Below are 71,579 nucleotides of genomic sequence, written 5' to 3' on the forward strand. Positions count from 1 at the left end.
ATTTTGTATTTTATTTGGAAACAGGGTCTCATTAAGTTGCTGAGAGCCTCACTAAGTAGCTGAGGCTGGCTTCGAACCTGCGATCCTCCTGTCTCAGCCACCCAAGTACTGGGATTACAAGTGTGCACTAGCACACCTGGCTTTTTATTCTTTATTTTGAAACAGGGTCTCACTAAGTTGCAGTGGGCCTCATTAAGTAGCTGAGGCTGTCTGTGAATTGCGATCCTCCTGTCTCAGCCTCCCAAACACTGGGATTACAAGCGTGCACCACCACACCCAGATTTTTTAACCTTTCTCTATCTTGAATCTTAGCAGGTTTTCTTTTCCTTTCTTTCTTTCTTTCCTTTTACTTTTTAGTACTGGACATTGAACCCAGGGCTGCTCTACTACTAAGCTACACCCCTTTTTTATTACTATTTTGAGACAGGGTCTTGCTAAGTTGCCAAGAATGGCCTCAAACTTGCATTCCTCCTGTCTCAGCCTCCCAAGTACTGGGATGACAGGGGTGCACCCCCTCACCTAGCTTGAGCAAGTTTCTGTACAATCAGACTCCCATTTCTGCCTTTCTGGGCCCAGCCTAACCTCATTCCTCTTAATTTCTCAGAACTAAAGCAGAATGCACTCTCACACCTACTAAAGACATACTGTCAAAAAAAAATCCCATTTTTCTCCCTCACCTTTTCTCATTTTTTTTTTAATCTACAGGCCACACCAGATATCTTTAGGCCCTAGGATTGGAGTTGATAGGGATCGGGTATTTTGTAAAGGAATATATTCTTTATGAACTTGTTTGGCAGAAAGGTATTAATCCAGTGTTTGAGCTTGGGCCCCACTAGGCAGGGAGTCGTAACCCTAGGGCCGATCTCATCCAGAGCTTCTTTCTTTCTTAGTTGCCCAGGGAGGCAGCTGCACAGAAGACACGGTGGTAGCTGCCAGGCTCACACCAGAGCCCCAGGTGAGCTGGAGCCCTCCTCTTCCCCCATGCCCTGTACATGCCCTGTACTACTGCCATGCTTGCTGCGAAGTTCCCGCCCCCTCCACCTCCGCCCCACTCCGAGGCTCCACCCAGATCCCAGGTGGCTGTGAACTCCGTCCTCAGCCCACCGTTGCTTATCACCGGCTGCGTGTAGGTTCATACCTGAGAAGTTTGTCCAGTTTTATTACCAGCTTGGAGCGTTGTCTGTGCCTCCTACATGTGCCTACTCTGTTTGGTCAACCTTTTTCTGTTTAGGGGATGCTGAAGATGGAAGAGGTGGCCCTCGCCCTCTCCCCTGGGTGCACACAGGTGGACCTCTCCAGAGATGAAAGGCAGGAACACCGCGGCAGCCTGCTCCCCACTGGTAATTTCTCCTGAGGTTCTTGGGCATCCTTTGTGCATTAGAACCTTTGGTCCTATTAGGCTGGTAGAACCTATGGAGCCCCATTTGAGCTGGATTCTGAACCGCCATTCTTAAATTTTTTTGTGGTACACTGGGGATCGAACCCTGAGCATTCTACTTCTGAGCTACACTCCCTCTCTGCCCTTTATTTTTATTTTGTTTTGAAACAAGGTCTTTCTAGATTACTGAGAGTCTGACTAAGTTGCCAAGGCTGACCTCGAACCTGAAATCCTCTTGTCTCAGCCTGCCAAATACTGGTATTACAGATGTATGCCACCACGCCTGTCTCAGAACTACCATTCTGAAACCCTTTTACCAGCTAGCTCCTTAACCTTTCCAACTGTACTTTCTTTTCTTCCTGCCAGTGTTCTAGTCAGGAGGAGTAGGATGAAGTGGATACAGACCCTAATAAAGTTCTGGCTGATAGAAGATGCTCAATAAATGTTGATTTCTGGAGCTGGGGCTCAGAGGTAGCATACTTGCCTACCATGTGGGAAGCCATGGGTTCAATCCCCAGCCCTGGGAGAAAAAAAGGTTCAATTTTTTAGCCTTCATTGAGGACTCTCTTCAGGAAATGGGCTGTGGAGTCATAAAGTGAGTTAGAAGCGACCTTGGACATTGGCTCTGACTTTGGATGTGAGGTTCAGAGGCACAAGGGCTGCCTGGCTTGTCAGAGGTCCACAGCTCACTGGCAGCACAGTGGAGGTTCCACCTGACTTCCCAGCTCTCCGCCTGGGGCGCAGTCCAGGATAACTGCCCTAATCTTTGGTGACCACGTTTCTGAGTCTCAGCTTTGGCTATTTCTCAGGTAAAGTTCAGAAATCTTCTCACTTGTTCTGTTTACAGTCACCTTCTCTCAACCCTGTTGGTAGCTCGCCTGAGGTGTATGGCCCCCGCTTACCATGCTTACAGCGCAGCGCCCAGCCTCCCTGTGAGGCCCAGCACAGTCCCCAGCTCTCTCCAGCTCTGCCCCCTCGGCTGCCCGTGGTGCGCTTACACCAGCGGCCCCATTTCCATTCTCAGGTCTCTCTCCCCGACTTCTGCTGTCCCCCTTTTATTCCCATCCCCATTCCTTCCTTAAGTCCTCGTCCTTAGCTAGATATGGTAATGCACACCTATAATCCCAGTACTTGGGAGACTGAGACAAGGATAGCCCCAGAAACTTAGCAAGACCCTGTTTCAAAAATTAAAAAAAAAAAAAAATTAAAAAGGGCTGGGGATGTAGTTCAGAGGTTAAATACCCTTGAGTTCAATGTCTAGTACTTAAATAAATCCTCACGCTTGGCATATATGTGTAGACCTCTGTCATTCTTGTCTCCCTGGGACTCCTCTCAAAGCTCTTCCCGTGGCACAGGACAATTGCAGTCACCAGCTGTTTGTTGTTTCAGGTGAGGAAATGCAGAGCAGGAGCAGGGACTTGCCTCCGGCTGAGGAACTTCCAGAACAGGAGCCTGGGCAGATCCCGTGGCCCCTGAGTGAGGACCTTGCCCAGAAACCCACATATGTAGAAGGTGGTGGACAGGAGGAGGGCAGGTTACAAAGCAAGCAGAGGAATGCCACAGGGAGGAGGCGGCACGCCTGCCATGAGTGTGGAAAGAGCTTTGCTCAGAGTTCAGGCCTGAGTAAGCACAGGAGAATCCACACTGGAGAGAAACCCTACGAGTGTGAAGAGTGCGGCAAAGCCTTCATCGGGAGCTCTGCCCTCGTCATCCACCAGAGAGTTCACACTGGTGAGAAGCCCTACGAGTGTGAGGACTGTGGCAAGGCCTTCAGCCACAGCTCAGACCTTATCAAACACCAGAGGACCCACACTGGGGAGAAGCCCTACGAGTGTGAGGACTGTGGGAAAACCTTCAGCCAGAGCTGCAGCCTCCTGGAACATCACAGGATTCACACCGGGGAGAAGCCGTACCAGTGCAATGTGTGCAGCAAAGCCTTTAGGCGGAGTTCACATCTCTTAAGACATCAGAGGATCCACATTGCAGAAAAAAATACTCAGGATCCTGACTGGGAAGGGCAGGGAAGGATGGACAGCCAGTGGGAAAATGTAGAAACTCCTGTGTCTTATAAATGTAACGAGTGTGAGAGAAGCTTCACTCAAAATACAGGCCTTATCGAGCATCAAAAAATCCACACTGGTGAGAAGCCCTATCAGTGCGACGCATGCGGGAAAGGCTTCGCCCGGACCTCCTACCTTGTGCAGCATCGGAGAAGCCACGTAGGGAAGAAAGTTCCGTCCCAGTGACCGCTGCTGAGCAGGTCAGACTTGGTGCTCGTTTGCCTTTGAACTGGCCACAGACATCATGGGCTGGAGCTAGTGTTAGAAAACAGGCTGGCTGAGAAGCTTCTACGTTCTAGACAACGATTGGAACAAAACGTTGTTCACAGCAGGCTCTGGGGAAGTTACATCTGAGGAAGGACCTCACTTGTTGGAATCGGTTTCCAGGCTGGTTAATTGCTCTGAGCCAGCACCTTATGATGTCTCTCGAGGAGCTGCTTGAGATTGGGGGGTCACTGCTGCGACCATTCTTCTTGACTAGTGATTCATGAACTCTTACAGCTCCCTCTGTGCCTTGTCCACACTGTGTACTAATTAACATTTACTACATGTACCAGTGAGATTACCCACATAGCTCTGAAAGTTCGGTAAAAACTGGGCACTGTCTCTATTTCTATGGATCTTACTGAGGCCGTTTGTGCTTCTATCTAAACACTGAGGTTCTAGATTCTTAGTCAGTCTAGTGCACTTTTTCCCAAGTACACAGGATTGGCAGAGCAGGGGTTAAGATGGGGTTACTGTGCTAAAAAGAATTCACTTTTTTTTTTTTTTATCCAACTAGGATTCCCATGAGAATGCCTTAAGCAGCTCATCACTGAATCATTGTGAAGGTACACCATCCATGGAATTCCATTCCTTAGTTTTTCTCAGATGTTAATTTTACTACTCTTGAGAGAGAAAGCTTTCCTATTCAGGAAGTGTGAAAGTCACTGATCGAGTCATAATAAAGTGATGAATTCTAAGGCTCAGCCTCTTGGTTAGTTATCTGGAGCCTAACCACAAGCCTCTCAAAGCGTCCCCATACTATAGGGTACGCTGCACACAATTTATCTCAACTAAGGCAGTTTCTCCAATCAGCAGAGCTGCACAAAATACTTAAAACAAGTATCACTTTGTTGTTTCAGGACTCTAGTATTAGTGTGTGGCAGTTTTTAATAGGTTGATCCCCAAATTCTACATGGTAACAGCTCCTTGATTATGATGAGACCTTTAATCATTAAGTTCACTTCCTAGTCTTTTTCCTAGATATACTTTGTAGGTCGTCCTTTTTTCTCCCTGATAGTCAAAAGTTCAGTCTTGTGAATTTAAATGAGAAAACTTTTAGTCAGCACTGTATTATTTATTATGCATCTTCATTATGTATTTATTGTGTATCTTTAAATGGAAATCCTTCTGTTTTGTTTCTAGGAAGGGATTTCCAAATGCCTAATTTCTTACATTTTTGCTAGTGTAGTACTTATAAAAGTCTACCTTCATCGTTGCATCTACTTACATGTTCTTACTTGGTTTCTGGCACCATCTCTTTCCTGTAGTACCAGTCTTGAGACTGGAATTCCTCAGAAACAGCAAGGTTTTCTGGTCATCTTTCACAGTTAATGGTTTTGCCACTGTGATACATTCTCTGCTCCTAATGTGTATTTTGCTCATTAGGAATTGAGCCTTTGTCCAAAATCCTTTGCAGATCTATCCAAGTCCATGTTTTTATGCCAGTTTCTAAAGCGTGGCACTTCACGATTTTCAGGGATCTAGCAGACACAAATATAACAAGTCCTAATGTAAATTATTTGTATTATAGTAATAAACCATACTGTTACTTTGAGTGATTTTTTTGGTACAGGGGATTGTGAACTCCCAGCCGTTTTATTTTTTAACTTTGAAACAGGGTCCCACTACATCTCGGAAGGCCTCATCAGGTTGCTTCGGACCTGTGATCCTCCTGCCTCAGCCTTGAAGGTACTGGGATGACAGGCATGTGCCATCCCACCCAACCGGGTAGTTCCTTAAATCAGTAAAAATGCAACACATGATTTCCAAACATTCTAGACATACATTAGGATTCTTCAGAGAAACAATCAACATGCGTATATGTTTTTGTGTTGGCATGTATATATTTACTGTAAAGATTTTGCGTGTGTAATTAGGGAGGCTTAGAAGTTCCAAGTTTTGCATTCTATAAACAAGACACTCAGGAGAGCCAGTGGCGTGAGGTGAGGGCCTGTCTGGAAGCCAGCGTTCCAGTTTGATTGTGAAGGCTGCAAAGGGCCGATGTCCCAGCTCAGGGCTGTCAGGCAGGATGAGCACCCCGCACTGAGGGTCAGCCTCTTTCCTCTCTTCAGGCCTTCAGCTGACTCCATGAGGGAAGGCAGTCCACTTTACTGATTCTACTGACTCAAATGTTACTCTACCAAAACACGTTCCCAGGCATACTCAGTATGATGTCTGACCAAATATCTGAGCACCTTCTAGCCCACTAAAGTTGGCAAATTAACCATCACGGCTGTGTGATTTCCAGTGTTAAATAAGGCATTGAAGCTTTTAATCATGTGCCCCACTTTGGGTCTCTGGTTCTTTTCATCCACTGCCCTGGAAGCCTGGGAAATGATGTTTGTGGCCTCCTTACTTTGTTATACATCAGGATACAGAAGGGCTGGTATGAGGCTGAGAGACAGGCTAAGTACTGGTTCCCAATTATGCAGAGTATCCTCGGCATCTAGCAGAGTTCCTGTTGAGTGAATGATTCCGAAAATTGGCTGGTTGTCCTTTTGTATTAACATCCTGGTAATAACTGCTAAAGGCCAAAGCATTCACTTTTTTATTTCTAGAAATAACAATCTCCCCTATTTCTAAACAAAGCATGTGTTTACAACCATTCGTGCAACAAACCTGTTAAGTCAAGCACTAAGGAATCAGACATGGACAAGACAACCTCTTACCCTTTGAGCTCCTACTAATCCAAGGCACTTCACCCATGCAAGTCCTCTTTTCACTGTCAATGTCAGTCATTCCTTCGTGAGGTGAGGGGTGTCTACAACTCTGAGCTATACCCCAGCACTATTTTATTTTGAAATCAGGTCTGGCTAAGTTACTGTGCCTTGGCTTTGAACCTGTGCTCTTCCTGTCTCAGCCTCCATAAAGTATAGGGATTACAAGTAGGGTCGCACTAAAATGCCCAGGCTGGGTTCAGCCTCTTAAGTAGCTAGGATTACAGGCATGAGCTACCACACTCAGCTCATTAAAAAAAAAAAAAAAAAAAAAATCCAACCACAGAAAAAACTCTCTGAAAGACACATACGTAGCCTGTTGTTGGAGAACATGGAGGCAGTCTTAAATCTATGAAAGTGTCCAGCAATTCAATGATGAGGCTCTTTTTACTACATTTACTATTATGTATACTTTTTCTTGCATATCCTAGGGTACCTATATTAGTCTATTTAGTTCATAAAGAAAATATATATACTTAGTCAACAGTAGACAATACTACATGTAGTATTGTAGAGTTAAAAATAGGAGACTAGAGCAGGCATGGGGGAATAACATGCCCCCGACAAACAGGTAATCAACCAGGAGGCAGATCACAGGTCCAGGGATGCAGGCAAAAAGCTTATTTCAAAAATCTTGCTTATATCTAACCCTGTGGGAAAGGAGGTGTGTGTGTGTGTGTGTACGCACACACATGCACAGTACTGGGGATTAAACTCAGAGGTCTTCTATCTCTGAGCTACACCCCAGCCCAATTTTATTTCTTATATGGAAACAGGGTCTCACTAGGTTGCAGAGGGGCTAGGATGCTGATGTCGGCTTCAAACCTACAATCCTCCTGTCTCAGCCTCAGCCTCCCAAGTACTAGAATCACAGGCAAGCACCATCACATCAGGTGAGAAAGAACTTTTTTCTTTTGCAGTACTAGGGATGGAACCCAGGGGCATTCTACCTCTGAGGTACACCCCAGGCCTATTTTTTATTCTTTATTTTGAAACAGGGTCTAAGTTGCCAAGGGCCTCACTAAGTAGCTGAGGTTGGCTGTGAACCCAGATAGTCCTGTCTCAGCCTCCCAAATGCTGGGATTACATGTTGCTGAGAGAGAACCTCTGACCTTCTTGTTTTGACCTGAGCCGTCCTTGAATGCTTTTACTGCCTAAAGTGAGCAATTCAGAGCACCCATCCCCCACACAGCTTGCCCTTTGCATTCGTTAACCTTCCAGTGTTGTGCACTTTGTTGTCGCGGCTTGACCTCTGTCCACACGACTTCTCACAGTCCTCTCGTGTAGGAGCCTCTCTAACGTGAACTCACAGATGTCTGTCTCCCAAGGTTCAACCGCTGTCTGAAGCGTTTCCCATACTCATCACACTGGCAAGTATAAATTCTCCAATGCTGAAGAAAGCTGGTGGTTGTATGGAAAACATTTTCACATTCATGTTTGTAAGATCTTCCTCCTGTGTAGTCTCCTGACTTTGGGTGGACATCTTTTTACATTATTCACAAGGTTTTGGCAGGTTTCCTTGCTGAAGAAAGGCCTCCTCACAGTCACTGCATTGATGCACGCAGTTCTTTGACTCCGGCTGAAAGTTTTCACATATTCCTTATTCCAGTAGCATTTTTCCTTGTAGTGGAAGTTCTGGTGAGAAAGGAGGGGCCCACGATAAACAAAAGCCTCTCAAAACTTGTTGATCTCAAAGATACTCTCTTCAGTGTGAACTTCCTGGTGCTAGGTAAGGCTTCACTGATAACCAAAGCTTTTACTGCACTGGACCCCATGTGCACTGAGGTTGTGGTTCTGAGGGAACTCCCGCTAAGTGATTCGGCAACTCTAGAACGCTTTGGTGTTGAGGCCAAGTCCTTATCTCATTGTCAAGGACACCATCTAAATAAATAAATGAATGCAAATGTCAGTCTTTTCTGAGATGAGATTTATGATAAGGAACAGTGACAAAAATTAAATCCTAAAGTGCACGCCTTTTCTAAGTCTCTGAATTGGCATCTCAATTTATCAAGTACTCAGGAAGGCACATGGAGGTCCAGTATGAGTGAGAAGAGACACACTGGAAGAACATGGGGAATTTTCCCACAAAAGTAGAAAAATCAGGAGCATATAATCAAAAAGCTTAAGAGATGACTTAGAATCCTGAGCTGAGAAAAAAGGGACATTATGAAGTCAAAAGAACCTGCTAGGGATAGTTACAATGACTAGTTTCACCTAGTGAAATCAATACTCAATAAATATTTGTTAAATGGATCAATAAACAATGGGACATGATAAAAGTAAACTTGAAGTGATAACCAACCCAGTTAGCATGTCTGAACATTTTACTAATTTGATACAGTAAAATTAAACTGAAGATTTTTTAGAGGAAAATAACTTTTTCAGGTAATATTCAATCTTAAAGAATTACTTGAAACTAAAACCCCAATTCAAAAGACTCACAAATATGGCTGGATTTCTACTTAAACAACAGGAAGCTTGATAAAGGTAAGGTTTCAAGGGACAGGACACACCTAAGCATTCTACAAAGCTTCCCATGTGGGGCTTGCCTTTCTCTCCAGGGAACCTTTCTCATCGGTCTTCCACTATCAGAAGGCAGTAAGAGCCAGGCGTGGTGGCACACACGCTTGTAATCCCCGCGCTTGGGAGGTGGAGACAGGAGGATTGTGCAGGTTCGAAGCCAGCCGCACTGGCTTAAGAGACCTTGTTTCCAAATAAAAAATATAAAATAGGTCTGGGAGTGTAGCCCGGAGGTAGAAGGGCTTCCAGGAACCCCAGTACCACCAAAAAAAAGGCAGTAAGAGCTGAGTTAAACTATGCTAGGCCTTGGTCTGGACATGAAACTTGATTCCTAGGTACTATCTCTGTCAGAACACATAGCTTGTTGTGTCCTTTGGCCTTGGAATTAAAGGTGATGAGATGAAGTTGGTCTTGGGAAACTTAATTTGAAGCTAACTCCTCAGTAAAAGCACCAGACAAACCAACACAAAACCCAACATAGAAACAGAGGTTCCAGAGGTACCCATGAATGCCAGGGGAAATGAGTGCCCAGGAGTTGTTTCTGGGTGACAGCTCCAGAGAAGGGCCAGTGGATTCCAAAGTTCAGTTGTGTTGCTTTCTGTGCACTTTCCAAAGCCTTTCACTAGGGAAGCGGTACATGATCCTCCCCACCCTCCCAACCTGGTCTTCATTCAAGTGTTCTTCAGTGTTTCTGGCACAAGGGACACCTCTGCTCCACATTCCGGATGCTGCTGTCTGACCCAGGCCTGCGGTTCCCTAGGCAGGGTCAGGACTGTTCCAGCACCTGCCTACAGGTATGTGTTTCTGGTCTTAGCAACTGCGAGCCAAGCTTCCTGACACTTCTGACTGCCCTGTAGGCTCCAGGTACTTATCTCCTGGGAGTGACAAAGTCTGAAGAAAGATCTGTGACTTCTCTGCCAGCCTGAGTCTTGGCCCTAGGCACAGCCCTCTTCCTCTGCCGTCAGTCACTACTAGAGACCTTTCCTGCAGCAGGACTGCCATTCTGGAATGAGCGAGCTCAGGAGAAGGTTCACTCCAGCCTGGGGCTCACACTGACTTTTCAGAAGTATTTCCTTATAGCTACTCTTCTTCCTGAGATGAGACATAAAAAAAAAAAACAATGTTAACAGGCATTTGAATACTGATTAGCTTTTACCCAACAAAGTACCCAGACAATACATCAGGGAAAAAAAAAAAAAAGAAATTTTTTGTCTTGAAGCTAAATTAGGAGAAAGTGTTTGGGCATTACTTTGCAACTATGGCTTTCTGTGTTAATTTTAATTTTCATATATTTTGTGGTACGAGGGATTGAACCCAGGGGCATTCTACCTCTGGGCTATACCCTCAGCCCTAGTTTGTATTCTTTATTTTGAAATAGGGTCGCACTAACTTGCAGAGAGCCTCACAAGCTGCTGAGGCTAGCCACAACCTGCAATCCTCCCGTCTCAGCCTCCCAAGCACTGGGATTAGTGTGCGCCACCACGCCCGGCTTGTGTGGTACTGTAGCCACATCACCATCCTCCTAAGCAAGAGTATCTTTGTTTTTAAGAGGGATTCTCATTTGCAAAGGTATTTTATGAATCCAGGATCAAAGTGTCACAGCACTGTAAAGTACTGGAAGAAGTTACTGACATTCTAGCCCTCCAGGTCTACCCCAAACCGTTTCCAACTTAGTGCCGTCAACTGCTCCATCTGAATGACTGTCAGGTTGTTAGTCTAGTCGCCAGCGTTTCTGCCTCTGCTTTGATGTTTACACGATGCGTTCTCTCTTTTGCTTCCAAATCCGCCCATCAAATCCTTATTTTCAATAAAATCTTTCTTAACTACCTTAGGAAAAAGTAATCTATCCTTCAGAATTCAGAGTACTCATTGTCTACCAAGTGCCACTTTATTTATTTATTTATTGTTACTAGGGACTGAACATGAGGCATTCCACCTCTGAACTATATCCCCAGCCCTTTTTATTTTGAAACATGGTCTTGTTAAGTTGCCGAGGGTCTCACTAAATTGCTGAGGCTGGCCTTAAACCTGCAATCCTATCTGTCTCCCAAGTACTGGGATTACAGGTGGATACCACCACGCCCAGGCCAAGTGCTGCTTTAACCCATGTTGAGCACCAATTGTACCATCCCGTAGTCTTATTTAACTATGTAAACTTACATATCTGACACCAAGTTGTAAACTCTCTGAAAAAAAGGAATCTTGTGTTATTCTTGTTTTCCACTCTCCCTAGTACAATGGGCAGAGAGCGGGTTCTCATTATATATCTGAGGTTTCCTTCTAGCATCAGTGACTAAAGTTTTGCCCCAAATCATTATCATTCTCACCAGCCTGCATTTTGTGAGATAGCTTCCCTGAAGTCATCACACAGAAACCGATTTTTCTCCTTGGTGGATAGTCTGATGTTGAGTAACAGCTGCGGTCTGCCTGAACGATTCCCCACACTCTTTACATTTATAGGGGCCGCCTCTGCTATGGATTCTCTGGTGTTTACTAAGGTCTGACCTCTGTCTGAAGGCTTTGCCACACTCGTCACACTGGTAGGGTTTCTCTCCAGTGTGGATTCTCTGGTGCTGAATGAGGCTGGTGATCCCTCGGAAGGCATTCCCACACTCCTCACACTTGTAAGGCCTCTCTCCGGTGTGGATTCTCTGATGCTCGGTGAGGACAGACCTCTGAGTAAAGGCCTTCCCACACTTATCACATTTATAGGGTCTCTCCCCGGTGTGAATCCGCTGATGTTCTATGAGACTTGTCCTCTGGATAAAGGCTTTTTCACACACATCACACTTGTAGGGCTTCTCCCCGGTGTGGATTCTCTGATGCTGAATAAGGCCACTCTGACTGAAGGGTTTCCCGCACTCCTTACACTGGTAGCATTTCTCCTTGTGGTGGATCTCCTGGTGGGAGACGAGGGATGAGTTATAGACGAAAGCTTTCCCACACTGGCCGCACTCGTAAGGCTTTGCGCCGGTGTGGACTCCTTGGTGCTGAACGAGTATGGAACGCCGACTGAAGCTCTTATTGCACTGAGGACACTGGTAGGGTCTGTCTCTCGTGTGACTCTTGAGATGGTGGAAGAGGCCTGCTTTCTGGCTGAAGGCCTTGCCGCATTCATTGCAGTGGTAGTGCTTTTCTCCCGAGTGGAGTCTCTGATGCTGATTCAGAGCTGACCACCGGCCAAAGGCTCTGCCACACTCGTTACACTTATATGGTTTTTCTCCAGTGTGTATTATTTTGTGTCGAATAAGCACAGTTCTCCCACGAAAGGTTTTCCCACATTCTTCACATTTGTAGGGCCTGTCTCCAGTATGGACGCTTTTATGCTCCGTGAGGCTTGCGTGCTCACTGAAAGCTTTCCCACAGTCCTCGCATTCGTGGGACTTTTCTCCTGGGCAGAGCCTCTGCTCAGCATCGCCCGTGCTCTCAGTCACACTCTCTCCGTTTTCATCACGTGGAGGTTTATCTTTCCTAGAGCATCCAGAAGGCTCCTCTTCACGATCACGAGCTGCCCCACACCGAGCAGACGGGTGTAAATCATTTTCACAGCAGCTGGATACGTTCCCATGTGGCTCCGTCTCTTCAGAACTCTCTTGCTTTAAATTCCTGTGCTCATTTCCAGTCTCAACATCTGAAACTACAAAAGAATCCTAAGTGTCCTGGCTTCCCGTGACAGCAAAACAGCAACTTCATTAGGCCACATCAAATTATTCACGTGATAAAGAGTCTTAAGTTTCTGCATGGCTATAAAGTGGCATTAGAATATAGGGTGGACCTAATATATAAAACACTCTAAAAATAGTTAAGAGATTTAATTTTTCACCTGCCTAATCCGTATAACACTGTGCTCATAAAATGGGTACCAAATACTGCTGATGGGAGTGGGAGTTAATTCAAACTTTTATGGACCGCAACTTCAAAATCTATCAAAACTACAGAAGTATGAGCTGGGCGTGGTGGCGCACACTTGTAATCCAGGACTTGGGAGGCTGAGACAGAAAGATTACAGGTTCGCAGCCAGCCTCAGCTACTTAGTGAGGACCTTCATAACTTAGTGAGACCGTTTCAAAATAAAAAATTAAAAAAAGGCTGGGAGATGAAGCTTGGAGGTAGAATGCCCCTGGGTTCAATCCCCAGTACCACAAAAGAAAACAAAGAACCAGTATGTAACTTCTGACACAGTGGTTCCACATATAACAATTTATTTAGGCCATAAATGCATAAATGTACTCAAACACAGGGTTATTCACTGCAGCCCTATTAGTTACAGTAAAACACTAGATGTAAATGCCATCAGTAGAAGACTGGTGAACTTACTGTAAAGTTTTTCCACATACTGAAATATTAAACAACTGTTAAGAAATTTTAAAAAGTCAGAGTCTGCCATCTTAGTGATAATGACAGGAAAAAACATACTTGTTTCAATATTAAAAAATGCATAATATAATGTTGGGCATGGTGGCACATGCTTGTAATCCCAGCATTTCGGAGGCTGAGAAAGGAGGATTGCAGTTCGAGGACAGCCTCAGCTACTTAGTGAAGCCCTTCACAACTCAGTGAGACCCTGTTTCAAAAATAAAGAATAAAAATAGTGTAGCTCGGAGGTAAAATGCCCCTGGGTTCTATTCCTAGTACCGCAAAAAAAAAAAAGAACATAAATAAACAATCTTCAGAAAGATACACAAGAAGATAACAGCAACAACCAACATCAGAGTTGGGAGAGGAAACTAGATCGTTGAGGAAATTGAATAGCATGGAAACCTTTCACTGGATAATTTTTTAAAATCTTTGTTTTTAAGAGCTGAGCTTGGTGGCACACGCTTGTAATCCCAGTACTTGGGAGGCTTAGACAGGAGGAAGCAAGTAGTAAGACTTTCATTAACCTAGTGAGACTGTTTTAAAATAAAAATAAAAGTAGGGCTGGGGGGCCGGGCGGGGTGGCACACGCTTGCAATCCCCGCGCTTGGGAGGCGGAGACAGGAAGATTATGCAGGTTCGAAGCCAGCTGCACTGGGAGACCCTGTTTCCAAATTAAAAAGTATAAAAAATAGGTCTGGGCGTGTAGTCTGGAGGTAGAAGGGTTTCCAAGAACCCCAATACCACCAAAAAAAAAAAAAAAAAAAAGTAGGGCTGGGGATATAGCATGGAAGTAGAATGCCCCAGGCTCAATCTCCAGTGTCTGTCTGTCTGTCTGTCTGTCTCTCTCTCTCTCTCTCTCACACACACACACACACACACACACATGCCAGGCATCTGCAACTTAGTGAGACCTGTTTCAAAATAAATAAAACAGATCTGGGGGTATAGTTTAGAGGTAGAATGCCTTGAGTTCCATCTCCAGAAACACTAACACAAAACACACACACACACACACACACACACACACACACGGGATTTCCAATAAGGCTGAGAGAGAAAGTGCTTATATACTATTTGCGAGGCCCTAGGTTGATCTGTAACACTGCAAAGAGAAAAAGAAAACACAAAGAATTGAAGAGTGACAAACAGGGAGTCTGAGCGTCTACACCTGAGCATCAGATTTCCGGTGAGGCCTTCCTGACTTTACTGATCAGACACAGGACTAGGTACAGCAGAGCCCTCACCCTCCATAGCCCTGTCTCCCTTTCGGCTCACTGCCGGTCTTTCTTCTTTACCTCGCCCCTCCTGAGCTTCAGGTTCTGGAGATTCACACTTCAGAGACTGAAGAGATAGACGAGGCTCTTGTTCTCTGCCTGGAGGTATCATCTTCTGCAGGAGCACCTTCTGTTCTTCAGTATAGCCTGAAACCTGAGGAAAATGAAATAAAGACAGATTCTCAGGAAACAAAAGATCAGAGGCAGGGGTGGGAACTGGGGAAGGGCTAAATGAGTGACGTGTGCATGCCTGCCTCTACCATCTTGTACTCCATTAAGATGTATGACTACAATGCACAATAAAAAAATCTTAAAAAAGAAAACAAGGCCAACTGTTGATGACAATGGGATTAAAGTCTGCTTAAGTCCTGCCATTATCCTGTCCATTAAAGGCCAACGTAAATGTTATCTCTTCTGGGGAACCTTCTTTTCCTGGCTAGAAGTAATTTCCCCTACTGTTATTAGCTAAGTGTGTTGTTTGTACACTTTTGCTTCTTTGTTTTACACTAGAAGAAGAGAGGAAGAGGAGGGGGAGAAGGAGAATGAGAAAAAGGAGGAGGAGGAGGAGGAGGGCATAAAGGAAAAAAAGGAGAGTGGAATAGGGAAGAGAAAGGACAGACATCTCTTTCAGATTAATTCTAGAAGCTGTCCCCAGTAGTCTTTGTCCTGAGACTCCCATTTCATTTCTCTTGGGAAAGATATTTTACTTTGTTTATTGAAGATCATGATTACCTTAAAATCATCTCTCCTTCACATCTTGTTTTGGTTTCCTTTCGGTGCTGGGGATTGAAGCCAGGGCCTCGTGCACGCCAGGCAGGCACTCAGCCACTGAGCTACATCCGCGGCCCTATCCTTCACATGTTTACCTTCACCCTCTTTCTCTTTTCCTTTTATCTTAGAGAAACAATTTTTTCAAAGCTCACATCTCTACATTTGCCTTTTCTCTTTCCCTCTGACCTTTGTCCTTCAATTAACTCATTTATTGAGCAATTTCAGCCACTCTGTAGCTCCCATTCCTCCATAGGCCTACTTCCTCTTGACCTTAAAAATAAGAGCTTTCTCCAGCATGGTACTATAAAAGCAGGGATTTGGAATCACAGTAATTATTGATTCTGTCTTTTGGTTGAGTAGCTCTGTGACCTTGGGCGAGTTAGAAATTACATACCAAGCATTGGAAACAACTAGCACAGGGCTTTGGCATACCAGAGCCCTCACACCACTTCTCCACTCCCTTCAGTGCCTAAATCTGGCCAACAGAAATCACTAGTACTGCCTCCGCTTCCCCAACCCAGTTTTGTCTTGTAACTTCTGTCTCCAGAAGAGGAGCCGGAATCAGCCGAATGCTCTCCAGATGTACACCTGTGCTCAGGAGTCATGGCAATGGCAGTGGCTGTATCTGGAAAATCATATTCTTTACCGTTACACACTGCCTTTTTACTACAATTATTCAATCATATTAACTGTACAAATTAATGGGTTCATTGTCGCATTTCCACACTTGCACTCCACACGCATATATTGTGCTTAAAACCACATTTTCGTTTGCTTTGTACAGCGGGATGTCCTTTCCAGAGGCTGCTTTCTGCCTCCCTACCATCATCTCCCAAACATGTCTCTATCACTGTCTCTTTAACCCCTTCAGACCCAGGTGTCTTCTGTTTCTAAGCTGAGCAGCATATCAATCTAACGGAATTTTATAACTTAGTACAAAAATACACAATCCCTCCACAAAAATGGTATAAATAATAAGACAGAACCACATTAACCAGTTTTTCTTTTAACTTAGGATCCTTTCTGATGCACCAGAGTCAACATGCTTTGTGAAATAATGTTATACTTCCCATTGGCCTAAAAGGTACAATTTATTTCTCTTTCTTTTTTCTTTTTTCGTACTGGAGATTGAACACAGAGGTGCTTTACTACTGAGATATATCCCCAGTCCTTTTAGTTTTGGTGTGTGTGTGTGTGTGTGTGTGTGTGTGTGTGTGTGTGTGTGTAGAACCCAGGGGCTTCTACTTCCAGGCCTATTTTTTAAATTTGAAAACAGGTCTAAGTTGCTGAAAGCCTCAGTAAGTTGCTGAGGCTGTCCTCAAACCTGTGATCCTCCTATCTTGGCCTCCCAAGTACTGGAATTAGAAGTGTGTACCACCATGCCCAGCTAAGGCTTTTGTCTTGTTCTGTTTTGTTTTTTGAGACAGGGTCTTGCTAAGGTTCTAAGGCTGACATAGAAACTTTGGGTCCTTCTAGCTCAGCCTCCGGAGTGGGTGGGATTATGGGGAATGCCACAATTTGTTTTTTCTCAAACAGACATCACATTGTTTGTTTGTTTTTTACCTGATCTCCTGGGTCATCTAGCTCTCTCTCTAAATCCTCCAGCACAGTCACCACCTCCTCCCCACTCTCTGGATGCTGCTCCCGCACCCACGCTTGTAGCTCCTCAGGCAGGATGGCCAGGAACTGCTCCAGCACCAGCAGCTCCAGGATCTGCTCTTTGGTGTGGGTCTCAGGCCGCAGCCACTGATGGCAGAGCGCCCTAAGCCGGCTCAAGGCCTCCCGGGGTCCAGATGTTTCTTGGTAGCAGAATTGCCTAAAGTCCTGCCGGAAGACCTCTCTGCTGTAAGTGTTGTTTTGTTGCAAGTTCCGATCCTGTCTGATGATATACTTCTCCTTCTCCTCTTCCTCCTCCTCTATCTTTATTTCCAAAAGTTCATCTTGGTCCTTGTGGGCCTGCTTATCCCAAGTGGATGTCATCATAGCTGTGCAAAAGCTCTATTGGTGTTTCAAGTTAGGTGTCTCCTGGAAAGGTTCTTCCTGAGTGCACCTGACGAATAAGCCATAATTATTAACACAATCTACACTTTAACAAAAAATGCAAATTCTGAGATCTTAAGTAGGACCTTTGAAAGGCTGCAGTATACTCAGAGAAATACTTATGCTTTGGTAGAAAGCTTCAGTAGACTAAAAAGAAAGACTAAGGAAAGATGACACGTTGCGTCAGAACTTTGAGGAGGAGTAAGACTTGCAGGAAAATTATTTCCAATTAGTCCTAAAGGACAATTAAGTGGAATAACACTAACAAATAGAATGCATAGATTTTTAAAAGTTAGGATTTCTAGCCAGACACAGTGACACACACTTGTAATCCCAGTACTTGAGAGGTTGAGATGGGAGGATTGCGATGGGAGGATTGCAGGTTCAGTCGGCCACGGCAACTGAGCAAGGCTTTCAGTGACCTAGTGAGATCCCGTTTCCAAACAATAAATAAAATCCGACTGAGGGTAGAGCTTGGAGGCAGAATGCTTCCGAGTTCAATAGACAGTACCAAATAAGTAAATAAAAAAAAAAATGTTAGGATCTCCTTGATTCCTCACTTTCAAAATTTCCCTTGTGGGGGTACTGAGGATAGAACCCAGGTGTCTTCTACCTCTGGCCTACACACCCAGACCTATTTTATTTAATTAATTTATTTATTTACACACCAAGACCTCTTTATCTATTTACTTATGATATTGGGGATGGAACCCAGGGGCAGTCTACCTCCGAGCTATTTTTTAATTTGAAACAGGGTCTCACTGAGTTGCAGAGGGCCTCACTAAGTAGCTGAGGCTGTCGGTAAACTGCGATCCTCCTGTCTCAGCTTCCCGAATGCTGGGATTACAAGCGTGAGCCATTGCGCCCGGCTGTTTCATTTTTTTGTTCGCAAACAGGGTCTCGCGTAGTTTCTGAGGGCCTCAGTAAACTGCTGAGGCTGGCTTCCAACCTGCCACCGTCCTGTCTCGGTCTCTCAAGTACTGGGGTTACAAGCGCGGGCCACCAAGTCCGGCTTCAAAAATCTTTTTAAACGTCCGGCGACGACGGTGGAAAGCAGTGAAGTCATAAAAAGCAACACACTCACGGGATTTTATTTCTTCTGGGACCTCATCCCTCTGCACTTGAGTCTTCATTTATTAAGTAAACAGGCAGGCGAGATTACTCTTTCAGGCTTTCTTCTGCCCGCGCGTTCTGTATTCTAAATCTCAAGTAAGGCGAGTTCTACGCCACCGCCCAGCGTCTGTGACCTAAAAAATCTAAAATGTCGCCAGGCGCCGAGCCCGAGGATACGTGGCCTGAGCCCCCAGCCCGACCCGGGAGAGACGGGGCGCCGCCCACTCACCGCAGAGGCCTGGACGCGGAGACCCGCACAGGACCGCCGGCGCCCTGCGACCCGGAAACACTCGCCGGCGACCCGCCGAGGCCGGAAGCGGCGCGAGCCCTCGGGGTAACTTCCGCGGCCGCTCTAGGAAGGGACGGGAAGTGCAACTCGATGGTACCCCAGGGGCCCAGTGGGCGCGGGGCTCAGGAGCGTCCAGCGCGTGGATAAATGGGGCTGGCTTATCGGTTTTATCATTCTTCTGTTGCTTTACTCGGCCATTGCTCCCTCTTCCAGTTCTCCGCGTTCGTGTGTAAGAGGGTTTTTGCATCTTTGAGGTTCAAGGTGTCTCCCAAGGATGATCTCCTGAGGTCCCTTTAGACTAACTCATTGACTTTTTTCTTCTTCTTCTTTTTTCTTTTGCACGGACTAGGGTCAACCTGCTGGTTTCTGCCGGCTTTTTCACCGCCGGCGAGTCTCTTGAAGTGCCTTTTCCTGTTCTCATGCTGTGATCACATGTTGGGAAAACTCACGGAGTTCAGTGGAATAACTATATGAAGAAGGTAAACTAGGTAAATTAGCAGAATATAAAATTAACACTAAAATCAGTAGCCATCGTAATGGTAGCTAGTTATCATATATAAACATAAGACCATATTTACAATTGCAGCGAGAAGAAGCAAAATACTTGAAAATAAACTTAAGAAACATGCAACATTTGAAGAAAACTTTCAAACACTCCTGAAAGGCCAAGTGTAAATTTCTTTCTTTCTCTCTCTCTTTCTTATGGTTCTTCTTTTATTATGGTACTGAGAATTGAACCCAGAGGCATTCTACCTATGAGCTACACTCCCAGCCTGATTTTATTTCTTATTTGGAAACAGAGTCTCACTAGGTTGTTAATAGCCTCACTGAATTGCTTAAGGCTGCCCTTAGCAATTTCCCAAGTACTGGGATTAGAGGCCTGTGCCACCACACCAAGCCAAGAGTAAATTTAAATAGGGAACAATTTGCTGCTGTTGGATAGAAGGACCCAGCGGTCAATCCTCCCTTGATTAATATATGCCAACTACTGTAGCACAATAAAAATGCACACATTGTTCTAAATTTAGACAAACTGATTATACAGTTTAAATGGGAAAATAAGAATTGCTAGGAACTCCCTGAAAAAGAACAATCACGAGAGAGAGCCTTATCAATATAGTATGATATTGGTGCATGAACAGACATGAATAAAGCAAACCCACTATGTATGAATATTTTGTAAATAATGAAAGTGACATTGCAAATCAATGGGAAAATGAAGGATGTTGTATTGGCTGGGCATGGTAGTGCAAGCCTGTAATTCCAGTTCTTGGGAGGCTGACGCAGGAGTATCACAGATTCCAAGGTTAGCCTCAGCAACTTGGCAAGACCTTCAGGAACTTATCAAGACCCGGTTTTAAAACAGAAAATAAGAAGGGCTTGGAGCTGTAACTCAGAGGTAGAATGCTCCCTGGGTTCCATCCCCAGTACACCTCCCCCAATAAAAGAACTTCAGTTGGGACAGCTGATAACCATTTGGTCAATGGTAAATTTGAATTTATATCTCCTTCTTCTACATATTATCATCAGGATGGATTTCAAATAAACCTGAGATCTAAATGTTTATAAAGTACCATATGTGGATTAGAAGAAAACATGATAATTCTAACACTTGAGAAAGGGTTAACATTATAAACCATAAGTCAAAGCTCAAAATCAATAAAGATTATAAACCTGATTACATAAAATGTATTGGTTTCCAGCTGCACTCAGGGAGAGGGTGATGGTCATATCAACAGCAGAGCTCTCTGAGGTTCTCAGGCTGTGCAGGGATTTAACCATCACCACGTCAAGCAAAAGGGCAAAGACCAAGACCACCAAGAAGTGCCCTAAGCGCGCCACGTCCAACGTGTTCACCATGTTTGACCAGTCGCAGATCCAAGAGTTCAAAGAGACCTTCAACATGATTGACCAGAACAGGGATGGCTTCATCGACAAGGAAGATCTGCATGATATGCTCGCCTCACTCAGGAAAAATCCAACTGATGTTTTTATGCCGGTCCATTATCCGCCAAAGACCACCAGGAGCTGAGTCCGATGTAAATTATATGAGGGATTGTATTCAAGCTCGAGCTTGGGCTCTCCACATACACCAATGCAGTGGTCACGGAGGAAGAGCACTTTGCCTCCCAAGAATAAAGCTTTTATCCCTAAGAAGACAGTCCTTCCCACCATTACATTGATTGGTTGTTTTGTAACCAAGCAACCACTATCCGCCCCTGATTGGTTTAGCTTTTGGCAAAACAAGCAACCACTATCCGCCCCTGATTGGTTTAGCTTTTGTGCCATAGGAAAGGGCTGCCCTCAGGAAATTTTCAGCCATCTAAGCTGACCTTTAAATTGATTGGTCTGGCCCACAGTACCTATCTCAAGAATGTTCAAGTTGAATGGGGGGTCTCTTTTCTTAGAGCAGAGTGACCTTGCTTGGTTATCTACTGATTCTGGACACAGAGGTACTCTGCACTGATTGGCTGTGTCTAGGGGAAAGTCAGATGAACACAGTTTCTCCAAAAGGGACAATGAGTTATAGAAACTTAACTTCTAAGAAAAGGAAACCTAGGCCTACTTTACTTAAAGCTTTCACTGAAGCCTGTCATGGTGTCACTTTGGTCCTTCAATGAGTCCCTGGAAGCCATGATGAATGAGACCCCGGGACCCATCAACTTCATATGTTCCGCACCATGTTTGGCGAGAAGCTAAATGGCACGGACCCCGAGGACATCATCAGGAACACCTTCGCATGCGTTGAGAGGCAACAGGCACCATCCAGGAGGAATACCTGAGAGAGCTGCCGACCACCATGGGTGACTGCCTCACCGATGAGGAGGTGGACAGGCCGTACAGAGACTGCTTCCTACTTTTCCCTGCCTGCTGTTTGAGCTTCTTGTAAGGTTTAGTCTGTCCCATATTCTGCCAGTAAACAGGCAGCCTCAGAGCCTGCTGGATCAACATAACAAGATCTTAAGTTACAGACCTTAAAACTTAAAAGGCCACAGGTCTGGGAAAAGGTTAAAAAAAAAAGCTGTCCTCTCACATAGATGCTGACGAAGTGTAAGGTATTGGCCTAGGAACTTGGCAACCCAGAAAAGAAAGGCCAGTTAGGACAAACCCTATTTAATATCTGTATTGGGGGAGGGGGCAGCAGCAGCGATCAACTAGGACTTTGATATAATGCTCACCCTTCCTCCTCCTCCTTCTTCTTCCTTCTCTCTTCCCCCCCCCTTACAATATATTCTACTTTATGAATCTGAGTTCCCTGGCTCACTTTTTCTGTGTGTGTGTGTGTGTGTGTGTGTGTGTGTGTGTGTGTGTGTGTGAGAGAGAGAGACAGAGACAGAGAGACAGAGACAGAGACTAGGGGTGGGACTCAGGGCCTTTTCAACCTCCAGGCTATACTCTCAGACCTTTTTTATACTTTAATTGGAAACAAGGTCTAAGTTGCTGAGAGCATCACTAAGTAGCTGAGGCTGACTTAGAACTTGTGCAATCCCCGTCTCAGCCTCCCAAGTGCTGGGATTACAAGCGTGTGCCACCATGCCCTGAACCTGGCTCATTTTTTTCTAAATGGGCTGAGGAAAAGAACCCACCATGGTTGCACCAAACCATCACATATTAAAGAAGCCAGGCGTGGTGCCACATTCTTGTAATCCCAGTGCGTAGGAAGCTAAGACAGTAAGATCACAGGTTCACAGTCAGCCTCAGCAATTAGTGAGGCCCTCTGCAACATAGTGAGACCAATTCAAAATAAAAACTAAAATAGGGCTGGGGGGTGTGGTTCAGAAGTAAAATGCCCCTGAGCTCCATCCATAGTACCACAAAAAAAATTTTAAGAAAAAGGAAAAAAACTGAACATCTTCATTATTTGTCACAAGAAAAATGCAGAGATCAGTATTTTCCAAACAAAATGAGATATATTTTAGCTAAGTTTCTTGGTCTCTGTACAAATTTAAAATGATGAGCAACAGAAGTTATCACTAGCCACTGAGTTCTCACAGACTTGTTCTGTACACATTTAAAATCATAAGCAACAGTACTTATCGCTGGCAACATGGCTGTTTCAGTCCCCTAGTTCCTGACTAAAGGCTGAGTCACTAAAAATCTATGGGGAAAAACATTTAGACATTTACACGAGAGAACTCATGTGCTCTTCTTGTACATTTAAAAATCAAACAGTATTTTAAGTGAATGGAAAGAAGTCAAATTTTACTACCATTACAATTTTTATGGTAATGAGGGTGGAACCCGGAGGCTTTCTATCTCTGGGCTATATTCCCAGACCTATTTTATGTTTTATTTGGAAACAGGGTCTTCTGAGAGCCTCACTAAGCAGCTGAGGCTGGCTTCGAACCTGTGCGATCCTCCTGTCTCAGCCTCCCAAGCGTGGGGATTACAAGCGTGCGCCGCCACGCCCGGCATACCATTACAAATTTTACTACCATTATTTTTAATCTTTAAATAGGCAGTGATTTACCTTTGACATTACTTTATACGCAAAGTAAACTTTGTACTGCATGCAATTTTTTTTTAATTTAAAAAACTAGGATGAAGTAGTTTCCTGAAGTACACCCAGAAAACCTCTCCCACAGGTATGTATTAAAGTATATGTTATGAAGTAAACACAATGTATTATTTTTTTCAGCTTTTACAGATTTACTTTTTAAAAACAAAAACAAAAGGTTAAAAAAAGTCCTTTATCTCCAACCCTGCCTGGGGGTGTGGGTGGGAAACAGACCAGATGAGAGGGTGCCCACCTCTTCCTGGGGAGAGCCCCACTCCCCAGAAGCCTGCAGGGGCAGGCAAGGCAAGTCAGAGGCAGCCCTCACCCTTCCCACCCAGCCTCCGCCAGTAGCTGTACTGCTGCTAGGAAGTTTTCAAGCAAAGTGTGGACGTGGGAGCCAAAGGTTGCCTTCTGCACACCACAGTGACTTCAGCTGTCCTCTCCCCTTAGCTCTCTGGGCCCACAGCTCAGGCTCCAGAAGCTTCCTTAATGCTATCTGTGAGACAGCAGGGCAGTCAGGGGAATCACAGTGCTGGGAACAATGCATTATTTTGAAGTCAACACAAGACTCAGTATTCTGCACTGCCTCACTGTGGATGTCACAGACCACGGAGAACTTGACAGATGTATTTAATTAAGATTGTGCTTCTTTCAGTATAAAGTCTAGGGCATTTTCACTGGTTCTCCCTGTAATTTTCTACAATAGAAGACTCGATTATTATTGTTTTCTTGGAGACAAAGTGAGAGGCAGTCCCCTTGCTCCCCTGCCTAGTGGTCTGACTTCAGGAAAGTTGGCCCTCCCTGTTCCAAGGAGCTAGCTCGACTAGATGACAGGGTGGACTTTCCGATGCTGGATGAGGTTGCAATGGTAAATGAAGTTCTTGCCACACTCTTCACACTCATAAGGCCTCTCTCCAGTGTGAATTCTCTGGTGCTTGATGAGGACAGAACGCCGGCTGAAGCTCTTGCTGCACTGACTGCACTGGTAAGGCCTCTCTCCAGTGTGGATTCGGAGGTGATGGAAGAGGCCCGCATTCTGGCTGAAGGCTTTGCCACAAACACTGCACTGGTAGCGCTTCTCCCCAGTGTGGAGCCTCTGATGCTGGAACAGGCCTGAGCGCTGGCCGAAAGCCCGGCCACACACATCACACTCATAGGGCTTCTCCCCTGTGTGTGTTCTCTGGTGCTCGACGAGGATGGAATTCTGGGTGAAGCTTTTCCCACATTCACCACAGACATAGGGCCTCTCTGCTGAAGAGCTTGCTCGTTGCCTTTCCACGCTGCCTTCATGGTTGCCAGTGTCTCCACATTCGGACACCTGAGTAAGAGCACCATTCAGTTTCCCAGGTACTTGTACCAGAGATTTCATCTCTTTAGAAAGTTCCCTCTTGGAGGTTAACTCCATATTCCAGGACCTGGCCTCATCATCTGAAATAGTAAGTGGACTGTGTGAATGTTAATTTTTAAAAAAAGTACCTAGGAGAGTGGAAGAGGGCAAGTGCCACTTTTTCGGTTTACTTTCCCTCTGTAAGACAGTTATACCCAGACCTCTGGGAGAACATGCTCTGTGTTGTAACTGCGTGTTTTAATTGTCTGCTGCTCTCAGCAGACTGTTTAAATTTCATGAATGTGGAGCACGTAGGCCCATCACTGTCTTCCCATTACATAGCACCCTGCCTGGCATAAAGCAGACACTAAATGAACGTATGGAACCTTCAGGGAATGAAACGGGCTCCCCGAGGGGACTCTCATCCTCACCCATTTCCTGACCTGGGTACCCCTCTTGTAAGTTACACACTCGATGCTCTTCCCAGGGTTGGAGAGGGCCCTTTTTTGACTCTTGGGCTGCTTCTTGAGTTGACTTCTCCCTTACAAACTTCTGCTTATGAGCATGGCTTGGGACCTGGTGGAAATTAAGGACAGTTAGGAATAAAGTATCAGAGAGGATATTGCAAGGAGGCCTTCTTGGGGCCACTAGATAGGAAAAGAAGGACCAAGAAGCTGGCAAAGAGAAAAACAAAGGCAGAAATTAAGAGCCTCCAAAAGCCAGGCATGCGGGCATTGTAATGCATTCCTATAATCCCAGTATTTGGAAGGCTGAGACAGGAGGATTTCTGGTTGGAGGCCAGGCTCAGCAACTTAGACCCTTGGCAACTTAGTAATACCCTTCTTATTTCAAAATAAAAAGAACTAGGGTTGTAGCTAAGAGGTAGAATGTCCCTGGGTTCAATATCTGGGTAGCAAACTAAGATAGATAGATAGATGATTGATAGATAGATAGATACATACATACATACATACATGACAGAGAAAGCCTACAACAGATCAAGAACAAGTCAGGCAAAGAAAGCCTCCTCCTCCTCCTCCTCCTCCTCCTCCTTCTCCTCCTCTTCCTCCTCCTCCTCCTCCTCCTCCTCACTTACTCTGTTGCAATGAAACCCCATATTTGCTCCTACAGGTACAAACCTCTGTTCTCCCATCTTCCCACCTGCTCTCCTGGTTCATCCAGCTCCTTTTCCAAATCCTCCAGCACCATCACCGCCTCATCTCCACTTGCAGGGCAATGCTCTTTCACCCAGCTCTGCAGCTCCTCAGGCAGGATGGCCAGGAACTGCTCCAGCACCAGCAGCTCCAGGATCTGCTCCTTGCTGTGCGCCTCTGGACACAGCCACTGATGGCAGAGCTCACGGAGTCTTCCAAGGGCCTCCCGGGGACCAGGGCTCTCCTGATAGCAGAACTGCCTGAAGCGTCTACGAAAGATATCTCTGGTTTGGAGGTTACTTCTTGACTGGCCAGAGTCCTGCCCACAGGTGTGGGCCTTCTCTTCCTCCTTTACGTTCACTGCCAGGACTCCTTCCTGCATGTCCTCAGCCTGAAGAGCCAAGGTTGTGGCCATTTTAGGTTTAACTGTTCAAAACAGAATCTATTCTTGATAATTCCCCCTTGATTTTTTCCTCTGGAAATCCTGTGATCTAAAAAATAATTCACAGAGGGGAAAAAATTAAAAAATGCAGAAAACTTAATGGCAAGTGGGTACTGGGAGTATGCCCATTTCCATCATTTTCATGAAGAACAAACACTGATTTGACAATGATAAAAATACTGTGCAAACTCTGATGCAAACAATAGGGGAAGGAAAACAGAACAGAACAAAAGGAAAGCACCACTCGGATTGTCCTGAATGAAATAGCTCAAAGCAGATTAAGTATACTGGGTTTCCATTTGAATTGCAAGATATTGAACTCTGTACATTGTCAAATGGAGGTAAACATATACTTTGGGCCCAAATGATCACAGATGACACTAAGAATCAGGAAGAAAGGGGAAACAACATGGGGGATGAAGATTAAAGAAGAGAAAAAGTCCAAACGAGAAGCAAAAGAATTACACTTGGGGAGGAGAGGCAGAGTCCTTCCAGAAAGGCAAGGTGTTGTAAGAAAAGATCTGTCTAAATTGTTCATACACATTCATTTAGCAAGTATTCATTCAGAGCCTACTATACTCTAAATACTGTTGTAGGCATGAGGGTTGCTGCAACTGTAAACAAAATAAAGTATCCAGTATCATGGAATTTATATTCTATTAATAATCGCAGTAGGTGTCGTTTATAGTGCTATTAATGTTACAGTCGTTATTCTAGATGTTCTAATGCGCCCATTTAATCCTCAGTCATGAGTAAGGTACTGTTATTGCCCCATATTACAGATGAGAAAACTGAGACACAAAGGAGTTTAAGTCACTTAACCAAGGTAGCTATTTCATCGGTGCAGCTGCATTTCAAACCCAGCAAGCTTGACTTTAGAATTCTTAGTCTCAGCTGCTCTACCATTATTTCTATGTGAGGAAAAGGAAGGAGAAAACAGGGGAAAGTGCCACAGGAGACAGATATTAAATATATGTAAAGTAGTGATAAATGCTTTTGAGAAAATAAAAGATATAGAGAATGAGAGAGAAATAAAGGTTGCTGGTTCGTATGCGGTCATCAGGGAAGGCTTGATAACAGCTAAGCAGAGATGATCAGCAGTCATAGCTATCTGGAGAAAGATTATTTTATGCAAAAATAATACAGAGCAAATTCTTGAAGTGCTCTTCATCCATTCAGCCTACTCTAGTCTTCCTTCCAGCTCTTATTCAGATCAAGTACTGTATGAGCCCCACCACTCACTCTCAGTTACAACCTATCATGTGCTGCTGTTTTTCTTCACACTTGTTTTTTATTTTTATTTTTTCGTGCTTGTGTGTTACTGAGGATTGAAGCCAAGGGCATTCTACCTCTTAGCTACACCCCTAGCTCTGTTTTATTTTTATTTTGAAACAAGGTATCGCTAAGTTGTTGAGCATCTCACTACTTACTGAGACTGTCCTTGAACCTGTGATCTTCCTTTACCAGCCTTTCAAGTACTGAGATTGCAAGCATGTGCCACCATGCCTGGCCACAATCATTTTTTAATCCAAAGAGTAGAGGAATACAGAACTCCTTCACCAAGTTCTGCTCCCCAAAATATTGGAATTTATCTTTTAGGCATTTCCTATGCATGTGTAATATTTCTCACAAACACATAATTAATATAAGCCCATATTTTCCCTACTTATCTAAGAAGGGAGTATGAGGTAGCAAAGAATGCAGGCTTATCTGGTTGTGAATTCTGACTAACAGTGATCTTGGGAAAGTTACTTGAATGTTGTTTTTTTGAGCTCCAATCTCCCACATAAAATGAGGATAACTCCCTTGCAAAGCTGTTGACAAGATTAAATAGCACATATGAAGTTGTTTTGCTCAAAGAATGGCACACAGTAAGCATGCAAATTAGCCTTTTAAGGAGATGATATAAGAAAGACCCCTAAAGGTCAGGAAATAAAACTGAGAATCAATAAATGGAATGGCACCAAATTCAAAAGTTTCTGAGCAGTAAAGGAAATAATCGAGCCTGGAGAGCCTACAGAATAGGAGAAATGCTTTGACAACTATTCCTCTGATAGAAGATGAATGTCTAGACTTATAAAGTAGTTTAAAAACTTAACACTAAAAATCCAATAAAAAAATAAGCAAATGAACTGAACAGACACTTCTAAAAAGATGAGGTACAAATGGTCAATAAGTAAATGAGAAAATGGTAAACATCTTTAGCAGTCAGAAATGCAAATCAAAACTACACTGATATCTCATTTATTTCAGTCAGAATGGCAGTCATCAAGAATACAAATATGTGTGGAGGAAAGTAATTATTATACACTTTTGGTGGGATTGTAAATTAGTACAGCCATTATGGAGATCGGTATGGAAGTTCTTCAAAAGACTAGGAATGGAACCACCTTATGACTCAGCTATATCACTTTCAAGTATCTTTAAAAAAGAATTAAAGTCAGAATACTATAGTAATACATGCATACCCATGTTTAAAGCAGCACAACTCACAATAACTAAATTATGAAACCAACCCACGTGTCCATCAACAGATGAATAGGTAAATAAAATGCGGCATACACACACAATGCAATTTTACTTAGCCATAAAGAACACAATTATGTCGTTCGCAAGAAAATATATGGAACTAGAGAATAGTATGTTAAGTGAGATCAGCCAGTCTCAGAAAGTCGAAGGCCATATGTTTTCTCTCATATGTGGAAGCTAGAGAGAAAAATAGAATACAAAAGGGACTTCAGCTAAATGAGAGGCCAGTAAAATAGTGGAAAGGGATGGCGGGAGGGGAAAAAGAATTGATAAGGGAAACAGTTCAAATAATGCTCTGTCCATATATGAAGGTATCACTACCAATCTCGCTAACATGTATGGAGAGGGATGGAGTGGGGTGGGGCCCTGAGGGGAGCACACCACGAGCTGTCCGCGCATATGTTTGCATCACTGAATCCCATTATGATGTCTATTTACAATGCACCAATAAAACTATTAAACATATTTTCTTTTGGCACAATGATGGCTTAATCAATAGCTGCTACTATCCCTGGGGACCAAGACTATATATTTTTTTTTCTGCTGCCCAAAGAATAAGGTGTGTGGGCAAGTGGGAAATGCATGTGTACACACAAAACAGCCGTTCCACCAGTTTTGCAGACATTCTGACATTATTCATGTCTTCAGATATACTGTCTTCTCCAATCTTAAGTCCTAACTAGGAGCCTAGGTATACTGAGGTCCAAAAGATGAAGGACCATTTTCAAAGGAGAGAAGTAACTTTTGGGGGTTATGGCTGTAAAGATAATAGAAAGCAGAGTCGGCAGAGTAAAACAGACTCTGCGTAGAACTGTCAGGAATTGAATACACATACCGTTTACCAATTACAGGACCTTGAGCGAGTTACTTAACCACATGCTCTTCTTGGATGTAATTAAAAAAAAAAAGTGAAGTGAGAGGAATCTATATAAAAATAGTGCTTACCTCAAAATTAGAAGTAAATGTTAAATGCTTAGAACAGTGCTTGGCAGCATGTAGTAAATGCTATTTAAATATTCGTGTTTTTTTTTTAAAGCAGCAGAGAGCAGAGCCTTTATACTGCATGAATCAGAAACAGAGGATGTGGCCTCTGAAAACCATCCTTGCTTGTTGTTTAAGTCCAGAGAGAAGAATGACAAGGGTCAGAAAACACATTTCTCGATATCTGAATCTATTTGGATCCTAAAATGCGGCGAGGCAGGGCTCAGCGGGGCCTGGAACCACGGGCGAGAAGTGGAAGGACTCGCGAACAGCCGCCGGGGGTGGAGGGCGAGGCCCCTCCAGGCTCGAGGCAGCCCCTCAGCCCCTCACCTGCCCCGCCAGGCTCCGGCCAAGAAACCCGGGCCGCCTTCTCCCTCGCCCGGGGCCGGTGGCGGCGCCCAGACTCGCCGGTCCGAGGGCCCTCGGCGCGGGCAGCCGGGTCCCAAGCTCACCGAGGCATCCGCGAGCAGAGATGCTGCCAGCCCAGGACGCGCAACCTCTGACTCCTTGACAACCGCGGCCGAAGAGGTAAACAACAAAGGCCGGAAGTGCGTCACCGCGGCGGCGGCACCCCGGCGCAGCGCTCCGGCCGCGCAGCGTCCCTTCTAGGAAGCCCGGAGGTTCCGCACATCTATGGTGCCTCTGACTTCCCTGTCCAAGGGGAGAGAGGTCCTGGGTGGCTTCTCTTCTGGAGGCAGTACGATGGCCGCTAGTATATAGTGCTTTACGCACACTAATTCATTTACTCTGTAAGAATCTTATGAGTTATCCCCATCTAATAGAGGAGGAAATCAAAGCACATGGCTTCTACTTATTTTAGTTGGCGTTTCCTGCAAACAAAACCTTTCCATTTCCCTGTCCCCTCTCGTTTTATGACAATGAACTCATTAATTCTTTGACAATTCAATTATAAACAATTACTCGTTATTTAATATTAAAATTATTTCAAACGTCAGTTTTAGAGCCCTTTAAGCCTGGATTTTATGTTAGTAAGTCCCCACTAGTTTGTGTGTACACTCTTACACAAGATATTCCAGCTTCATTTCACTTTTCTGCTCTGGATTTGAAATCCATCCTTGTTACATGAAGCTATGATTTCTTTTAGTGGAGCATGGTCTACAGAAACTCGAGATCTGGATTTTGGGCAATGGATATGTTGAGATCGGCGCTCCGTGCGACAACCAAGGAGGACCCCAAGCCACTCTCTTCGTGCAAAAGCAAAGGTTTTATTCTTCCAGCATGCTGGGGCTCAAAGCATGACCAGCAAAGCTGAACAGAGGCTGAGAGCCCCGAGCTTTGGGCGCAGGGGTTTTTATAGGTCTTACAAACAAAGGAATAAAGGTTTGGCAAACATCAGCAAACCTTGTGGTTATTCCAAGAATACAGTGATCCTTCCACCGGATCCAGCTCCAAGCACGTCTGCACACATTCTACTTTAGTCCCAAGGCTATCTCCAGGTTGCAACTGTCGAGGTCAGCCGGCTATGCAGCTGGAACACAGTTTTCCCTTTGTTAACCACAAGCGTGGTGTCAGCACAAGCAGGATAAGGGGAGAGAAGTGGGGGAGAAACGGGAAAGATCCTGTCTTGCTGTCTTAGTTTGATCTCCCCTATTTCTTAGTCTGATTTCCCTTTCAGATAAGCTCATTGCTACTGGGATATATTATTACTTCTGGAGAAGGGGGATATATATGATCAGGATTCTACACTTTCTATTTATATAGAAGTCCAGAGAATTCTTTTTCGTTTTATTATTACACATAGTTTTCTCTTTTACCCACGGTGAAAATTCTGTCTCCAACAGTCTCAATATATGCACTCAGTTTTCTCTACTTTATAATTAAGCTAGTGTTAAAATTACAATACCAGTATTGCTAGCAACAAATACCTACTATTCATGATCCAAATTTCTTTTGCCTATCTCACTTTTCTTTCATACACTGCATGTGACTGTAAGTTGGTGAACTCAGAATATTTATTAAAGTTGAAAAATGTCTTTTCTGTGATCCAATCAACAGAAATTCACACATGCTTGCCCCTAATCAGCATTATAAATTTCAATATGTGCTTGTCTTGGCTGCATTTTCCAGTGACCATTTTCAACTGGAAACAGCCCAAGTGTCCATTAATACTAGGACTGATTAAAAAATCAAAGTTTATTCATAAAATGGAATACTAGTCAACAACGAACATGAATGAGCTACAGTTACAAACCACAGTGATAATTTTTCTAGTGAAAAAAGCTAGACACAGAGGAACTCATACTTCAGGTTCCATTTATGTATGGTCCAAAACAGGGGAAAACTAATAAGTGGCATTCAAAGCCACAGCACAGAGAAGGAAAGGAATAGAGTTCACAAGGGACAATAAGTCAGGCCTCTGGGAACTGATAATGTTCTGACCCTGGTGGTTACAAGGATGCTTTCACTTTGTGCTATTTTATTTAACTATACACACATTGTGTATTTTAATATATGCACATATATAGTTTGGCTCCGGATTGGGAGTCCCTGAGACTTCATATGTTGAAATATAACCCCGGGCGTGGTGGTGCACGCTTGTAATCCCCGCGCTTGGGAGGCAGAGACAGGAGGATCGCGCAGGTTCGAAGCCAGCCGCGCGCGCTGGCTTAGGAGACCCTGTTTCCAAAATGAAAATGTAAAAAAATAGGTCTGGGAGTGTAGCCCGGAGGTAGAAGGGCTTCCAGGAACCCCAGTACCACCAAAAAAAAAAAAAAAAGAAAAAAGAAATATAATCCCGGGCGTGGTGGTGCACGCTTGTAATCTCAGCATTCGGGAGGCTGAGACAGGAGGATCACTGTTCTCTGACAGCCTCAGCTACTTAGTGAGGCCCTTTGCAACTCATTGAGACCCTGTTTCAAAATAAAGACTAAAAAATAGGGCTGAGGGTGTAGCTTGGAGGTTGAAGGCCCCTGGGTTCCATCCTCATTTCGGCAGGAGAAAAAAAAAAGATAGAAACTTAATCCAACTATGATTTCTGGATGTCGGACCTTTGTAAATTGAGTAGGATTAAAGTCATTAGGGCAAAGTCCCCATGATTGAATCCTGGTGGCTATTAAAGAAAAGGGAGAAAGACCTAGGACACACACACACACACACACACACACACACACACACACACACTTCCTGTATTTTGCCATGCTCTGGGCACCTTAGTACTCTGGCAACTAGAAGGCCATTATCAGTTGCAGCCCCTAAACCTTGCATGTCCAGAACCAAAAAACTTAAATAATCCTTCTTTCTGTATAATGTACCTAGTCTGTGTTATTGGCAACAAAAAACAGACCAGTATAGCACATCACAATAAATAGCTTTTAAAAATGCAAACCATTTATTTTACAGCTGAAGTAATCAAAGCTCAGAGAAATGAGGTGCTGAGGTGGGCACAGCCAGAACGCAAATCCAAATTTCTTGATCAGCTAGCTCCTTTGGCTTTGAGGGGTGGGTTAACCAGCTCCCCTAGACCTCATGGCTGAAAGGCAATGAAATTAGAGGTGGGGCTTGGTTGCTGAGGAGTCGTCCCTGAGGGTGGGACCTTAGGAATTATATGTTTCCTTTTTTCTCTCTTCTTCCTTTGTGATGCCATGAGCTCCACTAATGTAACCCAACATAACATGAGCTGAACCCATGAAACCTCCAGAACTGTGAGCAAATAAACCTTCCTTTCTCTGAGTTGTTGTGATAAGGTCTTTTGGGCCACAGCAGTAAGAATGCTGCCTAAAACAGAAATAAATGTTACTGAACAAGGAGGACTTCTCAGGACTATCTTAGCTGGACGTGTAGCACACAGTGACATCAGCAATTTACAGAGAATCCCCTGGAAACAAGCTTTCTTGGACTCCCATTATAACCTACTGTTGCTGGGCCAGTGTCACAGGTTTCTGCCTCAGGCAAGGTGACCAAAGCCTCCTTGAGCCAAGTGTTGTGGGGCACACCTATAAACCCAGTACTTGGGAGGCTGAGACAGGAAGATCACAAGTTCAAGGTCAGCCTCAACATTTTAGTGACACTCTCAGAAACCTAGCAAGACCCTGTTTTGAAACAAAATATTAAAAATGACTGGGAGTAGAGCTTGGAAGTGTAGTGGGCCTGAATTCAATCCCGGTACAAAAAAAATTCCTTGAGTGCTAGCTCTTTATGAATAATTCAAGAAATGAATTGTTCTTCTCTTTCTCCAGGAATAATGCTAATTTGTAGAAGACAAACCCAGTTGTTACCAGGTTAAATGAAAACATACAAGCAAATCTTCTCAGGCTCTTAAAGGTTGGTGTCAAATAGTCACATTCCTAGGGGTTCTCCCCAGTATAAATTCTTTGATCTCTACTGAGGTCAGAGCTTTCACTAAAGGCTTTTAGACACTCATCACATCCATAGAGCTTTCTTCTGCATGGATTTGCCAATATTTTGTAAGGTTTGAACTTTTCCTGAAAGTCTTTCCACACTCATTGCACTAGTAAAATTTTATTAAGGTGTGATATTTCTGATGCTAGGTAAGTCCTGTGTGATTTCACTGATATTTCATAAGGATTGAGACTTGAGACTTTAAAAATTCTTTAAATTGCAAATACAATTATAGAAGAAAGGAAAAAGAATGTTCATTGCTTAGGGAAAAAAATCTGTCTTAATCTTTCCACCCAAAGTTTATTGCTTGCAGATTCAGTTCAAGAATTCCTTTATAAACAACAGTCAGTATTCTTTTTAAGAATGCACACACACAAAAAAACTATGTTTTAGGGAATTTTGGCCTGAAATAGATAAAGTAAATATCCCATCAAGCTCATTAAAATGGAGATTTTTTTTTCTGAGCTCACAGGATTTAATGGAAAAAAAACTTAATTCTTGGGTCTCTCAACTACTTTATTGCTATTTTTGGAGACAGATTCTAAAAATAGGAATGCTTTGAAAATATAAAGCATGTATAAAGAACTTTAAAAGGGAAGAGGGTACTTAACCTAGACTGGAGTAACTTGTACGAGTGGGTATGACAAGAAAAGAGAAAGTAATTTAATGTGAAAGAAGAGAGGAAAATGTGGTCAAAGTGAAAGGTTTAAAAGGTGACTTGTTCACTAATAGAGAAAGAAGACAGAGGGTAGAGACAAGGAAGATATTTAGAAGATCACTGCAAAGAGACGGCATAAGAAGTAACACAATGTGATAATTTAATGCCTTGATGAAATGCAAAGATGAATGTGTGAAAACAAAGAGAACTCTGTCATTTAACAGGCCTAGAATAAAGGCTGTACTTTATAAAGAAAGATATAGATGAACCAGGGAGGATTACAGGGGACAGTGTGGGTTAGAGACATTAATAATTTAGCTATAAAGGAGGGCTTCGGTTAGGGGAGCAAGAGTCCCTACCTAAACCCACTTCCTCCTCTTCCTCCTTTCTTCTTTTTGGTAGGGAATGGGGTACCAAAGAGTCATGCTTGAGCAAAGTCTCCAAATACTGGAGTAGATAATTTGGTGACTTATGTCCAGCTCCCAGAAATATCACTTCCTCCCAGCGCACTTCCAGACAGTTTATCTGCTTGGGATGTTCCCTAGAGACCATTAGAGATCATTGGGCTTCAGAGAAAACTTCAGAGAGAAAGAGACTGAACCCTCAAGAAACAATCCCCCAGTAGTTAGGACAGGAAAAAGGAATTGAAAGAACCAATGAAGGTTAATAAGGGCAAAAACTCAGTAGCGTTGCCCTCACGGCTTTCCTGTTGATCTAACCATTAAATGCTGTATTTTGCCACATCTTCCCATTGGAAATCCTGGTTCATTAAATTCTCTTTCCAAATCTTCCAGCAAAGACAACAGCCTTATCTCCACTCAATTGATAATGTTCCTGTACCCAAGACTGGGGTTCTTCAGGCAAGATGGACAGGACTTGTTCCAGTATCAGAAGCTCCAGGATATGCTTCTTGGCTCATTTTGTGTCCCAGGATGTGATCTATTTTGGAGAAGGTTCCACGAGCAGCTGAGAAAAATGTAAACTCCGCTGTAGTTGGGTGAAATATTCTATATGTATCCAACAGGTCCATTTTATTAATGGTGTTCTTTAGTTCTGAGACATCTTTACTGACCCTTTGTGGAAGATTGGTCTAGTGTTGTGAGAGGTGTGTTGAAGTCTCCCAGTATTATTGTATTGGGACCTATGTGTGACTTCATGTAACAAAGAGTTTGTTTTATTAAAGTATCTGCACCCATGTTTGGGGCATAGATGTTGATTACTGTTATTTCCTCTTGCTGGATTATTCCTTTTACCAGTAAAATATGACCTTCTTTGTCTCTTCTAATAAGCTTGGGTTTGAAGTCTAACTTGTCTGATATCATTGTTGCTACTCCTGCTTTCCTTCGAGTTCCGTTAGATGAATTACCATGCTCCAGCCCTTTACCTTGAGTTTGTTACTATCTTTACTTGTAAGGTGTGTTTCTTGTAAGCAGCGGATGGATGGATTTTGGTTTTAATCCATTTTGCCACTTTATGTCTTTTTATTGGGGAATTGAGGCCATTTACATTTAGTGTGATTACTGAGAGGTAATTTAAATTTTTTAATTTTTATTTATTTATTTTTGTGGTAGTGGGGATGGAACCCTTCTACCTCCAGGCTATTTTTAGACCTATTTTTTATATTTTTATATGGAAATAGGATCTCTTAAGCCAGCAAGGGGCTTCGAAACTGTGTAATCCTCCTGTCTCCACCTCCCAAGCACAGGGATTACAAGCGTGCACCACCATGCCCAGCATGAGAGATAATTTTTAATTCTTAACATGTTAAGATTTTATTTCTGTTTGAAATACTGTTTATTCTTCTTTGCTTAGTTGTCTGCTGGATGGAAAATCTTATTTCTCTGGTTCTGGTGTGTATTACCTATTTCTTCTTTGTAGTTAATCTCTTTGAGTATTTTCTCTAGTGCTGATTTTGAAGATATAAATTCCTTCAGTTTCTGTTTGTCATGGAAGCTTCTTATTTCCCCATCTAATTTGAAAGATGTTTGCTGGGTAGGAAATTTTTGGCTGGAAATTGTTTTCTTTCAGAGTTTGGAATATGTTACTCCATGGCTTTCATGACTTTGTTTGGGAAGTCTGGAGTGATTCTAATTGGTTTGCCTCTGACTGTCACTTGGCCTTTTGTTTTTGTTGCCTTTAAGATTCTCTCCTTGTCTTCTACATTGGTCATTTTGATAATTTTGTGGCATGGGGAACCTCTTCTCTGATCCTGTCTAAAGGGAGTTCTATAAGTTTCCTGGACCTGTGTATTAACCTCTTGCTCTATGTTTGGAAATTTTTCTGCTATTACTTTTTTGAGAGATTGTTGATTCCTTTGGTTTTACCTTCTTTTTCCTCCTCTATTCCAATTATTCTTAGGTTAGCTCTCTTAAAATGGGCCCACATTTCTTCAATGTCAAATTCCTGATGTCTGACTTTTTTTTCTAAATTATAAACTATGTGTTCTTTTTTGGAGTGATCAGCTTCTAGGAGCGAGATTCTATTCTCAATGTGGTCTAATCGATTGTTTATAGTTTGAATTGATGCCTTTACTTCAATGGTTGCATCCTTTATTTCTTTTAGACTCTCTCTAAATTCTTTTCAAAGGTCCTGTATTATTTCTGCAGTTATATTCCTGATTTGATCTTCTGGAGATCTCTGAATTTCTGTGTTATCAGGTTCTAATATTGTGAGGTTTGTGGGCATTAATTGCTCCATTGTTGTTCCTCTTTCCCTTGATTTCAGAAGCTTGTGCCTTCTCTGGGTTCTTCCTCAGGTCACCACAACTTCACTTAGGGTGCTCTGGATCTCGAGTCTGTGGTAATTGGAGCCGCCACTACTCCTTTACTGGGTTGTATCACAAAATCTAAGACCCAGGGAGTTAATCGAGACTGTGTGAGACTGTAGGGGGTGCCGGGCTGGGCGTTTTCCCACGGGGAGCTGCAACTAGGGTGTGGTATCTCTGCCACTGCTACTTTTCCACTGGGTTGGACTGCAAAATCTCAGACCCAGGGAGATTATCAAAGCTGCGCCAGTCCCTGGGAGTGCAGTGCTGGGATTTCTCCTTTAGGGGCCGCAATTTCACTTATGGTTATTGTGCACACTGATCTGGAGCTGTCATGGGCATAGTGAACTCGCCGCCACTGCTTATATTATAGCACCACTGCCATGCCCTCGGCCGTGAGGCTGGCATATTGGTTTTGAGCTTTGTTCTGAGTCCCTGGAGGGCATGATTAGCTTAGCCACTGGGAGTTTTAGATGTTCTTTGCACTGAAAGAACTGCTGAATTACACACGAATGATCTGCAGCTGCTCATTTCAGCTCCTTGTTTACCTTTCCTCTATGGAGCCTGGTGCTGTGAGGCAAGATGGCACTGGTGTTGTGTCTGCCGCTGCAATGTGGGCTGGTTTCTTTTCTGGGCTCTGGTTGTTCTTCTAGTCTTCTTTTTATCTGTCCCTTTTATTTACAGTTTTTATTTCTCTACTGATAGTGTTTTCTGGCTATGAAAAGTACTGATTTTGTGGCATTAGAGATCGAGTGTTGGCCGGGCACGGTGGCGCACGCTTATAATCCCTGTGCTTGGGAGGCGGAAACAGGAGGATCGTGCCAGTTCGAAGCCAGCTGTGCTGGCTTAAGAGACCCTGTTTCCAAAAATAAAATAGGTCTGAGAGTGTAGCCTGGAGGTAGAAGGGCTTCCAGGAACCCCAGTACCACCACAAAAGAAAGAGAGAGAGAGAGAGAAAGAGAGAGAGAGAGAGAGAGAGAGAGAGAGAGAGAGAGAGAGAGAGAGAGAGAGATAGCAGAACTTGCAAATGCTGCTTTTCTTGGTCGCCATCTTCCCGGATATGGTTGATCTCTTTATCAGCTGCAAAGCAGCTCCTTCCCAGGACCACACAGGATTACCCCAGGAAAAGCTAATGGGGATAAAGGTCCTGGTAGAGAGGACCCTGTCTTCTCTCTCTCTCTCTCTGCTTCCCCCTTTCTGCCTGGCTTTATTTCCCATTCTTCAGCTCCCCACACCCGCCACCTAAGTCCTCACTTTCTAATGGCCCCAACCAATGTCAGTGTGCATTCTTGCACATTTTTGTTCCTGCTCACGCAATCATACACATACACTTCTTTTTTTGTACTGGGAATTGAACCCAGAGGTGTTCTACCTCCTATATATACCCCCTAGGCTTATTTTATTTTTTACTTTGAAACAGCATCTCACTAAGTTGTGGAGACCCTAGCTAAATTGCTGAGGCTAGACACAGACCTGTGATCCTCCTGTCTCAGCCTCCCAAGTACTTTAAGGTGTACGCCACCATAATATATTTCTAGTTTTTTTGTCATCATGAATATAAGTGACCTCTTCTACAAAGGTGATTTTATTTCCAGATGATAGGCTCTCACAGATGAGACTACTCAGTGGAAGTATATATGTATTTTTAAAATTAGGTGCTCGTCTATTGCTTTTCAAAAGGTTACAAGCACTTCACTTTTTTATGGTACTAGGATGGAACCCAGGGGCATTCTACCTCTGAGTTACACACCCAGTCCTGTTTTACTTTAATTTTGAAACAGGGTCTCTCTAGGTTAATGAGAGTCTCACTACTTGCTGAAGATGTCCTTGAAACTGCAACTCTCCTATCTCAGCCTCCCATGTAGTGGGGTTACAAGTGTGCACCACCATGCCCAGCTACCACCTCACATTTCTTTTTCTTTCTTTCCTTTTCTCTTTCTCTTTCTTTTCTCTCTTTCCTCCATTTTTTAAAGAATATAGCATGTCTCTTTATTTACCAGTGAGGCTCGGAGAGCAAAGCTCCAGGTCTGAGCCCTGAAAAGCATCAACATACAGATTATATATCCCCAGAGAGACAAGTTTTTCTTGGATCAATAACAGGCAAGGGTAGCAATACAGGGGCTCCAGTCAGGCTTTATTTCTGCTTCCTGAGCTAGATTTTCTGTATTAGCCTCCACATGGCCAGAATTAGGTGGCGCCATCTTGGGCCCCATATGGCTGGGACTGGGTGGTGCCATCTTGAGCTCTCGTCTTTCCCCCCATTTTGAGACCCCTAGATTGATGGTTAATTTGGGGGGTCTCACATTTTAATTTTTATTTTTGAGGCTGCTCCAGAGGGACTTGTAGTGATGCACACAGAGGGGCTACTGAGGCCTCCACCATGGCAGTGATAGCATTTTTAAGTAATGGGATCAAACAGGGCAAGAAAAAGAGTATCCCTAGAATCATAAGAACAGTGACAACCAGGGTCTTTAAGACCCGAGGGCAGGAAAACATCCTTCAAAGGCACTTTTTACATCCCAACACTCCCAAGTCTGAACAGGGACCTGGAAAATCTTATGTTATCAGCGATGTTGGTCATAGCCTTGCCATTATCATCTATGTTTAGACAGAAGTGAGTGAGCGAAATTAAACTTCCTGCAAACTCCTCCACACCTCACATTTCTAAGAACAACAAGTGTTTTGCTAAAAAGTTGGTGGTATCGCATTTTAATTTTATTCACCGATGTGTCCCAAATGTCCCTGAAATTTCTTTCTGAATTTTGTAATTGTTTATCCTTCTTCACTTAAATGTCTGAAAGGCATTTCAAGCAAAACAGAGTTAATGACAAATTTGTGATCTTTTCCCCCAAGCCTGATCCTCTTTCTCTTACTCCTTTTGTCCATTTGTCTAAACCATTTACTTGGGTGTCTCTTCTTTATCCTAACATGAAATCCATCAAAGTCCTGCCAAATTTATCTTCAAAACATTTTAATGATTTATTTCTATCACCTCTCATAAATTATCACCATATCTCATTGGGACTATGGGAAAAACCTCCTGTTTCTCCACAACTATGCTTGTCCTCAATCAATTCTCCAACTAGTCATTTTCCCACAAAATTGTCTTAAGCTTCTTTGGGGTTTTTCTACATCCTCAAATCCTTGTGAGCCATAGCTCTTACTAATCCATCCAAAATCTCAACCAATTTTCTTGAGGAAATTAACAAACATGGCTTTCACCCCTAAATGTACTGCTAATAATAATAATACTGTTATCCCAGATAACAATATCATTTTCATGCTTTTAAGGAAATCCAGTGTTTTCCTAACATCTAATGTTTGGTTCATATTCAGGCTTCCCAAATATTTTTATAGTTAAGCAAACATTCATTATTTAAATTACATGTCTTTGGGGGTTCAAGTACACTTTCTGGAGATTGAACTCAGAGGCTACATCCTCAGCCCCCACCTTTTTTAAGCAAACTCTCACTAAGTTGCTGAGGCTGGTCTTGAACCTGCAATCTTTCTGTCTTTGCCTCCCAAATACTGGGAGGCATACCCCACCACAGAATCATGTGCCTATCTGGAATCAACTTTATTTAATAATCATAGTTTTTTGCCTATTGATATTTCTTCTTTCTTATTTGATAAGTTCCTAGAAGAATTAAGCAGAAGAACTCACAAAAATAAGTTTATACTTTAAAGAAAATTCCCTGAAGTCTTTCTCTTTGATGTTTTTAAAGTTCTAACAAAGTGAGACACTTCCAGGTAATTACTTTCAGATGTGTTTATGGCAAACCTGCTGGTGCCCTTAGCATTTTTTTTTTACTGATCCCATACTGAAAGTTCAAAAGCCTTTTTCATATAGCTTTTTAAGTATTTTAAGAATTTCGTTATTATCTTCATAAGCAGAGGTTTTCTTGACTTTTGATCAGGCTTTTTATGGGCCATATATTAGGAGAACATTGTTGGGCCTTCTCATTCAAAATAAATCATCATCTCCTCACATTCTCTTAGATGACATGGCCTTCCTCAGAAGCCGCTTCAGAGCTCCTAGAACTTCCTTGTTCCTCAGGGTGTAGATGAATGGGTTGGCCATAGGAGTAATAACACAGTAGAACAGAGTCAAGACTTTGATAAGGTCTTGAGGACCATCCCCTGAGGGCTGCATGTAGATGTAGATGCCAGGCCCATAAAATAAAGACACCACCAGTAAGTGTGATGAGCAAGTGTTGAAAGCCTTGAGTCTCCCAGCAGCAGAAGGGATTTGAAATACGGTACGAGCAATGTAACCGTACGAGACAAGGATCATGAAGAGGGGACCCATTATCAGCAGGGTGGCCACCACCGATAAAACAAGCTTGTTGACGGTGGTGTCCCCGCAAGCCATCTTAATAAGACCAGGCAGCTCACAAAAGAAGTGATCCAGCACCTGGTTCCCACACAGGGGCAGCTGGACCGTGAGCGTGGACTGCAGCAGTGAATTGGCCAGACCGGTGAGCCACGCCATGCCGGCCAGCTGCAGGCAGAGCGTGTGGTCCATGATGACGGAGTACCTCAGAGGCTTACACACCGCCACATAGCGATCTAAGGCCATGATGCCAAGCAGCACACACTCAGTACAGCCCAGCCAGTGAAATACGTAGGCCTGGGCCATGCAGCCTACATAAGTGATGTTCTTGTCGGGACCCCCTAAGTTGAACAGCATTTGAGGTACAGTGGTGGTGGTGAAACAGAGATCCAGAAAGGAAAGGTTGGTGAGGAAGAAATACATGGGACTCTGGAGTTGGGAATCAAGTTGAGACACTAGAATGATAGCAATGTTTCCCAACAGTGTGAACATGTAGGAGGTCAGGAGGACGCAGAAGAGAGGAAGATCCAGCCATGGGTACTTGGTAAAGCCCGTGAGAATGAAATCCTCTGGAAAGCTTTCATTCCTTTGTTTCATTGGATTCGGAAAGAAGGGACTTGCTAGGACCGAGAAAGAGAAGAGTGATTTTGAAAAATCTTGAGTTGGCAGTTCTGAAGAACGCTAGAAAAAAATATATACATACATACATACATACATACATACATACATACATACATACACACTTTCATGAGGGAGAGATGACATACACCCACTCTCAATAAAAATCACAATAATAATGAATAAAATCACTATAATTAACATTATAAAGAAACATTTGAGCAGCTCTTTCAGTACAGAAGGTAGTTTTACATTTTTTTCTTTTAGGTACTTAGATTGAACCCAGGGGTACCACACCTCCAACCTATACCCCCAGCCCTTTTTATTTTTAAGTGTGTGTGTGTGTGTGTGTGTGTGTGTGTGTGTGTGTAACTGGGAACTGAACCTAGAGGCATTCTATCTCCAAACTATACCCCGGCCCATTTTATTTTATTTTGAAACATGCTCTTGCTGGGTTGATGACAGCCTTACTACTTACTGAAGTTGTCCTCAAGCCTGAAATCCTGTCTCAGACTCCCAAGTACTGAGATTACAGGCATGTGCCACTATGCTCTGCTTTATTTTTAATTATTTTACAGAGTCTCACTAAATTGCTAAGGCTGACCTCAAATCCACAATCCTCCTATCTCAGCCTCCCAAGTACTGGGATTACAGGTATACACCACCATGCCTGGCGGCACTTTTTTTTTTTTTCTAAATCAAAGCTCTGTGTGATAGTTTAGTGGACATAAGTTGTCATTGTTTTTCTGTTTGACTCAACAAGCCAGTGGAAGGTGGGCAGTGTATTATTTTTCCCAGACACCTGGTAGTCAAAAGGATATGTGTCTTAGGTTTAGTCAGATTCTCCATGATTTAAATCAAATAAAATGATGCAAAGGAATGAAGGGGGGAGGGAATGTCAGAAATTCAGAGCCACTTCCTTCCCTGTGACAATGTCAAAGGATGCATCCTGCCCAGTTTCTTCCTGGGTTAGGATCTTCTCTGTGTTTTATTTTAATTTCTTTCTTTCTTTTTTTTTATGGTGGTACTGGGGTTCCTGGAAACCCTTCTACCTATTTTATATTATTTTTATTTAGAAACAGGGTCGGTCTCTTAAGCCAATGCGGCTGGCTTCGAACCTGTGTGATCCTCCTGTCTCTGCCTCCCAAGCGCGGGGATTACAAGCGTGTGCCACCACGCCCGGCTCATTTCAATTTTTTTTTTTGCCAAGTTTTGTTCTTCACTCTTCCCGTTGGTTCTGTGAACTGCACTCTTCTAATATTTTCTTTCTGCTTAAGTTATCAGAATTGTTCCCCTCATTTACACTTGAGAGCTTCAACTAATAGAGAAAATGGTACAAGAAAGTGAGTTTAAAATACTATGCAGGGCACTTGTGTGTAAGGACACTAATAAAGAAAGAGACCAACTCAACCCAGGAGTGGTGGTGCATGCCCGTAATCCCAGTACTTAGGAGGCTGAGACAGGAGAATCTTAAGATTGCAGCCAGCCTCAACAATTTAGCAAGGCCCTCCACAACTTAGACCTTGTTTCCAAATAAAAATAAAATAGGGCTGGGGGTGTAGCTCAGAGGCATAATGCCTCTGGGTTCAATCCCTAGTATCCCCCCAAAAAATGAAAGAAGAAAGGAAGAAAGGGTGGGAGAGAGGGAGAGGAAGAGAAGGGACACCAAGTGGGACACCAAGAATTAGAATTAGAACATATGAGGTGTCCTGAATGTTTATGGTCCCCTTCTACCCTCCTTCCCTTTGTAACTAAAGCCAACTTCCTCTTTTGTTTGATAAAGCGACCCACCTTGCTTGAAATGCTAGTAACGCTGAAGAGAATGGAAAAGCAAGCCAAATGCTTGGAATATAATATTTGCAAAATACATATCAGATAAAAGGCTGTTACGAATATACAAAGAACTCTGAAAATGCAACAATCTAGATGACCTGATTTTTAAGAAAAGGCCAAAAACCTTCACAGACACTTCACCAAAGAAGATATATAAATGGCAAATATGGAGAAATACTCTACATCATATGTCATCAGGGAAATATAAAACAACAATGAAACGCCAACACACATGGACAAAAATCCAAAACATTGACACCACCAAATGCTGATACCAATGTGGAGCAACTGGAACTCTCATGCCTTGCTGGTGGGAATGTACCATGTGATGTAGTTACTTAGAAAAGAGTTTGGCAATTTCTTACAAAACTCACCATAGCCTTGCCATATTATCCAGTAATTATATTCTAGGATATTTCCCAAAGGAGTTGAAAAGTTATGTCCACACAAAAACTTGCACACAGATTTTTTAACTGCTTTATTCATAATTACCAAAACTTGGAAGCAACTGAGATGTCCTTCAGTAATTGAGTGGGTAAATAAGCCATGGTCTGTCCAGATAATAGAATATTAAAATTCAGTGCTAAAACAAAATGAGCTATCAAGCCATGAAAAGATATGGAGGGAACTTAAACGCATATTACTAAGTGAGCAACGCCAATCTGAAAAGACTTCATACTGAATTCTTCCAACTATGTGACATTCTGTTGCCACCGTCCCCCCTCGGCAAATACGAGCATGATAAAATCTTGTATTATTTGGCAAGGCCCACGGAGGCCACACCCCAAGAAAGGAGACATCATCTCTGGCAAAAATACTCCCTGCTCTTAGATTTCTACAATAATAAGCTCCGATGATCTAAAACAGGATCCCAAGAATTAGGACTGTGGAAGAAGTTGAGTCCATGAAAGATAAATTTTCTAGAAAAGGGCAGCCAGAATTCAGGGGCTGCAAAATTCCTTTCGGTTTTTCCCGCAGGCAGGTCCTTTGATCTAAAGATTAGCTCCCAGCACCTCTCTGCCAACAGGGGAAGCTGCAGATCTACCTTTTGCCCCATTTCCCAAAGAGATGTAAAACTGTATCTGAAATCTGGGCCATTTGTTTTACCCTTAAGAGATGCTGATAAACTCTTACCTTAACAAAAGCCTACCATTTGTGACTCAGCAGCAGGACAGTTAAAAAAAAAAAAAAACTCAAAAGTCTGCCTCAAGATCATGCATTAAAGAACAATTATAGAATCCAATCACCTGTGTTGTAATGTTTTTGCCCTGTCTACGAACTGTAATATAAGTATTGCCTTATAGGGGATGGCGGAGCAGACAGGACTGGACAAATCTGCAACGCGGCCCATGGATCTTGATAAAGGCGGGCCTGGACTAAGCCCTAGAGACAAAAAGACTCTGGCAGGATCAGAGGAGATCCTAGAAGACTGAATTCCCCCAAACGGACTTTGCGTGTGAACCCCGCCTTTACGGGATGCCTGCCTGTCCCAGATGCCTTTCCGGACTCCGGACCTTGCCCCCTAGGGCTCACCTGTGAGGCCAGAAACTTGATTCCAATGACAAAGGCCAAGGGGAGTGACTCCAATCACCTAGTCCCAGACGAATCTTAAACTGTGACGCCATGGATCTTCTTTTATCCTGTTTATCTTGTTTACACTTAATGCCTCACTACTGTCCTTTGGTGCTTACACGGGGTATAGGGTATAAATACTGGTGATGGAAATTAAAACATTGTCAATTGCACAAGAGGCATTTGTCCATGTCAATCATTTCAGATTTTTTTTTCCCGGAGAGGAATCTCCACTTTTAGTGCCATTAATAGGAACTTAAAGGAGTTTATTTCATAAAAAGGGAAAAAATCGCTGCAGATAAGTGGCTGCAGAACTGCAAGCGAAGCCCTTGCCCATCTTTCTGAGGATCTCGGTCCCAAACGGACTCAGTGCCCGATTTATTCTTCCCGATTGAGCAAGTTTGCAGCATTCTGTAAAGTGTAAAACTATGGAAATAGTAAAAAAAATCAGTGAACCCACTACGGGAGTGCATGACTATAATCCTAGTATTTGAGAGGTTGAGATAGGAGGATCAGAGGTTTGAGGCCAGCCTCAGCAACTTAGAGAAGCCCTCTGCGACTTAGTGAGACCGTATGTATAAATAAATAAATAAATAAATAAATAAATAAATAAATAATAGGACTGGGAGTATAGCTCAGAGTTAGAACTCACCAGGGTTCAATTCCCAGGACCACCAAACAAACACAAAAAATATTACTCTGATGGGGGAGGTGTTGATAGTGTGCAGGACTATCTATACATGTGTAGGGGCAGAGTACAAGAGATATAGGAAATTTCTGTACCTTTTTTTTTTCAACTTTTCTATGACTCTACAGTTGCTCTAAAGATAAATCTTGAGAAAAGCAAAGGTAAACCTCCTTGCCCCGAGTGATAGAGTCTAAAAGGAATCCGGCTCTCCTCAAGTCACTCTCCATATCTATTAAGTAGGATCAGATCTCAGAGTCAGTGGAAAGTCCAACCTGAGGAAAGGGTGATCCTGAGAAGCACTGCAGGACTTTGCTTGTTCACGGCAGGGATTTGGAGACTCTATATTGGAATAAATTCTGAGATTGCTTGGCCAGAGAAATTAAAGATGAACTTACCATAACCAGAAAGTCGTGTTTACGTTTACTAGCTGAATCTATGGGGGTGGTTTTAATGGTTTTCTCTGGTGGGTGGCTAAAATCTAGTTTTTAAAGTGACCCATTTAAGGTGATGTTGATTCGTCTGAATTTCTTTTTTTCAACATAGGAGAGAGGACTCTGAAAGGGCTCTGGGGGTGTGATATTTGCGTTGTCAGTTGGTGAGCACAGATTAGTGATGAGGACAAGATAGTCACTGAGCGTGTGGCTTGAGAGGTTTCAGAGGAAAGGGCCACACCCACATCACAGAATACACACTTAACTAAGCTGTTTTAAGCAAGTGGCATCATATGATGATGGATCCGCACAGGTATCCCTTCTTCTTCATGACCAGGTCAAAGTTTGAGAAACATTAACATTGTTGTCAATCATATCTTTAGAGTATGTGAAGGAGAATGTTCCATATGAAGTCTAAGTAACTGAGACACATGTTGATACCGCACGAAACAAGACCCAGGCACCTAATTCACACTTAAAGGAACTAAATTGATTTACAAATGTAATTTGAATGAGGGATACTCAAAGTGAACACCCTGAGAGAAGTTTCTACTTGATCTAGATCTCATTCTCTTCTTGTCTTGTGCCTGTGCATGAAGCTGGAGTAGGTCTCTCTACACAGATCCCACACCACTTACCCAGCGGGCTGGACCTTTGTCCAGCTCTGAGCCCATGCTCTATTTACGCCACTTTGGATGACTGCGTCAAATACAAGAAACTCTCCTGAATAATTCTATTCAGACCTCTATTCAGATTTGCCTTTTCTTTTTTTCTCTCCCCCTCCCCTTCCTTCCTTTCTTCCTACTTTCCTTCCTTCTTTCTCTCCTTTCTTCTTTTCCTTCCTTCTTTTTTCTTTATTTCCTTCCTTCATCACCAATGAGCTAATGCATCTATTCTTTATTATTTTACTTTCCTCTTACTGGGTTTTGCCTGTATGCACTTATTTAGAAGATTTCATCTTTGTTCTATCATTGTTCAATGAGATTGTTCAACACACATGTTTACGTCTCCCATTTTTTCATAGATATTTTTATTCCCTAAGCCCTTGCTGGACCCATGAACTGGCATTTCCAGCCAATATTGTAGATGAAACAAGTATCCTTTGAATTATATTTTTATAAATTGTCATATCTTAGGAATTTATTCAATAAGAGTATTTTAATCCTTCTATATGTTAACCACTGTTCTAGAAGCCATGGACACACAATTGAACAAGATAGATATTGCCCTCCTAGATCTTATAGTATAGTTGGGAGGGAGAGAGAATGGACACATAAGAAGATAACTATATAAGCCGGGCGTGGTGGCGCATGCTTGTAATCCCCGCGCTTGGGAGGCAGAGACAGTAGGTTCGCGCAGGTTCGAAGCCAGCCGCGCATGCTGGCTTAGGAGACCCTGTTTCCAAATAAAAATGTAAAAATAGGTCTGGAAGTGTAGCCCAGAGATAGAAGGGCTTCTAGGAACCCCAGTACCACCAAAAGAAGGAGAAGAAGGAGAAGAAGGAGAAGGAGAAGGAGAAGGAGGAGAAGGAGAAGGAGAAGGAGAAGAAGGAGAAGAAGGAGAAGAAGAAGACTATATACTAGCTCATGTGATGATAAGTCCTAGAGAAAAGTAACTTATAATAAGAAGAGATTAAGCATCCTAAAGGCATTTTTATTTTTTATGTAAGGAAGTTAATGAAACCCTCCCTGGAAGTGGGATTTTGAGTAGAGATCTGAAGGAGGCGAGAGAATGATGCATGAAGAATTTGGGGAAACGTGTTTTAGGTGGCAGGTACTGCATAAATCCTGAAGCAGGGGCATGCCGAATGTGACTGGGTAGATGCAAAAATACACTGCAACGAGAGCTCAATAATTGTAGCCTGCCTGTCAGGACAAGCAAAAAATGTAATTGTCCATTTAAGAGAAGAAAATAAAAATAGAAGATTAAAGAGGTCATATAATTGTATCTTTCTTCCAAACTGTAGGTCAGTGATGATAATCTCATGTCTCCAACCCAATTTTCAGATGATAGAGGTATCTTCCAAGATTACACTATGAAGGGGATAGTCAAAATCTCCCTACATCTCTTCTACCTCCTGCCTAGAACATATTGTTATTAGCATTAGATATGTACAAAACAAGGAGGAAAACTGTAAGAAATTCTATAAAAGAAATAAACTACATGGCTCTTTCCTTTGAATACCCTTTAAGCTAATCATGGATGTCAATATTTCATAAGATGAAATGTTTGGAAAAGAAAATTAACATGCCTACAATTTCCTAAACCTATATGTAGTCTTAAATTCAGAGAATATTTATTTATAAAAATCACTTGTGAAATTAATATTACTTACATGTCTACCAAGCACAGAGCACTGAGTTTAAAAAAGGAGAAAGAGGAGGAGAAGGAAAAAGAAGAAGAAATTGCAATCATGAAACATGTATAGAGCTCTAGAAAAGAGCTATGAAATTATCGTTTAGCGCGGGGTGTGGTGGCACATGCTTGCAATCCCCATGCTTGGGAGGCAGAGACAGGAGAATCATGCAGGTTCGAAGCCGCCCTCTCTGGCTTAAGAGACCCTGTTTCCAATTAAAAAAAAAAAAATATATATATATATATATATATATATATATATATATATATATATATATATATATATATATATCTGGGAGTGTAACCCAGAGGTAGAAGGGTTTCCAGGAACCCCATTACCACCAAAAAAAAAAAAATTAAGAATACAATTTAAATAAGACATTAAATTTAAAAACTGGATTTCAGTTGGTGGAAACTTCAGAAAATAGCACAAAAAGAGTTAGAAATGGAATGAGATAGATAAAATATTAAAGGATCAAAGCAGGAGACTTCAGATTTTATGGAGGTTAATTTATAATAATGCTCTTCTATTCTCTGCCTGATTTCAGAGAAAAATGAAAAATAAGTATTCCGTTCTCTTAGACAACTGGCTCTTTTGGACTCGAGTCTGAGATGGAGGTTAACAGATGACAGCCGTGGCTCGGCATAATGAGATTCACTTAGCTCATTGAGGCCTGAGTCTGGCTGATCTTGTGCGGCCTAGGACTCTTGTCTTTCTCTCTCAAAACCAAATTTAATTGGGTGGCTAAGACAGGAAGATTGCAGGTTCAAAGCCAGCCTCGGCAGCTTAGTGACTCTCTGTAACTTAGTAAGACCCTCTTTCCAAATAAAATAGAAAATTGGTCTGCAGGTGTACCTCGGAGGTAGAAGGCCCCTGGGTTCCATGCCCAGTTCCAGAAAGAAAGAAAGAAAGAAAGAAAGAAAGAAAGAAAGAAAGAAAATCAAATTTAAAACAACAACCTAGCCGGGCGTGGTGGTGCACGCTTGTAATCCCCGTGCTTGGGAGGCAGAGACAGGAGGATCGCGCAGGTTCAAAGCCAGCCCCGCGCACTGGCTTAGGAGACCCTGTTTCCAAATACAAATGTAAAAATAGGTCTGGGAGTATAGCCCGGAGGTAGAAGGGCTTCCAGGAACCCCAGTACCACCAAAAAAATAAATAAATAAAAATAAATAAATAAAACAACCTAGCTAGGAAGAAATATCACCAGAACATACCTCTTTTCATTTGGACATATACTAAGTATGTGCCATCAGCTATAGGAGCCTATTCAGGAGAAAGGTCGTCAAAGGATCTGATTCCAAGGTTCCAGGAGAAAGGAAACAGATAAAATCAGCCCAGGGCTCCAGTAAGAACCTCCAAAGTTCTGGATGTGGTCAGTGGGGTGAATAAACTCAAAAGGCAGAGAATCTCCCCCCTGGTTCCAAGCATGCTTCAAAGGCAGATAAAGCCAGTCCTCACCCAGCATGCAAAACCAGCAGACCCCTTAGAGACTGCCATTAATGAATGAATCTCCCTAGAGAAACACCATCAGTCTTGTATTTACCAGATTGCATCAGTTTTCTGCTCATTAATCTCATTTTAGTAGCAAGGGAGAGTGGGATTTGCCCGACTGAGTTTCAGAAGGCAAACACATACTACATTAATAACGATGGGGATCACAGGTTAGCACTTCCTAGATACTTTATTGGAGCTGTCTCCTGACATCTCACGGAGGTGGGCACTATTATTATTCCCATTTTATAGCTGAGGAACATTAGCTTGAGGCCTAAAGAAATGCAGTAATTTGCCCAAGGTTTACAGGGCTCTCACATTTTCAAAATTTGAATATGAAGTGAATGCTTTGCCAATGTCAAGAATAAATACTGTATTTCTTTTTTTTTTTTTTTGTATTTTGGTGGTACTAGGGACTGAAGATTGAACTCAGAGGAAATCTATCTCTGAGATAAACCTCCTGCCCTGTTTTATTTTTTATTTTGAAACAGAATCTCATTAAATTGTTGAGGGCCTTGCTAAATTGCTGAGGCTGGCTTCGAACCTGTGATCCTCCAGCCTCAGCCTCCCAAGTACTGGAATCCCAGGCATGGGCCAACATGCTTGGCTAACAATGATTTTCTAAAGTCTAATATTTGGTCTACTTGGCTTATTTTGTCTTTTCAATCATACTGAAAAGTTCATGGGGACAAGAGTCACGTTCTCTTTCTCCACTGGCTTAAGCACCATGTTAGTTAAATAACAGCCTACTTTTGTTTCTTATTATAAACCCATATGATTTTGACTCATCTCCATCACATGCAAAATATCTCAGAGTAAGTATCTCCTTAGGGCAAGATAGAACAAAAAGTACTTTCAAAGCTCAGACAATAGTTTTATGTCAACCTGTCTTTATATTGAAGCTCCAGCCAGGCGTGGTGGTGCATGATTGTAATCCCCACGCTTGGGAGGTGGAGACAGGAGGATCAGGCAGGTTCAAAGCCAGCCTCGCTGGCTTAAGAGACCCTGTTTCCAAATAAAAGATATAAAATAGGTCTTGGAGTGTAGCCAGGAGGTAGAAGGGCTTCCAGGAACCCCTGTACCACTATATATATGTATTCTCAAAGCTCCTTTTTCCTGGCTGCCTTTCAGAAGTTATTAGATACTGTCATGAGGAAGGCTGTGGTTCAGAGATACAATGCATAACCCCGATTCTTCTTACTTTTGAATTTAAACTGTCAGGCATCAAGCAGAGATGGAGCCTAAGACATGGATAAGATGCAGTCTGTCCACATGGTCTGAGCATCCTTCAGGGAGCACTTCCTGCATGCCTGGTGGATTAATATTTCTTTCCTCCAAGAATGAAATGAATTAAACAACTGTTAGAGAGGAGATAACAGGAAGTTGTTCTGGGCTTCCTCACCCAGAGGGGCTAAGGTTCGAGAGCAGTTTAAATCGCCTGATTTCATCTCTGTGACCATAAACTTTATCCTTGACTTTTACCCAATAAAAGACAGAAATCATGAGAAAGGCGTGGAATTTAGAGTCAGGCTGGGGTTGCAAACTGAACTCTGCCACTCAGTAGCTATGCTACAATGTACGCTGCAACTGTTTCCTGGTCTTCAAAGAGCTCATTTTAATACATATTTGACAGAATTGTTGAGTTAAATAGATTGCTGTCTGGAAATACTTGGAATATATTATACTTGCAACAATCATATTCTCCTCTCCACTTGAAAATAATAAAATAAATTAATATTAATGAATCAGTAAAAAAATATCAATGGCATAGGTTCGACTCTATCATTTTTCATTTTTTTCTTTTTCTTTTCTTTTCTTTCTTTCTTTCTTTCTTTCTTTTTTTTTTTTTTTTTTTTGGTACTGGGTATTGAACCCAGGGACATTTTACCTCTGAGCAATACCTTCTGTCCTTTTTATTTTTTATTTTGAAACAAGGTCTAGCTAAATTGCTGGGACTGGCCATGAACCTGCAATCCTCCTGCCTCATCCTCCCAAGTAGTGAGATTAGAGGCACGCCCCACCTCTAATATTTTAAGACACAATTTTGCAAATGTGAGTCACTTCCTTCCAAATCGCTTGAAGCCAGGTGTGGTGGCACATGCCTGTAATCCCAGCTGCTTGGTGTAACGTTGAAATTGAGCTGGGGAGTCGAGAAGGAGGCAAACACCAACCAGGTTATTAAAAGTGGCTTTAATCAGCCTAATAAACCAGTGCCTTCGAGGAGTCTGGGGGCCATGGGGGATGGGACCAGGGAGCTATGTGGTCCAGAGAGTCACGTAGTCCCGGTAGGCCGGCAGAGTCATGTAGTGGAGCGGAAATACCGATGTTTTAAGCAGGGGATTTGGGGTGAGGCTAGCAGTGTGGGAATACTAATTCTCTCCCGATATCTGTAATCTTGCGACCTCTGGAGTCAGCCTCTCGCTGCCTGGAGTCTTGAGGCGCCTGGATTCTCGCGATATCTCCACTTCTGGCTTCTGGGGTTCTGCCTCCTGTCCCCACTGTGGGGTCCCGTGGGGGGGACCCGACCTATCACGTGGGAGTATCACAAGTTTGAGGATAGCCTGGGAAACTTATCTAGACTTGGTCTCAACATTTTAAAAAATTAAAAATGAAGGGGCTGGGCTGTTTCTTTCCCCACACCTCCCCTCCCCCATCTCCACCTCCCCTGCATATGGTAGTTGCATACAGATGCCTAGATGGCACCTACAGATGCCTTCATACATGAACATAATGTCGTTAGGACTGTACCTTCCCCGTTCCTTCTCTCCCCACCCCCCATCCATACTGGCCTCGCTCCTAAATTCCAGAAGGACCCTCTTCTTTTCTCTCTGGCTTCCACATGTGAGAGAGAATTCATGGCCCTTGATTTTCTGTGTCTGGCTGGTCTCAGCGTGATGTACTCCACTTCCATCCATTTCCCTGCAAAGGACATAATTGTGTTCCTTATGGCCGATACAACTCCATTGTGTGTGTACACTGCATTTTCTTTCTCCGTTCGTTTGTTGATGGGCACTGCATATAGGGATGATATGCAGCATATTGCTATGAATCTCACTTCAGGGTCTGGGTAGGGAAGGCAGAGGAGAGGGGAGAAATGGAGAAGGACACAGATCAAATAATATGATGTACATATATAAGGCCATCACTATGAATCCCATTCACAGGTATAATGACAAGGCAGCACCAAGAAGAAAATAATTTTTAAAAGGGCTGGGAATGAACAGGACCTGGTGGCGCATACTTGTAATCCCAGCATTCGGGAGGCTGAGACAGGAGGATCTGGGTTCGCGGCCAGCCTCACCTACTTAGTGAGGCAACTCAGTGAGACTCTGTTTCCAAATAAAGAATAAAAATGAGGGTCTACATCCGCATATGTGTAAAATTATGAATATGGCATGGTTATCCTGGACAACCATTGGTGGGAGGGGGGGAAGGGAAAACAGGGGCGGCGGGGGGGCGGGGAGGAGAGGGCACCAAATATAGTTTAAATGTATACCATTTATGTTCAACAAAAAATTTGTTTAAAAAATAAAAAATACATTCCTTAATGTTAAAAAAAAAAAACAGGGCTGGGGGTGTAGCAGAGGTAGAATGCCCCTGCGTTTCATCCCCAGTACCAAAAAAAAAAAAAAAGGCTGGGGATGTAGCTCAGTGGTCCTGCTGCCTGCACAGTGTGCACGAGGCTCTGGGTCAAAGCAAGCAAGTAAACCCAAAACTGACCTGGAGTGCTTATTAAAATTGTTAAATTTCTGGCAACTGACCAAATAAGAATGAAAGCTTCTGGGGATGAGTCCCAAGAAACTGCACTGTCACTAGCTCCCTCGGCGGTTCAGAAGCTCACCCGAGTGGAGAGTCGCTGGGTTAGAGGATCATTCTGTTTTGTATAATTGCAGAACTAAAATTCAACTTCCAGTGGGACCAATTTATTAAAATCCCCAGAATCACACACAAAAGAATTTTCCCCTGGGGACTAAAACTTTTCCTGCAAGACCAAAGGCATATAAGCAAATGGAAATTATTGTCATTATAATTTAGTAATAATTAGAAAATCATATGCAGAAGAGATAGCACAATGCTCTAAAATCAATAGTAAATTATATAAGAATTCATAAAAATGCTTTAAGGACTAGAAAAAGTTTTATTTTCTCTCCCTAACCCCTCCTCCTCAAAAAAAAAAAAAGAGAGAGAGAGAGATCTCAGGAAAATATTTTGTGCTGGGCATGGTGGCGCACACTTGTAATCCCAACATTTGGGAGGCTGAGACTGTACTTATAAAGTACTATGTATGTATTTTATTTATATTTAGCAGACAAAGTCATAATAGCACATTATGCCTTTCATATCTGTGAATTCAACCACTTCAGATTGAAATTATTTGAAAAAACTATTATGTTCACTTTAAATATGTACAGGTGTTTTGTGTCATTATTTCCTAAACAATAGAATATAACAACTATTTACCAAACATCTACAACTTCCAAATCACTATAAGTAATCTAGGAGGATATAAAATATCCAGGAAGATATACATAAACTTATATGCAAATATGTGGGGATTTTATGTAAAGAACTTGGGTGTAAACTAGGGCTGGGAGTGTAGCTCAGAGTTAGAACGTCCTGCGTCCTGCGTTCCTAGCACCAAAAATATTCTCTCAAAACTTTTGTACACTGTTACTGGGATTAGAAATCAGTGCGGCTGCTATAGAGATCAGCGTAGAGATGCCTCAGAAAACTGGGAATGGATCCACCATATAATCCAGATGCACCACTCCTGGGTATCCTTCCAAAAGGACTGAAATTAAAATATTATAGCAACACATACACACCCATGTTCACAGCAGCACACAACTGCCCTGTCGTGGAACCAACCTAGGTGTCCATCAACAGATTAATGGATTACAAAATTATGGGACATACACACAATGGAATTCTACTCGTCAAGAAAGAGGAACAAAATTATGTTATTTACAGGAAAGTGGATGGACTTGAAGAACTTTATGTTAAGTACGAGTGACCAGTCATAGAAAGTGAAGGGTCATGTTTTCTATCATACGCAGAAGATAGAGTGCCAGAGAAACTTTAGATAAAAAAGAAAAAGAAAGAAACTTCAGTGGAGCAATGGAGGGGTACAGGGAGAGTGGTGTTGGGTGGAGAGAGGACTAATGAAGGAACCACGACCACCAAGGTTATGTACATATTTCAAATTACTAATGGCAATTTCAATATCGTATATTGGGGAGGGGAGGGGGGACGGAGCGGAGGGGTGGCTCACCAGGGGCTGTGTGCACCTGTGCTACTGTTACCACAAACTACATAAGAATGTGAGGTTACAGGGCACCAATGCAAGTACTGTTAAATCAACAATAAATAAAACCAATGTCAGGTTTCACATCAAAACAAATCACAACAAAAACAAACAACAGAAAACACAATCTCTACTGCTGGCACTGGAACAAGTACCCAGTCCATAGAAGGTAGTTAATAAAACTGTTAAGCTAAAGGTCAAAATAGTAGGAGATGGAAACATCTGAAATTAAACTAAGACTGGCGTTCATTAGTATCAATATTTACTTTTTTCTCAATTTGATCTATATATTGGGCATCTTTGTTTCAACCCCAGAGATGCAGCAGCTGCCGGCAAAACAGCTTCTAACTGGCTGACATTTTAAGGAGTTCCTAGTTCACTTTGTAAGAGGATTAGCAGGAGTTTGTAAGGCAAAACTTCTCTGCATAAGGCAAGTGTGACCCTGAAAATATCCTGATTTTTCCCGTCAATTTTTTCGGGGGATTAGCTGTTCACTAATTTCTATAAACTTTTCGGAAATCGGTTAAAGAGCTAGACACTATAATCGACACCCATATAGATTTTTAATCTGTGCAGAACACGTCGAATTTCGATAGATATTTGTTGGGGGGACAAAAGGACAGCTGTACGACACCTCCTAGCTTAGGGTGGAGAATTAGGTGTCTTGATGCTCAGAGGAAGGAAAAACTTCCAAGGCCCCACTGGGATTCGAACCCAGGATCTCCTGTTTACAAGACAGGCGCTTTAACCAACTAAGCCATGGAGCCCCCAATGGGCTCTCTGTAATACTTAATCTGTCCTTGCTAGTAAATTAAACACTCTTGATTCAGCGTCTGCACGATTTGAAACAGAAAAGAATGGACACATTCCAAGCAGACTTTTTTTCTTTTCTTTTCTTTTCTTTTTTTTTTTTTGCTAGCTTAGATGCACTGCCGCACCAATAAGGCAGAAACAAACCTTCGGCAGCGTGAATTCTGAGACCAATCAGGTTTCAGTTAGTCCCAAGATACCCATCAGTAAGGATGAGGCATCCTCTATTTCCACATGAGATGGTCTTCTAAAAAGCAGCCCTCCTGTTACTGCAGCTCATCTTTGAAAACTTGGATTCTACGCTCGAACGCCCTAACTGGGCTTCTCCCATGAAGGCTCTCCATCGCGGGACAGCCAGCTTTGGGAGGGGTCGGGAGCTGCAGCCCCTTCCCAAAGCCCGCGCCAGGGTTTACGTTTTTTTAGACCTGTTCTGAGCTCACTCTCAGAACCAGGTACGTTTATTTATTTTGAGGGGAGAGGAGGGAGTACTGTTTACTGAGAGAAGGATTTTCCCTTCTCTCTCTTTTAAACTAATCTTTTATTGGTGCATTGGAATTCATACATGCACATAACTCGCTTGGTCTGTTTCCCTCCCCATACATGATAGTGAGATTTGTATATGCACGAAGCATTATTGGGTCACTTTCCTTCCCCAAAACACCTTCTCTCCTTTCTTCCATTCTCTCTCTCTCTCTCTCTCTCTCTCTCTCTCTCTCTCTCTCTCTCTCCCTCCCTCCCTCCCTCCCTCCCTCCCTTTCTCTTTCCTCTCCTCTCCTCTCTTCTCCTCCCTCTCCTCTCCTCTCCTCTCCTCCCTCTCCTCTCCTCTCCTCCTCTCCTCACCTCTCCTCTCCTCTCCTCCTCTCCTCTCCTCTCCTCTCCTCTCCTCTCCTCTCCTCTCCTCTCCTCTCCTCTCCTCTCCTCCCTCTCCTCTCCTCCCTCTCCTCTCCTCTCCTCCTCTCCTCTCCTCTCCTCTCCTCTCCTCTCCTCTCCTCTCCTCCCTCTCCTCTCCTCTCCTCTCCTCTCCTCTCCTCTTCTCCCTCTCCTCTCCTCTCCTCTCCTCTCCTCTCCTCTCCTCTCCTCTCCTCTCCTCTCCTCTTCTCTCCTCTTCTCTTCTCTTCTCCTCTCTTCTCCTCTCCTCTCCTCTCCTCTCCTCTCCTCTCCTCTCCTCTCCTCTCCTCTCCTTCCTCCCTCTCCTCTCCTCTCCTCTCCTCTCCTCTCCTCTCCTCTCTTCTCCTTCCTCCCTCTCCTCTCCTCTCCTCTCCTCTCCTCTCCTCTCCTCTCTCTCCTCTCCTCTCCTCTCCTCTCCTCTCCTCTCCTCTCCTCTCTCTCCTCTCCTCTCCTCTCCTCTCCTCTCCTCTTCTCCCTCTCCTCTCCTCTCCTCTCCTCTCCTCCCTCTCCTTCCTCCCTCTCCTCTCCTCTCCTCTCCTCTCCTCTCTTCTCCTTCCTCCCTCTCCTCTCCTCTCCTCTCCTCTCCTCTCCTCTCCTCTCCTCTTCCCTCCTCCCTCCCCCAACCTCCTTCTTTTATTCTACCGGCCTCTCTCCTTTGCATAAGGTCCCTTTTCTTGCCTATTTTCTCTCAAGCCTCCACATGAAAGCATGCCACCCTTGATTTTCTGAGTCTTTTAATAAAGGGTAAAATCCTGAAACGATTTGGGTACATATTTATTACATTCTCAGAACAGACAGCATGTGCCACAGCCTACATTCCCACGCTGTATCCTATTTCAGAAGTCCAACTTTTCAAAAATACCACATAACTTGCAAGACTTCGGGTCAATAGTCTTTGCCCAAGAGCCTTGGGGACCAGCACAAGTTGTCTTAGTGTGTCTGGTAGCATGCCTGTTGCAGTGATCTGATGGTTTTGATTTTGAACCTCAGGAAGGGCACTAAGGATTTTTGTCACTTCTGCATGCTTTGGGTTGAGGAAAAAAAAAAAAAAGCCTGATGGCAGAGAAAATCACCCAACCCATCAAATATTACGACCTGAAATCTAGATTCCAGGGCAACTGTCAGTGTGTGTCTATATGAAGCTGTGGTCCTTCAAGAACTTTGCCAAGTTCCTTTGGCATCATTTTTGGTTGTCTTGGTGTGGTATTGGAAATAGAACCCAAGGCATTCTACCTCGGAGCTACACCCTCGGCCCTATTTTTTTATTTTTATTTTTATTTATTTTTGTGTGTGTGGTACTGGGGATGGAACCCAGGGATATTCTACCTCTGATCTACACCCCTAGTCCTATTTTTTATTCTTTATTTTTTAACAGGATCTCACTGAGTTGCAAAGGACCTCACTAAGTAGCTGAGGCTGAGAACCGCAATCCTTCTGTCTCAGCCTCAAATGTTGGGATTACAAGTGTGCACCATCACACCTGGTCTTTCTTCTTTCTTTCTTTCTTTCTTTCTTTCTTTCTTTCCTTTCCTTTCCTTTCCTTTCCTTTCTTTTAAACAGGGTCTCACTAAGTTGCAGAGGCTTCAGGAAGTTGCTGAGACTGGCCACAAAGCTGAGATCCTCTTTCCCCAGCCTCCCAAGTACTGGGACGACAAGCATGCGCCTCCACGCCCAGCTGCAAGACAGTGTTTAAACACACTGACAAATAGGCACTGCACAATCTGTACCCAATGCCACAAATCTGTATTCGTTTTCTACTGCTGTGCTAGGAAATTGCCACAAATTTTGGCTGAAAGAACGCAGATACCTTACTCTATTTTTCTGGAGGGTAGACATCTGAAATGTATTTTACAGAGTTAAAATCAAAGCGTGACACAGCTTCATTCTTTGGGGAGATTCTTTGGAAGAATGAATTCCTTGCTCTTACCAGCTTCTAGAAGCTGTCGAATTCCTTGGTTCATGCCGGTGTCACTGACATCTGCTTCTGCTGTGAATCTTCATTGATTTTTCTCTGCTAACTTTTTCCCCCATTACTGGGGATGGAACCCAGGGGTATTCTACTTCTGAGCTACACCCCCTGCCCTATTTCTTCTTCTCCTTCTCCTTCTCCTTCTCCTCCTCCTCCTCCTCCCTCCTCCCTCCTCCCTCCTCCCTTTTCTCTTCTCTTCTCTTCCCTTCTCCTCCTCTTCTTCTTCTTCTTCTTCTTCTTCTTCTTCTTCTTCTTCTTCTTCTCCTTCTCCTTCTCCTTCTCCTTCTCCTTCTCCTCCTCCTCCTCCTCCCTCCTCCCTCCTCCCTCCTCCCTTTTCTCTTCTTCTTCTTCTTCTTCTTCTTCTTCTTCTTCTTCTTCTTCTTCTTCTTCTTCTTCTTCTTCTTCTTCTTCTTCTTCTTCTTCTTCTTCTTCTTCTTCTTCTTCTTCTTCTTCTTCTTCTTCTTCTTCTTCTTCTTCTTCTTCTTCTTCTTCTTCTTCTTCTTCTTCTTCTTCTTCTTCTTCTTCTTCTTCTTCTTCTTCTCTCTCTCTTCCTGCAGCCTGGTTGATAAGGACCACGATGCCCTTAGTGATAGGGTATTGCAAAGCCCGATGTCTCCCACCAGGTGGCGCAGTTTGAGACCACTGACCACAGACCCAACGAGAGACCGACAGGTCGGGGATGGGGATAAACCTGTGCCATTCTGGAGTTGCCAGGAGCATGAGCACTTCCTGTCAAGTGCAGACTTCCTCAAAAGCAAAAGCTCCTAGACATCCGTCCAAGAAGTCATAATTGCCCTGTTGGCGAAGTCAGTACACACCTGGAGGCTGGGCGTGGTGACCCTCACCTGTAATCCCAGTACTCGGGAGGCTGAGACCGGAGGATCCCATGTTCTAAGGCAGCCTCAGCAACTTAGGGAGACCCTGTTTTCAAATGAAATATATAATAACTACATATATTACTATATATATCTTATAGTAACATAGTAATCAGATGATTTTTTTTTTTTTTTTTTTTTGCAGTTCTGGGGATGGAACCCAGGGGCATTCCTACCTCCAAGCTACACCCCCTGTCCTATTTTTTCTTCTTTATTTTGAAACAGGGTCTCATTAAGTCGTGGAGGGCCTCACTAAGTAGGTGAGGCTGGCTGTGAACTGTGATCCTCCAGTCTCAGCCTCCTGAATGCTGAGATTACTAGCGTGCGCCACCACGCCTGGCTATCATATTTTTCATTAAAAGTTAGAAAATAATTCAGAGACACTTGCTAGTGATTGTATAGCCCTGGGTTCCCTGACCAACAAAAAAGGGAAGGGGTAGCGGGAGGCAAACCTGAGCCAGGTGTGGTGGCCCTCACTTGTAATCCCAGTATTTGGGAGGCTGAGACAGGAGGATCGCATGTTCATGCCAGCCTCCGCAACTTAGTGAGACCCTGTTTCAAAAGAAAGAATAAAAAATAGCACTGGGGGAGTAGCTCAAAGGTAAAATGCCCCCTGGATTCAGTCCCCAGAACTGAAAAAAAAAAAAAAAAAAAGGCAAGCCTGCCCCATCAAACATTCGTTCTTCCCTTTTTAAGCTAGTAGTGAATTAATTATTCATTAATTTATCTTATCTCTTGAAATGAATGATAGAGCTGCAGATTGTTGAGATCTGGAAAGATCATATATAAGGCTGGGTGCTTTAAACTGAACAACACACATGGCTCCTGGAAAACATTTTACTATAGTTTAATGCAAAATGTGTGTGAAAGGGGATAGAAATAAGGTTTTGCATTGGAATTGCTATCGCCTTAAAAAAAAATCTTTTTTTTTTTTTTTATGTTAGAAATCTCTGCTTTGTTTGGTAAGGGCGATCTGCGAGAAAACGATTTTTCCAGGAAAACTGTAGAGGCCCTACTGGGAGTCGAACCCAGGATCTCCTGTTTACGAGACAGGCGCTTTAACCAACTAAGCCATAGAGCCACGTGATTAGCGGGAAAAAAAGAACTGGACCTATCACAGTTTACTTTGACAGGTGCAGGAAAGGACTCAGAGTGTCCCGTGTTCTCCATTGTCTTCAGAAAATGTTACCGCTTCCTCTGGACACATTAGAGGCAGAAATACAGAATTTACGGCGTTAGACACCGGATTTTCTATTATTTCAAGGAAAGGCATTATTTCAGAAAGCCCAGGCTGTGGGATCTGAGATAAACACTATTACAAATATAATACACACACAAGCAAGCGCGCACACAGTCCCCATAAAAATAACTGCTGGCATATCACAAAGCAACTCGCTATAGGTACGAGAACAGCCAGCTTTGTCAGGGGCGGGCGTCCACGCAGCCCTCAGGGCTCAGCGGGTTGGGTTCCTCTTGGAGGCTCAGAATATCTTTTTTCAAGAGGGTGGGAAGGTCTGTTCCACCGGGACCCTCTGGAAGGGGGTGCTGGGCGCGGGATGGGCAGGGAGATTCTTAATGGACTCTTGAAACGTCCCAACGTGTGTGTGTGTGTGTGTGTGTGTGTGTGTGTGTGTGTGTGTGTGTGTAGTTACTGGGGATGGAACCCAGGGGCATCTCTCTCCGAGCTACACCTCTCTCGTCCGGTCCTATTTTTTAATCATTTTATTTATTTTTATATTTATTTATTTATTTATTTATTTATTTATTTATTTATTTATTTTTGTGGTACTGGGGTTCCTGGAAGCCCTTCTACCTCCGGGCTCCACTCCCAGACACCTATTTTGTATTTTTTTTTTTTTTTTTTTTTTTTTTTGGAAACAGGGTCTCTTAAACCATGGCTTCGAACCTGCGCGCTCCTCCTGTCTCTGCCTCCCAAGCGCCGGGATTACAAGCGTGCGCCACCACGCCCGGCTAATCATTTTATTTTTAATTTTTATTATTTTTTTATTTTTATTCTTTTATTTTTTTATTTTATTTTATTTTATTTTATTTTTTTATTTTATTTTATTTTATTTTTTTTGGTGATACTGGGGTTCCTGCAAACCCTTCTACCTCCGGACACTCCCAGACCTATTTTTTATATTTTTTTATTTGGAAACAGGGTCTCTTAAGCCAACCGCGATCCTCCTGTCTCCGCCTCCCAAGCGCGGAGATTACAAGCGTGCGCCACCACGCCCGGCTTAATCTTTTTATTTTTTGAAACAGGGTCTCACTGAGTTTATTTTTATTTTGAAACAGGATCTCGCTAGGTGGATGAGCTCGAACCTGCTGATCCTCTTGTCTCGGCCCCCTAAGTACAAGTGTGAACCACCAGGCCCCAGATGGCCTTGGTTTTTCAACTCATGCGGTTCTGAAAATCATCTCACAGAAGTAACTTCTCCTCTCTAAGGAGGCAGAGCCAGCGGGCTGGAAATCTCCTGTGCCTGGAACAGGGGCCCCGGAATCGCTGAGGGGTCGGCGGCGCCCTGGTACTGAGACCTATGTAGGATAGAAGAAGACTTCTAAGAAGGCTGTAGGAAGAGAAGATGTACCTTTTTTGGTGGGGGGAGTAATGGGGATTAAACCTAGGGGCATCCTACTTTCCAGCTACACCTTCGACCCTATTTTTTTCTTTATTTTCAGATTCTTTATTTCAGATGCCTGCTTTTACAGAAACCTGTATCTGAAGAGTTGAGTTTGTCTGTTTGCTGTTTGTTTGTATTGTGGTGCTGGAGATTGAACCAGGGGCATTCTACCTCTGAGCTACACTCCCAGCCCTATTTTATTTCTTATTCTGAAACAGGGTCTCAGTAAATTGTGGAGAGCCTCGCTATGTGGCTGAAGCTGTCCTCAAACCAGCCATCCTCCTGTCTCAGCCTCCCACGTACGGGGATTACAGGCACACGCCTGGCTTGGATATGCTTTTGAGAAATACAAAACAGAGAAGAGTGAGATATTAAGATCAAGAGAGCAGGGCCAAAGCGAGAGCAGAGGAAGAATTCAGACTACAGACATCTGTGGCACTGAGCAAACATCACGTGGAGCCGGGTTGCTGCAGAAGTCAGTTTTATTTTATTTTATTTTATTTTATTTTATTTTATTTGAGACAGTGATGAGTTTAAAATTGGAGGGACTCAGGATGAAGAGAAAGCCCGCCATTCTGAATGAAGGGATGAAGGGACATCCCTGCCCAGGTGCCATGACCTGAATGCACTAAGGGACAGGCACCGAGGGAGGCTCTGGTAGAGTCCGACCCGCAGGGGCTTTGGGACCCACCATCATGGAGATGCCCCTCCCCCCGTGTGAAGGAGGTTTCTGCTCCCACTCTGTCTCCGGGAAGTCTACACCAAGACTACGGGGTGGTCAAGAAACATAAAAGGACTCTATGGGGTGGGGAAGAACTTAGCTGTGTGCCTCACCTTGGAGGAGAAGGGAGACCAGGAAGGGGCCCCAGAGAGTCTGGCTGTCACCTCCTGCTGCCTCTAGATGCTCAGGAGAGGGGAGGATAGCTGTCAGGGCCTCTAGGGGATTGCTTTTTTTGCAGACACAGAGCAATCTGCATCATCTAAAATATCATTCTCCTTTGGCATAGATTAGGGAAATCTTGATATTTCAAGAGATCAGAGATTTGGGTAGATAGAATTTTTTCTTTCCCTTAGCTTTCAAATATGCACACGCATACATGTGCATGCCACAGAAATACGTTCCTACACACACAGCTGCTCACACAAGCAGCACTGGATGGTTTGATCACACAGAGGCCGTGTAGGTAACAGCGTAGAGCAGAGATGAAGCCTTTGTTAGATGTGTTCTTCAGGTGGGAGGCAGGGTGGCTACTTCTTCCCGTGGCCAGCTCTTCCTACTGGGTAGCAAACTGCTCTAGGTATGCTAGGATGTCCGACTTGACCGTGCTGACCGGAGCCTTGTGGAACCAGCGCATGACGGGGACTCCATCAGGCCCCACCAGGAACTTCTCGAAGTTCCAGCGGATGTCATGGATCTTCATGGGCTCCCAGAAGAGTTGTTGGGATGAGCCCAAAAGTTCAGAGGTCGGGGGGCAGGAGTTCTGGAGCACAGATAGGAAACGTGGAAAACTAAATTTATTTCTGCTTCTGTGGGGTCTAGTTTTCCTACAGTCTACTCACCATTATATATTGTGTGCCGTTGGGAGGGGGTTGGGCCCCATGGCATTCAACCTCCCAGCTACACCCCCAGCCCAATTTATTATTATTATTATTATTATTATTATTATTATTAATATTATTTAATTTGGAAATAAGGTCTCCCTAAGTTGCTAAAAGCCTCACTAAATTGCTGAAACTAGCTTTGAATCTGCGATCCTCTTGTCTCAGCCTCTCAAGTACTGAGATTACAACCAGTAGCTAGTTTCATAGTAAACAGAAAGCATTCTCCCTCCATCTCTCCTCTATTCCTATTTCATCATGGTGCTTTAGTAAGAGATTATTTTTTGTTTTCTTTTTGTGGTGCTGGGGGTTGAACCCAGGGGCATTCGACCTCCGAGCTACACCCCCAGCCTGATTTTTTATTCTTTATTTTTGAAACAGGGTCTCTCTAAGTTGCGGAGGGCCTCACTAAGTAGCTGAGGCTGTTCATGAACCCAGATCCTCCTATCTCAGCCTCCCAAGTACTGGTTTACAAGCATGTGCCACCATGCCCAGCTAAGTCATATCATTTTTGTAGTTTTAATTTTCTTAGGCATGGTGATACATTCTCATAATCCCAGTACTTAAGAGGCTAAGACAGAATGATCACAGCCTCAGCAATGTTGAGAGGCCCTCAGCAACTTAGTGAGACCCTGTTTCAAAATAAAAAATAAAGCCGGGCATGGTGGCACACGCTTGTAATCCCCGAACTTGGGAGGTGGAGACAGGAGGATCACGCAGGTTCGAAGCCAGCCTCAGCTGGTTTAAGAGACCCTGTTTCCAAATAAAAAGTATTAAAAAAAATAGGTCTGGGAGTGTAGCCCGGAGGTAGAAGGGTTTTCAGGAACCCAGTACCACCAAAAATAAAAAATAAAAAAAAGTGGTGATCCATTGTAATCCCGGTACTTGGGAGGCTGAGACAGGAAGATCTTAGGTTCCAGGACAGCCTCAGGAAGTAATAAGTGTCTCATCAACCTAGTGAGACCCTGCTTCAAAATAAAAATAAGTCTGGGGGTATAGCTCAGAGGTAAAATGCCCCTGAGTTCAATCCTCAGTACCATAATAAAAAATTAATTAATAGGGCTGGGGATGTAGCTCAGAATCTCTAGTACAAAAATGAAAGGAAAGAAGGATTGATTGATTGGAGCCAGGCATAGTGCACATATCTATAACTCCAGTACTTGGAAGGCTAAGACGGGAGGATAACAGATTCAAGGATAGCCTCAGCAACTTAGTTAACGTAGCCGGGCACGGGGGTGCACACCTGTAAACCCAATACTTGGGAGTCTGAGACAGGAGGATCTGGGTTCATGAACAGCCTCAGCTACTTTGTGAGGCCCTCCGCAACTTAGAGAGACTCTGTTTCAAAAATAAAGAATAAAAAATCAGGCTCAGCAAACGAATGAGACCCTGTTACAAAACAAAAATAGAAAGAGGTAGAGTGACTCTGGGTTTAATCCCCATAATACAGATAGATAAATAGATAGACAGACAGACAGACAGACAGACAGACAGATTTAAAATAATAACCAGTTTTGGGCTCCAGAGACCAGCAAAAGTTCAATAGTTTTTTTTTCTTGAGACTAATGTAGAATAATTAACGTTAATTTAACAATAAGCATATATTATAGCTTATGAATTTAAAAATTTAAGGATTTTTAAATATTAAACTTGGCAGATTAAAATTGATAACATCAGCCGGGCGTAGTGGTCCACGATTGTAATCCCAGCATTCAGGAGGTTGAGACCGGAGGATCACAGTTCGCAGACAGCCTCAGCTACTTAGTGAGGCCCTCTGCAACTCAGTGAGCCCCTGTTTCAAAATAAAGAATAAAAAATAGGGCAGGGGGTGTAGCTCGGAGGTCAAATGCCCCTGGGTTCCATCCCCAGACCCGCAAAAAAAAAAAAAAAAAATGATGATACCACTAGTTTGAGCAACAAAAAGTCAATTTTGTGGTATAAACCAAGCAGTAATTTATTGTCAGAATAAAGTGTGGTCTTTCATATTCAACAAACTGAGCTTCATTAGGAACTCATGAAGTTTATTATTTTGTTTTGTTTTTCAGTTTAGACAGGTGAAAAATGGCAGCCAGGACCAGCCAGCTTTGCTCTGCAGACCCAAGTTTGGACACAGGTGGAGAAAGACCCTTGGGGGTCCCTCCTATCCCGCATTCCATTCTCTCTTCTGTGCCACTAAAGGCCCTACCGCACAGCAGGCTATCTGACCCTATGTGTGTCTTCTAATTATCTGTGAATTCCTTCAGGGAGGAGACTATGCCCTATTAATATTTCTTGACTTATTGTATAGAATGGCTCTTGCATATACAGTGGATTTAATAAGTGATTATTGACTGAATGAGTCATTACCACCCAGTAGGGGAGATCAGTCCAGGTCTGAGCTATCATATGTTACATGTTCCCTCTACCTGAAGCCAGATCCTCACATTAGACATTACCAAGACCTTGGAACTTGTCTGGGCATCCTTTCCTGAGGGAGTCCAACCCCAGGCATAGCCCTGAAAGCTGCTCTACCCGGCCAATCAAGCCCTGTGAGGTTGATGTCCACTCACCTTCAGGAAGGTAAAAACCTTCTGTTCATTCGCTCCGTTCACATCTCCTTTCTCAAAGAGCTGGAAGTTGGGGACAAAGCCACCCCCTGGACGCACGTACCTGCAGGAAGCAGAGGGTTCAAGAGGATCCAGATGCAGACAAGGAAGGGCGGAAATGGTCAACAACAACTACACAAAGACATCAGAGACAAAGACAGAGAGTTCGTGGGCAGGGGAGGTGAAGAGAGGTCGCTGGGAATTAGGACTCCAAATGCTAAGCTCCGTGGAGGCAGAGAGAATTCCAGGAAAATCAAGAGGCAAGATGGTGAGTTAGGCTTTCTGATTCATTTCCATTTCCTATACCCCCCTCTTTCCCTTGGACTTGTTTGTTTTTTTTTTTTTTTTGGTGGTACTGGGGTTCCTGGAAGCCCTTCTACCTCCGGGCTACACTCCCAGACCTATTTTTACATTTTTATTTGGAAACAGGGTCTCCTAAGCCAGCTCGCGCGGCTGGCTTCGAACCTGCGTGATCCTGTCTCTGCCTCCCAAGCGCGGGGATTACAAGCGTGCACCACCACGCCCGGCCTGGACTTGTTTTTTTACTGGAATTTCCTCTAGTCTCACCATCAAAGAATTCAGAGGTAGAGAGACCATTTGAGCACTGCCAAGAGGACTTGATTGAATAAAGAATCACGATGGGCATAGTGGGGCACGCTTGTCATCCCAGTGCTTGGGAGGCTAAGGCAGGAGGATCACAGGTTTGAGACCAGCCTCAGCAACTTAGCGAGACTCTCAACAACTTAGCAGGACCCTGTTTCAAAGGAAAAAAAAAAATTCAAAAAGGGGCTGGGGGCCGTGGTGCTTGTAATCCCAGCATTCAGGAGGCTGAGACAGGAGGATTATGGTTTGTGGACAGCCTCAGCTACTTAAGGAGGCCCTTTGCAACTCAGTGAGACCTGGTTTCAAAATAAAGAGTTAAAAATAGGGCTGGGGGGTGTTGCTCGGAGGTAAAATGCCCCTGGGTTCCATCCCCAATACTGCAAAAAAAAAAAGGGGGGGTCTGGGAGTGTAGCCCAGAGGTAGAAGACCCCTGATGAGTTCAATCCCCAGTAACACACACACACACACACACACACACACACACACACACACACACACACCATCATGGTGATACTCTTCAATCCTAGAATGGGAGGGCCTCCAGGCAGGACGAGGAAGGGAAATCATGACAGCCTCCGCAGAGTACCATGCAGACACTCACTTGAGCCCAGCGAGGATCTCTGAGTTTTTTCCTGGTTCTTGTTTTCCAAACTGGTTACAGGGGAAGCCTAACAGGACGACGTCAGAATGCTTCAGCTCCTCCTGCAGTGCATTCAGTTCTGCGGTTGGAGAACAGATAGCAGGGGTGGACCGCTCAGAGCCCCGTCTCCACCAGCGTGGCGTCACGGGTTCATCCCTGTATCACCTGGGTAGACCGAGGACCATGGAAGGAGAGCCCCGAGATTACAGAGCTCAAGCAGGCCGAGCCAAACTACAGCGTGGTCTCCCAGAGACTCGCCCAGTGCTGCAGTGCTTCTCACGACCCGCTCTACTTCACCTTCCAGTGGGAGTTGTCATCACCATCCTCCTCCTCCTCTTCTTCCTCTTCCTCTTCCCCCTTCTCCTCCTCCTCCTTCCCATTATCATCATCCTAGAGACTGAACCCAGGACCATTCTACCTCCGAGCTACACTCCCAGCCCTTTCATTTTCATTTACTTTTCATTTTAAAACAGGGCCTCACTAAGTTGCGGAGGCTGCTCTTGTAACCTGCGATCCTCCCGACTCAGCCTCCCAAGCGCTGGGCGTCCGGGTGTGAACCGCTACCACCCAGCCGAGAGCTCCGGTTTATAACAAACACGGGCTGTTGAGTCTTATGGAAAGTCCTGAAAAGAAGCCAGATCTGAATGTTACTGCCTCCTTAAGTTGGTGGGTTGATTGATCAAATGTTTTTTAGGGAAAAGGCAAAAAAAAAAAACAAAACCAGACATATTATTGCCCCCCCATGATGGTGTCTGACTCCCCAGGGACATTCCCAGGAGAACTCTTTGGTGGGAGTGGTAGAGGGAATCGAGAAATTCCCGGTCTGGCTCCGGAACATTAAAGACCTTCAATTCGGCCAGGCATGGTAGCACATACCTGTAATCCCAATACTTGGAAGGCTGAGACAGGAGGATCTCAGGTTTGAGGCTGGGCCCATCAATTTAGAGAGACCCTCAGCTACTTAGCAAGACCTCGTTTCAAAATAAAAAGGGTTGGGAGTCTAGCTCAGAGTTAGAACAGCCCTAGGCTCAATCTCCAGAACCCCCCCCCAAAAAAAGAACAAGAAAACAAGCAAACAAATAAACAAAAAACTGCATATATCTCTCATATAATTCACCTAGAACATTACATAACTTTTTTTGATCAACAGGAATACCAAAAACTTATCTGAACAGCGCACAAAGAAAATGGAAAAAGTACTTCAGTCACCATAGAAGACTGAGCCACATTTGAAGAGATGGCGAAATCTCCCTCCTGACAGCGACCCCACCCAGGCGTGGTGGCACACACCTATAATCCCAGTGTCTGGGAGGCTGAGACAGGAGGGCCAGGGTTCGAACTAAAGTCATATTGCCACTTATCCTATCCCTACCCCAACAACACATTAGTAAAGCCTTCTAGAATTAGAATATGGCTGAGAAGCGAATTCCAAAAGAGTTGGAAATTGCGTTCTTACCAGGATACTGAGCTGTCAAGCCTCAGTAGGTGGCCACGTTGACAAAGAGGACATGTTTGCCTGCGTATTGCTTGAACTGGATGTACTCCTCGCCGTCGAGGGTGAGGGCTCCGTACTCATAGATGGTGCCCGTTACTCCTTTGTTACAATCCAGCTGGAATAGAGTAAAAGTAACTATGACGATGTGATCACACGACTGGTAATTACCTGAATCTCTGGACTATTTTTTTTTTCTGGAGGTAGAGAGAAGGAAAGAAAGAAAGAAGGGAGGGAGGAAGGAGAGTGACAGGATTCTGATTTGATTATACTAATGGAAAAGCTGCTCTCTCTGGACCCTGAAACTCCCGGGTGCATGACAGCCTCAGCTTCTCCATGTTCTCCTTCTGGGTTTCTGGCTCATCAGCCTTTCCAAGAGCACCTGGGCCCGCCTCCCTCTCCATCCACTTGCAGCTTTACACCTCTTTCCCGGGACACATGGCGCCTTGACCCAAGTCACAGCCCAACACAGAGGGGACAGGTTCTGGACTGTCCCAGCCACCCATATTTGGCTCAAAGAACTAGCAGGTGCAGAGGACACGCACCTAGGAACCACTCTATTCAGGCAGGACAGCACTGCGGCAGAGGACAGAGTTGCAGGAGTTTGTGAAGAAAGACCTAGAGGGCGGGCGTCATCTTTTACGAGAGGCGGGAATGCCGGGCACCTCTGGCGGCCCAGCTGAGCATCAGGAGTTGAAATCAGCCTGGATCCCCCAGAGCGACCCTCACCTTCATCTTTTGTGGCATCAGGGTCTCCTGAGCAACGCAGACCAGGAACAGTGGAAAGAGACAGGAGGCCCAGTGCGGCCGGATCATGGCTCTACCAGGAAGGACGTCTAGGTGAGCCTCAGGTGCCCTGGGTCGGTGGCCACTTTTAAGTCCCTGGCCAGTGCCAGTTTAAAGATGGGCCACCCAATCACAGAGCGGCATTTCACACACGCCCACCCTCCTCCCCTCTCTCTTCTCTTTCCTCCTCCTCCTCCTCCTCCTCCTCTTCCTCCTCCTCCTCTTCTCATCCCTGCACACCTGATACCTGAGATCTGAGACCTGTAAGACCTACTCATGAAGGCAAAGGCTTCCCTGTCTGGAACCTGAAATCCTGTCCCTCCCTCTCCAAGGGACTGGCAGCTCCTAAATGCCGGGATGCAGTCTCCTTCACTAAATCAAAACCTGGTGTGTGTGTGTGTGTGTGTGTGTGTGTGTGTGTGTGTGTGTTACTGGGGACTGAACCCAAGGGTGTCCTACCTTCAAGCTATGCTCCCAGCCTTTTTATTTTTGTCTTTTGAAACAGGGTCTCACTACATTACTACACCCTGGCCTTGAACCTGCGATCCTCCTGCCTCAGCCTCCCCAGGCCTGGGATGACAGGT

At 43.7% G+C, this 71,579-nt stretch overlaps 4 protein-coding genes and 1 pseudogene across 5 annotated transcripts in view; 2 read left to right on the top strand and 3 right to left on the bottom strand.

Annotated features, from left to right (window-relative positions):
* The window catches only part of ZKSCAN3 (zinc finger with KRAB and SCAN domains 3), a gene marked incomplete at both ends in the record, with an annotated part of 6,049 nt that extends 2,425 nt beyond the window's left edge, over nt 1-3,624 (top strand). Inside the window, 3 exons of the mRNA XM_080710325.1 lie at nt 891-1,126; nt 1,232-1,340; nt 2,768-3,624. Of these exons, the coding sequence (XP_080566451.1) occupies nt 891-1,126; nt 1,232-1,340; nt 2,768-3,624 (1,202 nt within the window). The remainder of the gene's footprint in view (nt 1-890; nt 1,127-1,231; nt 1,341-2,767) is intronic.
* A 16,884-nt stretch (nt 3,625-20,508) lies between these two features.
* LOC308273242 (myosin regulatory light chain 2, smooth muscle minor isoform-like) lies at nt 20,509-21,675 on the top strand (annotated as a pseudogene). The gene is made up of 2 exons: nt 20,509-20,772; nt 21,408-21,675. The product of its transcript is annotated as a myosin regulatory light chain 2, smooth muscle minor isoform-like (transcript).
* Nucleotides 21,676-24,106: 2,431 nt separating this feature from the next.
* LOC308273243 (zinc finger and SCAN domain-containing protein 23-like) lies at nt 24,107-26,179 on the bottom strand (the record flags this gene model as incomplete). Its single annotated transcript, XM_080710326.1, has 3 exons — nt 24,107-24,711; nt 25,042-25,186; nt 25,772-26,179. 3 exons carry the CDS (start codon nt 26,177-26,179, stop codon nt 24,107-24,109), a joined length of 1,158 nt encoding a protein of 385 aa, XP_080566452.1.
* Nucleotides 26,180-41,482: 15,303 nt separating this feature from the next.
* LOC308273244 (olfactory receptor 2B11-like) lies at nt 41,483-42,427 on the bottom strand (the record flags this gene model as incomplete). The annotated part of the gene is made up of 1 exon (XM_080710327.1): nt 41,483-42,427. One exon carries the CDS (start codon nt 42,425-42,427, stop codon nt 41,483-41,485), a length of 945 nt encoding a protein of 314 aa, XP_080566453.1.
* A 22,137-nt stretch (nt 42,428-64,564) lies between these two features.
* Nucleotides 64,565-71,025, bottom strand: GPX6 (glutathione peroxidase 6; the record flags this gene model as incomplete). The annotated part of the gene is made up of 5 exons (XM_080709976.1): nt 64,565-64,771; nt 67,439-67,538; nt 68,679-68,796; nt 70,174-70,327; nt 70,939-71,025. The coding sequence occupies 5 exons, from the start codon at nt 71,023-71,025 to the stop codon at nt 64,565-64,567; spliced, it is 666 nt and encodes a 221-aa protein (XP_080566102.1).
* Between the last annotated feature and the right edge of the window lie 554 nt (nt 71,026-71,579).

This window comes from Muscardinus avellanarius (genome assembly GCF_963383645.1).
Source record: "Muscardinus avellanarius genome assembly, chromosome: 14".
In the NCBI taxonomy this organism is placed as follows: domain Eukaryota; kingdom Metazoa; phylum Chordata; class Mammalia; order Rodentia; family Gliridae; genus Muscardinus; species Muscardinus avellanarius.